The following is a 71462-nucleotide window of genomic DNA, read 5'->3' as shown; positions in this document are numbered from 1 at the left end:
AATTGCTACAAATCTATATGTGCTTAAAGGTGAAACACACCAAGAAGGAGAAGCATCAATTGCGTCAGCAAGTTCATTTGAAGAATCAACGATGATGTGGCATCGTAAACTTGGCCATATGTCGGAACTAGGTTTGAAGATTCTTGCTGAGCAAAAGCTTCTTGCAGGGCTCAAAAAGGTTTCACTACCCTTTTGTAAGCATTGTGTTATCAGTAAGCAATATAGACTGAAGTTTAGCAGTTCCTTTGCTAAATGCAAGGAAATATTAGATCTGGTCCACTCTGATGTTTGGCAAGCACTGGTGGAGTTCCTAGGAGGAGCGAAATATTTTGTGTCATTTATCAATAATTACATGTGGAGAAATTAAGTGTATCCAATCAAGAGAAAGATAGATGTTTTTTTGATTTTCAAAGAGTTCAAAGCGCGGGTGGAATTTGAAATAAGAAAAAGATCAAGTGTTTAAGGACAAATAATGGAGGAAAATACACTGGTGATGAATTTGATAACTTCTGTAAACAAGAAGGTATTAAAAGACAGTTCACAGTGGCGTATACTCCACAACAAAATAGAGTAGTAGAGCGAATGAACAGAACCTTGTTGGAACAGACAAGAGCTATGTTGACAACTACAGGATTGGAAAAACCATACAGGCCAAAGCAGTCAAAATCGCCTGTTATGTGATTAATCGGTCACCATTAACCGCAATTGATCTGAAAACGCCAATGGAGATATGGATAGGAAAACCAACGGATTATTCTCGCTTACATATATTCGGAAGTCCTACTTTTGTTATGTACAACACCCAAGAAAAATCGAAGTTGGATCCGAAATCCAGGAAATGCATTTTCTTAGGATATGCTGATGGAGTCAAGGGGTATCTCTTGTGGAATCCCAATGCCCGCATGGTGGTAATCAACAGGGATGTTGTATTTGTTGAAAGCAAGATACAAGCAAAAGAAGGTAGCACTTTGAAAGAAAAATCAGAGACTACTACAGTTGAAATTGAAGAAATAGAAGAAGTTTCAGTTTCTTCTGAAGCAGCACCAGAGCACGAAGAACAAGAGCAAGCAGAGATCGAAACTCCACAAGTTCGACGGTCAACTAAGGAAAGAAGAGAAGCAGCTTGACATTTAGATTATTCTATGGAGGGCAATGTTGCATACTGTCTATTAATAGAAGATGGAGAGCCTTCAACTTTTCACGAGGCTATGAAAGGCCGAGAATCATATCTGTGGATGACAACAATGCAAGGAGAAATTGAAGCTCTTCATAAAAATAAAACATGAGATCTTGTTCAATTACCACAAGGAAAGAAGGTCATTGGAAACAAATGGGTCTACAAGATCAAACGAAATGATAATGATCAAGTTGAGAAGTATCGTGCAAGATTGGTGGTAACAGGATTCGCTCAGAAAGAAGGTATGGATTTCAATGAGATATTTTCTTCGGTGGTTCGACTCATAACAATTCGAGTTGTCCTGATAATGTTTGTTACATTTTACTTATACTTGGAGCAGTTAGATGTTAAAACTGCATTTCTTCATAAAAAGCTTGAAGAAGAAATTTACATGCTCCAACTAGAAGGTTTTGAAGAACAGGGAAAAGAGAACTTGGTTTGCAGGTTGAACACATCTCTATACGGTCTCAAACAGGCGCCGATGTGTTGGTATAAGAGATTTGATTTCTTCATTATAAGCCTTGGATACAACAGACATAGTTCAAATCCTTGTGTTTATAACAAGAGATTTGGTGATGACGATTTTATTATTTTGCTGTTGTATGTTGATGACATGTTGGTAGCGGATCCCAACAAAGATCGTCTCACAAATTTAAAGGCACAGTTGGCTAGGGAGTTTGAAATGAAGGACTTAGGACTAACAAACAAGATTCTAGGAGTGCAAATTCACCGAGACACAAATAATAGGAAGATTTAGCTTTCTCAAGAGAACTACTTGAAAAAAAATCTTGCGACGCTTCAAATCCTATCAATTCCTTTTGAATAAGGCTACGCTCCTTCAAGCCTTTGAAACTTTTGAAAATGGAATCTTTGTTTTAGATGCAAGACTGTAAGTCAATTTCTACCTTACTTCCTATTAATTTCAAGTTATCCTCAAGTATGAGTCCTAGCAATGAAGCAGAGAGGATCGAGATGTCTCGAGTACCGTATGCATCAGCATTGGGAAGTTTTACTGTTCGCCATGGTATGTACAAGACCTGACATTGCACAAGCAGTAGGAGTGGTTAGTCGATACATGGCTAATCCTGGTAAAGAGCATTGGAAATACTGTTAAAAGGATCCTGAGATATATCAAGGGTACCTCAGATGTTACAATGTGTTATGGAGGATCAGATTTTACTGTTAAAGGTTATGTTGATTCAGATTATGAAGGTGATCGTGATAAAAGCAAGTCCACCACAAGTTATGTGTTTACTCTTGCTGGAGGAGCTGTAAGTTGGGTTTCAAAACTGCAGTCTATCGTATCTACATCTACGACGAAAGCAGAATATGTAGCAGCTACACAAGCTAGCAAAGAGGCAATATGGATGCATATGTTATTGGAGGAGCTCAGGCACAAACAAGAGAAGGTTGCTCTGTTTTGTGACAGTTAGAACGCTTTGCATCTTGCAAAGAATCCGGCATTTCATTTAAGGACAAAACACATAAGAGTTTAGTATCACTTTGTTCGTGAGATGCTGGAAGAAGACAGTGTGGATATTCAGAAAATTCACACTAATAACAACCTGACAGATATGTTTACGAAGCCGATCAACAGTAACAAGTTTATATAGTGTCGATTTTCTATTGGCTTAGCAGAAACGTAACATCACAGTAATTGGGTAGTAAGGATGGTGTGAAGATTTAATTGATTCTCAATTAAATATCCACTTGGCATGATCCTGCAAGAAAGTCAAAAAGGGAGGTGCACATGCACCGTCCAAGAAGAAAACGCGTATTTTACACGTTTCAAAAGTTGTTGCCTCATTTAACAACTTTTGACAAGAAAACGTGTATTTTACACGAAAACGCGTATTTTCAATTTTCTATAAATAGAGGGCCCCTTGCCCTCATTTAAATCAACCCACAAAAATACAATCCAAAAGAGTAAGAACACAAAGAGAGTTATACAGCAAGATAAATATTGTAGTCTTGAGTGTCCTATTTATAGAGTTATTCCTTTTACAAGAGAGAAGTGTTTATTGTTGTTTTTCTCCTTGTATTTGAGAGTAGTGTACTTCCATATTATTATAGTAAAATCCTTCTGCCCCGTGGTTTTTTCCCTCAATCTGTTTGAACGGTTTCCACGTAAAATTCTTGTGTCTAATTTATTATTTATTATCATATCAAACTTTAGTTGTGGTGCTTCCTCCCTTAACAGATCCTACCTTAGTTGTAATGTTATAACTGCAGCTCTGAATCTGATTTCACTATGTGCCTAGGTTTTTTAGTTCGATGTGATGCATTCATATTGCTACCGCAGATAAGAAGTCAATGCATCATTTATCATTCTTTTTGTAGATCAAAAGAAGTGAAAACTATTATTTTTTAATGTAACATTCTGTTTCATTTGTTGTATTAACGGGGAAAGGGAGCTTTTTGCTGGGAGATTAGCAAAAACAGGCAGTCATCCATCACATGGAACTAAAATATTTATAAGTTTCTTCAATCTCTTCCCCTGTTTTTATTTCCTTTTGGGACTAGAAATAGGAAGTTGTTTCGCATAGGGCAGGCTTACCGAACTCTCGTGATCATCTTAGAATCTATCACAAGAGTGTTACTGCAGGTTGTATTCTTGTACCCTCCACCCACGGACTCTTTTTGCCTTCACTTGATACATTTGTTGTATTCGTCGAGTGTGAGTTTTTGCCTCTACCTAGAGTTTAACATTCACAAAGAGCAATTTATAGATCTCATGATGTTGGTTGTTGCTAGGGTAATGATGTGGGAGAGCAATACCGCTCAGGAATATACTACTATAATGATGCTCAGGCTCAACTGGCAAGGGAATCATTGGAAGCTAAGCAGAAGGAATTTACGGATAAGAAGATTGTCACAGAAATTCTTCCTGCTAAGAGATTTTATAGAGCTGAAGAGTATCACCAGCAATATCTAGAGAAGGGTGGGGGCAGAGGTTGCAAGCAGTCGGCTGCAAAGGGCTGCAATGATCCAATAAGGTGCTACGGTTGACATAGCAAATCTTTGTATGTCAAAGCAACTACAAAAGAACTTGTTGGGCATTTGTCTTGCTTGTTTTTAAATTTAAATAAACATGTTAATGATTCTTGATATTTCTTATAAGTACTTGCCTCTCTTGAATGGAATAACTAGTAGTCGTAAAGTTTTCTCCTCCTGCTCATTATCTCTCCTTATCCAGTACCTGCAGTTTGTTGCTTTAGTTACAGAACAATGGACGTGAAGTGTATATCTTAATTTGTTTGTGTCTTAAATGAGGTGGTTTGTGCTTGAAAGCAATATCAAGCATTGTAATACCAGTGAATTTTCATCCTTTGATCTTCTTGGAGGATTAAACAAGTATATACCCAATTGTCTACTGGCCAAACATCTTATTTGGATGAACGTGTTTTACAGGAAAGGTAACATTCATCAAATCAATTTCCAATGCAGTCTATAGAACATTACAAATTGACACCATGAAATTATGTGTATCTTATATAAATTGACATCTTTCTGAGTAGAGGCCTAATACTTGCATAGAGGCTAAAATAAAACACAGATGAGGCTGAGAGCAAGTTAACTTAGAGTTCATCCTTAGGTGTGGTTGCAGGAGATCCTGTGGGGTTTCTTGATGAAGTCTTGATGGGGTAGGATGGTTGCATTGCTATACCACACAACCCCTCTTCAGTGTCAACCTTGCGCTGCATCCTAATGTATCCTTTTTCTCCCCATTCAGTTCCCCATGAGTTCTTCACAATCCAGTATTTGGTTCCATCGACAGTCGTGCCATACCCCACAATCGCCACACCATGGTCCAACTCAGTACCACATTCTCCGGTGAATACGCCCTGCCATATTTACAGTTTCAGAAATGTTTATAGCTACTAAACACTTTTGAACTTGAGAAACAATGGTGTATCATTTTACCTCAGAGTAGAACTGGAATTGAGAACCTGAAGCTTCTATAGCTACAGAAACAGGCTGGTTGACTACTGCTTTAAGCAGTGCATCCTCATCATTAGGAGGAACATCCTCGTGTCCGTCAATTGAAACCACCGGAGAGTTCCTCTGCCAATTCGATTTAATTCATACCCATGTATTAGAATCAAGACTGGTCAGATCAGACATCCTACTGATGCAACAGAGTGTTACCTTTTGAATGTCACACTTGTCATCTTCAGCCTTATAAGGATACTTCTCCTCTGTTGTGATGCCTCCCCTCTTCTTGATGAACTCAAATGCGTAATCCATCAATCCTCCATTGCATCCTTGGTTTTGTGTCGTGTCACAGTCAATAAGTTCTTGCTCTGACAAAGATACTAAGTTCTTTGTTTTGATTTGGTTTATCCCCTCTACCGCGACCACAGTTGAAAATGCCCAGCAACTTCCTATAACACACAAAAAGATCTTCCATCAGCTAGCTTTCATATTACAGAAAGTCATATTATTTTTGTTTACCCTTTTATATGTTTATTATGCTAGATGATGTAAAATAGCGAGAATGACATGTTATACACCAAAGGCTTTTGCGCTGGTGGGAGATAGCAAATACTAAGTGGAATAGTTGAGATGCACGCAAACTGACCTGAATACTATAATTACATAAGAAAATGATCAATGACTTTTTATTAATTTCTTACCACACTGGCCTTGGTCTTTGACAGGAGCGACAGCACCTTTCTTCCTCCAGTCAACAGAAGGAGGGACATTATCCTCGTTGGCATACATGAAAGTTCCATTTGCTTGTGAAGCTCCAAGAAAAGTACGATGATGCTTAATCTTGGAACCAGCATAATGTTGTCTGAATTCATAGTTAGTCATGTCTGCAAACTTGTTCAGTTTCAACTTATAAGGCTTATCCTTCTTGTTGAAGTTATGAACATAGTGTACATTAGTCTTAAACACATTAAACCTCTTGTGTTTCTCGTCAAGACTCCTCGATACAGTGTGATGGCTTCTCCATCTCTCATACAACTCCCAGAATTTTTCCTCAGTCTCCAATTCTTTCTCATGGAAATCGAAACTATCCCCAAGCCTAAGTACCAAAGCTAAGGAGAAAAGAACTAGAAACAACTTCTTCATTTTGAAAGACAGAGAGACTTAAGATGTGATTATTTTAGGTGACTATGAAGAGGGCCTTTTATAGATGAAACAAGTGATTGATTGATTGCTTATGGGAAGAAATGACACTCAACAATAATTGAAGAAGTGAAAATAGGGTAATAGAATTATGATATTATGAAGGAATGGGTTTTCTACACATTTTGCTTACACAAGCAATGCAATTTATAAGTGGGCTTTTTTGGTTTTCTTTTTACAGATAAAGAAGGAAATAAAGGTAACTTGAGCAGTTATAAGGAATGGTTTGTGCAATATTATATGCAATAAAAGGTGAAAAAGAGTTTGCAAGTTGAACACGTTAATTTGTTGGTATTAAAAGAGAATGACGAACGTTAGTTATATTGTTAGAGAACTTTTGATATTATGTCATGTGTTGTATTGTAGTTAGAAAGTTGAGTATTGGATGGGGTTTCATTAACTTCAGATTTACACATTGTAGGACTCATTTATTGGGACAATGCTTTCATTTTAACGAGCTCGAACTCAAAATCTTTCACTAAGGATGGAGGAATCCCGAACCTTACCATCATGACCTATGTGGATATATAACTCTGAAAACTGAATTTGAGATTTCTTTTTGAAAAAAAAAAACGAATTCTTGTTGAAGGGTCGTCGAAAAAAGATGGACTTTGTTGCGGGAAGAAATATCTTTATTTAGCCCATATGCAGCTGAGGTTTATATATGCCATTATAACTACTACTAATATTTTCCTCGTTGATTAATTAGAATGTTAAATGGTTTTTATTTTTTTGATATATATATATCAAGACAGAAGACTAATAACTACAAAAAAGAGGTCAGACGGAGTGTAACTTTATTATGGCAATCATAAGCATTTTTTTAAAAAAAAAAAATTCCTTTTTCGGTTGTTGTAGTTGTCGTCGTCCAACTCTGTTGCTTTTGTTTTGTTAACTTGAGCTGAAAAAAGAAAAGAAAAAAGCTGTACATATCTCTTAGTAGGTAATGAAAGCTTTTAATTACCAAGAAAAAGATCCTGATTGGGGGTTTTCAGAGAAAATCGAAAAATTAAAAGAAAAAAATTGAAATTTTCTTAATTTGATTTGGTTTTAATTTTTAAATTTAAAAACCAACAAGTCGTATTGATTTGATTTTGGTTTTAAATAAAAATTAACCAAAAAGATTAAACCTAACCAATTACATAAATATCTATTTAAATTTATGGTAGATCTTTGATGTTTTGCACTCTTATTTATTAGTCTAATTCTTTGTATTTACCATAATTTCATTGTATATATAGGAGTATATTTTAGGCATAATAGATTATACATTTATGATCTCCAACTTTTGATGTGCACAAATAGACACTTTAACTTGTATAAAGTTGAACAAATAGACACATACATTCTTTACGATAATTTACATCTTCTGTGATGTCTACGTATATTATGTTACGCAACGACGTTTTGTGTTAAAGTGATTAACTGGAACATGCAACTGACGTTTTCTGTTAAAGTGTACATAGAGGGTTTGAGCCCTTTATAATCCATTATCTTTTCACATTTCAAAAAGGAAAAATAATAGGAAAAGATTACCCAAAAGAGTGGTACGTACATACTACGTTAGAACTGTCGAAACAGAGGAAAAACGCGGCTTGTCTTTGTTTAGTTTGCTTAATACGCCTAATGCCTTGAGCAAAATTGTGAAGCAACGTATGTAAACATGTTACAGCTCATCTATGCTATGCATGCTGTGTGTTGCTCCATTCGAATGCAGATTTAAGATTTAAAGTTTGTGAGAATCTGTTATGATTTTAAATTAATATATAATATTAATTAAATTTATAATAAAATATTTATAGATATTTAGTTAATTTCTTAATAAATATATAAAATAACTTGCTAAAAGCTATTGAGTTCATATGAATTCATAGGTAATAAATATTATAAATTCAACACTAAATAAAGTATTTTATGATTATTTTATAATCAAATACGTAATAAATTTAATTTATATACACGTAAGCATTTCTTACGCGACTAGTGGCTTATTATGGTAGGTTAATAACCATTTTTTCAAATTATCAATTGATACTTATCATAAAAACTCATTTGTAACTATCTTATAAGTAATAATTGACCTGATTGTATAAATATGGTTTATATCGTCATCCTATAAAACTTGAACTCCAAAGCAATTGCCTCTGTTCTAATCTTTCAAACGTAATTAGTCTTCCATGGACTTACCCTGGTATGCAATCACAGAATGACAGCAAGTCAGCAACAAGCATTAGCTTAACTCTTCAAAATCAGTTGGAAGAAGCTTTTACTTGAATCTTGATACCAAAAAGATTCTTCAAAATTAAATACTTCTTCATTCTCAAAATAAGTGTCGTTTTGCTTATTTCATACCTATTAAAAAAACAATAATTGTAAGGTATAATTTAATCTTTTTATTCTATATTAAGTGAATTTGTGAGACAATGCACACATATTTAAAAAAAAATTCAAAGACATAATTTAAACCATACTTTCCACTATTGCTCTTTGTAAAATCATAAATATAATTTTGCAAGTAGTGTGATTTATCTTCTAGAAAATATAAAACTTCAATAAATGAAAGGGCAAATATGAAAAAAGTTTCAAACATCAATTTTGAACTTTGAACAATTCAATTATTTTGAACTATGAAAAATCCCTCAAAAATTCACTTAATATGAAATGGAGGGAGTACTATATTGCCCTATTTATTACATATTTCTTGAGAATCGAACACTATTAAAGGATTAGTTCTTTAATATAAGGATATAGAGCCCGTTTGGATGGGCTTAAAAAAAGTAACTTTTATGTATGAAGTGCTTTTAGAATTTTGAAGTGCTGAAAGTTATTTTTATAAATAAGCAGTTGAGTATTTGGATAAAAGTGCTTATGATGTGAATTTTAGGGTTAAAAGAATAAAAAAAGGTAGTTTGGGAATTTAATTAAGATATAAGGGATATAAAAGTAATTTCCATGGTCAAAGAAAATGACTTTAAGCACTTTGGAAAAAAAAGTTAGGAATCCTAACTTTTCATTTTTGACTGACTTTAATAACTTTATGGCTTAAAGTCAGCATTAGGCAAACACGTCCAAAATCTAAAAAGTGACTTTAAGTTGGTTTTGACAACTTAAAGCCAATCCAAACGGGCTCATAGTTGGAAATATAATTATTATTGTCTTGAATTCCTACTGCAACACTTATTTTGGGAGTACTAAAACAACATTTATTTTGGAAAAAAGAGAATATTTGATTACTCCATCCGTTTATCTTTACTTGTTCATTATACTAAAAATAGATGTCTAACAATATTTGTTCAGTTTGAAAAATCGATGAATTATTTATCCATTTATATCCATTATACCCTTGCTATTAGATACTACTCCCTCCATTTCAAAATAATTGAATTGTTGAGGTGTTTCACACCTTTAAGAAAAAAATATTACAACATTTATTAGACATTGCTTTTCATTTTTATCCTTATTAATTATTGTCAAATTACTCTTTAGAATGACTATTCATTAATTAAAATTTCTTAAACTCATCACATATAAAATCCAAATGAAGGATAAAAATGGAAGAATACGTTAAAAATTAAAATGAAAGAATACTCTAAAATTATTCTTGAAGATTGAACAATTAAGTTAATTTAAAATATAAAAAATATCTCAACAATTTAATTATTTTGAAATAGAGGAAACATTCAATATCTAATACATTTATTGTTTCTTAAAGTGTGTCAAGTCAATAGTCGATAATTATTTACAGAGGGTGTATTAAAGACCCAAACTTCTGAGCACGACTATACATACACATGAAAATTATCACCACGAAAGACCACTTTATTTTCCCACAAATAATGAACAGTTCATGATGCATATCCACAATACAATCAATATCAACTAAAGATATTTAAAAAAAAAAATCAGCTTAAAAGCTTAATGTGGTATTTACAATGTCAGTCCATTTTGGCATGATTTTTATATATGGACGATGCCCATTTGTGGCTTCACAATCAATATGATGACCAACTTTGTGCTTTAATCAAACCAAAATCAACAATGACACTCATGATCCTGACTGAAAATCTGAATTACTGAGCAATCTTAGAAGTGATTATCATGACCAAATACATACGATTCCACTCTTATCTGAGGTAGCCAGAGGATTACCAAGACCACTCCATGAACAACAAAGTACAGAGGATGTGTGTTCTTTCAATGTGCTCACCATTTTATTGCTTGATACTGACCAAATATGAACAGATCCATCAACAGAACCCGCAGTTACATAACTGTCATCTGGACTGATACAGGATCGGCTCCAATTAGATGCAACTCTGTTTGCATTTGATCTGAAAGTGCCACAAATTTCAAGGGTGCGAATATCGAATAGATTGTGCAAGTTGTCTCTCCCACTGGTTAATATCATGTTTCCATTTCGAGAGAGTGAAACTGATGTAACAGCCTGTGAATGTGCTGCAACTTCGCTCAGAAGCTTGCCTGTTTGAACATCCCATAATCTAAGATTACCATCAACATGACCGGAACAGATAGTCAATCCATCCATGCTAAACGAAAGGCTGTTACAGTTGCTGTGAAATATGATAGTGTTGGTACAGTAACCCTTCTGCAGATCCCAAACTTTTATTGTGCGATCATATGCAGCACTCACCACACAACGACTTGAAAATTTGCTCACATCGACTGCACAAACCTTGTCTATGTGCCCAGTAAGAGTATGGCGTATCCTTCCTGAATTTGCATCCCACACATACAAGTTATTTGAACTACTTGCTGCTATGATAAACTTGTTATCATGTGTAATGGAAAGATCAAGGACAGAACCCAGACAACCATAAAGACTGTTGGTTAATGATCCACTTGTAGTATCCCACATTTTAATTGCCCGATCCTGCCCACCGCTTATCAATTTACTGGAGTTATACTCAAAAAGAATCGAGGCACATCCACCATCATGGGCGGGAATCCTTTGCTTGCATGTACTAGGAATGGAAGACTCTAAGTAAAATTCTGCACCATCTTCACTTTGGCGGACCACACCATCCACTTGTTGACGAGCAAGTTTTTCTATACTGGAGGCCTTGACCTTATCAAGCATATCTCCATAGAGAGCATTAGCCTAGCAACACAAAAAATAACAAATAAGAAAATGCAAGAGAACCTGTCATGGGTAAAAAATACTGACTGAAAATATAATTCCCCAAACCCTACTATTCTATTAGGAGAATTGAAGAAATGAACATTGGCAGTTCCAATGGATTAGCCAAACTTGCCAAAGATTTGAATTTTGTTAAGATTACAGGGTAGATTTGCTGTAGAATAACTTTCTAAGAGATGGAGCTCGCCTCCTCTTTTAGGTGGCAGAACATCATGATTAAAAGTTTTAGCATGCAGGACTACTGCCAAACAGTTGCTAAGTCCTGTTAATAAAAAGGCAAAAGATACCGTCTACCATTCATTGAATAAATACATGTCGACAAACCAATAATAACCCTCACTAACAGTTCATTTCCAGATCTCATAAACTTTGCATTATACCGACATGAAATAACTATTATGCAACGAAGATATCGGAGATACCCCAGTAATGAAATCCTACACCGATCATCACCAGCCACTCCAGCATGAGGGAAAGTAAAATGTTGAGCATCTGGAGTTTCGGTATGGGCGCTTTCTTTCCCAAATATTTAGAGAACCACAAGTTGTTAATATTTGAGCAATCACAAAATATGATACTCCGTTATCTTAGGGTGGCTTTATGTCATTCATCTGTCCACAACCCAAAGGCAGTAGATTATACTAAAATATAAGCTTCTAAAGTTAGTGTAGTTCTTTATCATTTTATTTTTCATTTTTTCCCCTTCTACAGTAGTATTTCTTCATCATTGAAGTCTTAAAAAGATAGAGTATGCCACATGGATAACATTCAAGAGTGTCGCCTAGTGGTCAATGAAGTGAGTGAAAACCACATGGCAAGTTTCAAATCCCAGTAGTGATAAACATACTAGATTATTTCTCCCATCTACCTAAGCTTTAATGGATAGAGTTATTCGGTACCTGTTCTGGTGGGAGGTACCAGATACTAGTGGAGTAGTCGAGGTATGCACAAGCTAGCACAAACACCACCATCATAAAAGAAAGAATGTGCCACATGGAAGGGTAACCGGGACAGTAGTTGAAGGATATAAGAACAGCTGAACAGGTTGAGGGTTATATTAAGTGTGGAGAAATCTCCATGACGACAAGCCTAAATAAATGCAGGCTTCTGGAATTGAGAATACATTATTAATTAAAGTACAGTTTATTACTGCAACAGAAATATGCATCTTAGCTCTCTAACAGTATCGAGGCATGATGAACACTCAATTTGTATGAACAATCAGACGTTCAAAATATTAAAGAACCACAAATAGCAAAGCACACAAAGTATGAACAGCGAGAATTACTCAATACCTCGTTAAGGCGCTCAGCATCCTGCATCTTCTGCAGCATCCATCGGTCAACCAACGTTCTATTTTCTGCCTCAGCATTGTTTGCTCTCAGAGTCATTGCTTCAAGTTGTGCTGTAAGATCCTGGTGCTCGGAAATAAGCAATTCCAAAGCTTTAGTCTTTTCCTCAAGAAGTTCAGTTAAATGTGAACATTCATTCCTGCAGCACACTCACCAATGAAAGTAATTGAGCAGTTAAACTCCATCCTGGCAACCAAAGTAAAACAGTTGAGCTCATCTTAGGACATCCATAGTAAACTTTATTTGTTAAATTGGGAAATTAAGATACTATTTTATAAACTTAAACATGAAAGTTCATTGAGAAGCTTGAAACAGAATCAACTTTTGGTAAAGGATCATATTACTAAAGTTTTTTGATGAAGGATATTACTAAAGTTTTTGTCCAGCTAATTCTAAGCATCCCTAGTGTGTTCCTTTATTTCTGTCCTTCTATTACTTTTCACGTGCTTCCTTTTTTTCCTGAAGGAAAGAGTGTAATTTAGGACAGCAAATGTTTTAGGAGGATGAGAATAACACCTTGTTTGATTTTGAGAGTTCTGAAGGTCATTAATGAGAGCTTCCTTCTCTTGAACTAAAGATTTTGATGCTCTGGATTCAGCAACTTCCACCACAAGCTGCTCTGACAGTCGTGCTTGAGCTTTGTAACATTGTTGAAGTTCCACTTCAAGATTTTCAGCTTTCTCTTTCCACTCTGAACCCTAAAATCATAGGAACTACATAAGCACACGGACAATTTTTGCAGCAACGTATAGTTAGACGAGAAGTGACTGAGTGCAAAAAATTGCATATTCACCAGTTGTAGTTAAAATTTCTATGTAGAAAGCTGTGGTTGGTCAGTTTAACTTGCATCTCATTCCTTAAGCACGATATTAAGGGCGATAAGTAAATTCTACATCATGCGTGCCAAGTGATGTTTTTCTTGAAAGTCAAGAGAGTCGACAAGAATACTCCGTAAAACACTTTCCACAATCATGTCCTAACAAAAGGAACACAAAGAGTTAGAAAACTTTCCTTATTTGATTAGCTCAAAGCTCCTATATATAGAATCCTCTTATATGTTGTTAACACTCTATTTAACAAGAGTTTTTTCTTTTCGTGTTTCACTTGGTATCAAGTTGTCTTCCGGAGCTTAATCTCGTTCAGATGAATGAAAAGGTGAAATCGTGGCCCTGAAGTCCTCCGCTCATGGTGTTGAGGTTTCAAGTTAGCAGTTTATGCTGTCAAATTAATGGCTCACATTTACCCAATCAACATCATATTATCATTTAGTCAGCACTATGAATTGAAAAATGATCTGGTTACGCTGACGGCATGATAGTCTTTGTTGTCAAGCTGGTAGTATGCATCACCTCAAATTCAGTCATTTCTGATGTATGCACAATTGTGCCATCGCCAAGTCAGTCTCATGCAGTGCAAAATCAGTTTGTCTCATGACTGGATTAGATTCTTTGAGGGAACATATTAAAAGTCAAGAAAATCATTAACAACATTACATAGAGATTTTCTGTTATCTTACTATAATTAAGAATCAGAAAAACTAGGGAAGTTATCTTATTTATTAGCTCAAACTCATATACAAAGAGCTCTCATGTATGTCGTTAATCACTCAACTCAACAAGAGTTTATCTATCTTCTTTTCTCTCTTATAATCATTAATGGTCACTATACGTAAAGAAGATAGAGAAACTCTCATTTTTTCTTGGTTTATTGACAAAAAAGGAGCTGGTGCCCATAACTGATTGGGGAGCAAGATCCATCCACATGTAACTTGGTCTTTAAACACTACCAAAAGCGAGTTGTTTTCCAGCGCCAGTGTAAGCAGCATACATGATTGTTTAAAGCTCAAACTTAGGAAATATTGGGTAAGTGAATTCATGTTCATTCAAACAGTAAGATCGATACAAGATCACATAAAACAACAGATGAAAGATACATCTATGTTGAAAATTTTGGAAAACTGCCATGATCCCGCTCAGACATAAAATCAAGGAAATCAACTAATTATGAATGGCTGTAAACAAAAAAACTTAAGGAAATCTACCAACATGGTCAGAGGCGGATGTATGTAGCATAATGTCACCAAGTTCATCTGAACCTGGTACTTTCAATGCATAGAATAAATTTCCATGAAAATTGCAACAAATAGTAGATATGAACCCATAACTTTAAAGATATAATATGATTCAATGCTAAGAATCTTAAATATTGAACACATAAAACTTAAATCCGGATCCGCCTCTAGACATGGTATGCACTTGTAATTTTCGTGTCAAACAAACAAAATATAGATGAAAATGCCGAATTGGATACGTCCATTAATATTGGGTATCTATTCAACCAAAAATTAAAAAAAGCAACTATGCAGAATAGAAGGGCACCTGCAAAACCAGCGGCCTATTGAGGGCAGCCAAAGCAGGGGCATGAGCACCTTCTTCCACTAAATGCCGCTTCCTTAGGGCCTTTAAAGCATGCTTGATTGCTTCTATTGCAACTTCTTCGTATGCCCTAACACAAAACAAAAGAACAAAAATCTTCAAAATTCAACTGAAATCGAACAAAATCAGTTCTGGGCATTGGAAAAACCTCAAGATTAATATGTTTACAACTTACATATTTAATTAATCGCCGAATCACGCACACTCAATTTGCAAAATTCAGATTCGTATGAGTTCAACTTTTTTCTTTCTTTCTTTGGCTTCGATTTGAATTTGAGAAGAGAGATCGATAGGGTCGCAATAGGTAGCAGCTGACGTTGATCTTTTTTCTCACAAATCATGCCACGTCGTTGAATCAGTATCGTCGTTCGGGTCGGGTGCCCTTTTATACCGGTCTACTAAATTTGTGGTCCGATTTGCGGTCAATCTTCCATTTCGATCCGATCACACAGGAGAGGGTCTTTCAGAAACAGTCTCTCTATCTCCATGAGGTAACGATAAAGTTTGCGTACATCCTACCTCCCCCAAATTTCACTTGTGGATCCGATCACACGAGATACATGAAAAAGCTTATAAAGGAAAAAATGGAAAAAAATTATTCTTTTGTTTGAAAAATTTATTGGATATTTCCACTCAATTTGTTTGTTCCATTTTAACTTTAGATGATTATAAAGAAATGAACTAGTTGAATTTTTTTAATTTTGTTGCTTGTTGAGAAGTAAGTGAGATTAATATTTGAACTTCTTTATTTATTGAAGTATTAAAAAGAAATGTACATAAAGTTATTGAAACTTTCTATAGGAAAAAGACTAATCATTTTGTGAACTAGTATCTTATCATAGAAAAGATTTTATAAGAAATAATTTATAATCAAGCGGTAAATTAGTCACTCCATGACTAATAAATTAGAGAAAAAATATTCATATTTGATCTTCACGTCAAATCAATGATTGCATTGTATGTGTCATTCACATATATTTGCCTCATTTAATTATAGTTTGTTTTCTTTTTTCTTCTTATTTTATGTGTTTGAATTTAAGTGAACACAAAATTTAAAAATACTTATATAACAACCTATTTAGCTTTTAAGGGGGAGCAAAAAAAGGGGTAAAATAGATCGCGTCACGGATTATGCTTGACATTGAAAATACAAGAAAATAGATAGTGGTTCTACTGATGTAGCATTTGAGCGTTCACAAAATCCGAAAGTTCTCAATGTAATCCCAGTGCCATTTAGACTTGCCTATCTGTTACAGTACATTTTAACACAAAGAAAACTGCACTTTTTAGCAGATGATGGTGCAGAATTTCAGCAGAAAAACATTGTATCGCGCACACTTTTGTGCAACTTTGGCAGTTCAGGCCCCTCGGTCTTCATAATTTCTAACATCTGAGCTGAAGTCAAACGAGCATAACGAATCGGAGCCACTGCAAAACATCTTAGTCATTCAGAATCAAAGTGGAAAACAATACAAAAGAAGCAGTAAACTATTTTACTCGGGCCACCTAACTATAGTACTTACCTTCATATATAGCACTAGTGCATCTCTGAGACCTAAAATGTTTTCCAAATTCGAAACGTCAGAGAAGTTCATAGAATTGGGTAAAATCCAAGCATAACCATGGGGAACTTACAAGTAACATAAACAATGGACTAGTTCCTGCACATTATCAGGTGAGAAGCCGATCTCATCCAACAAAACAAAGTAGTGAATTGGTCTGCTAGTCCCCTGCATTATGTTTTCTACATTATATATAGTGAATAAAGGAAGAAGATAAGCAAAACATTTCCTGAGAGGACTATGCATACGACAAAGCATTGCTTCATGGTTTTTAGTAAAATACTCACAACTCTTGCTGCATGTGCACACATATAGAAGTTGTTAATAGACAGCGGATGACAAATTTTAGTATCGACGACTGTGCCTGTCAGTAGAAAAGTAGAGTTGTAAAATGTATTTATTTGATGTTATGCTGGTGTTTTTACTAGTACTTGTAGGCTTTTGAAAGCTCACCAGGAGGAATATTGTCACTGGAATTAGCTTGGAACAACTTTGTGTGGTGTCTCCTTTGTGCAACAATTAGAGTGAACTTTGGAGACCAAGTCTCATCCAGGAACTTACAGGCCTATAATGGTCCATAAAGCAGAATAGGAATCTCGAGCAACAAGGCAGAATCTATAAATGCCTTGATCAGATGAGTTTATAGAACAAACCTTAATAATTTCCTCCATTTCGCCAATAGCATGCTTGAATTGAGATTCACTTAAACCTTGTCTGAAAATGATTACTACATCAGAAAAACCTTTTACAAGTCTTTAAGGTTCAGATATGTGACAAGCCAAATCTAATTAGCTTCCCCCGAGGTTCCCTTAAGGATTTCGAGGACTATATATAGGTAAACAAGAAGTAATATCATGACAATAATAAAACAATGATAAGGGAGAGAATGATGGAATTATGATTAAGGTATGATATGAGGACATCGATTAAAGATTTTGCACCTGAATATAATGATCTGTTCAGGCTTCCTTTTCCCCGAGCTTGCATGAAAATCCATTAGGAGCTCCCTAGCACAAACAAAAATATGTAGCCTAAGAAGCGTTATACAACCTAAATCAAACTTCTGATATGAATCCCAACTTCATCATCCTTTATGCTTTTTAGTCCAAGCAAACCAAACAGAAAATGAAGGATTTTTTAAGGTGCAGGGAAGAATCCCTACCTGATTACGCCTGTGTCCTCCCTATCTGAAACTGGTCTAAAAAGTGAATGTATAGTTTCAGTCTTTGGTGGTTGGGTACAAGTAGATGCTCTGTAGCAAGAAATCATCGGCCACTGTCTAGATCCGACCACCTAATGCACAAATATAGAGATATTACTATCAAATTACAGCCAACTTGACTGTGCAAAATAGTCTTGCCAAACCAGACTGTTGCAAGAATAGGACTTACTGCAGCAATGGAGGGTAAATCTGACCGTGAAGAAGGGGCATGTGTAATGCCCATTGCTAAGATCATTGTGGGAACTTTAGAAACTAAGGGGATAGTCTGTGAAACTTCAGCAGATAACATAGAATTCAGACCACCAAGCTACAGGAAAACCAAAAATTAGAATTTCTACAAGCGATCAACATATGTAAAAAAGCGAATAGTGTCCCATACTTTTGCATTAATTTTTAAGATAACATTAGCAAGATAAGTTTCATCAACTCTGTTCTTTGCAATGCACTGGTTACGAATTCCGAAGTTCATAAGACACTTTTTCTTCCATGGACCTAAGACAGTCAAAACCATATTTGAGTCATACAAATACCAATGAAGTGAAAATAGTATATCTGACTGGATATATTTCCACAACCATATAAATTAGAAAACTTTGCAGGAAGAAAGCAAAGAAGGAATCGAGGAGGATCCTTGCGGAAATTTGGAATTATTTGTTCGAACATCTTGTCCACTCGAACAGATCCCGGTTTCTTTTTATGCTTTGCATTCTCTTCAAAAACAAATGATGGTGGATGAATGTACTGCAACAAAGACGAATTTATATGCTATTCAGTGAATAACTAGAAAGTTTTGTATGTGTATCAAATATCTGTAAGAAGTCATTCATATCACCATTCCCTTCATTTCACCCAATTTCGCCATTTCAATGCAGAAAGCACGTATGTCATAACCAGTACAGAAGTTCACCACAGCCCAAAATTCAATGCTTTTTGGCTCTGCAAACTTCTGCAGGGGAGGTTAATGATGTTCTCCTCAATCAGAACATGAAGATATTAGATAAAAATGTGGTGCATCACCTTGCCACTAAAGCTCCAGCGCGAAAATCTAGGAGTGAGATCATCCTTGTTTCCCACTCTCAACTAAAAAGTGAGGCCATTATGAAGTATCTGATGTCAATATCAATATTTTAAAGAAATATTTTTGAAGGAGGAGGTTAAATGTCACTCTAGATACTACCTGTGGAGGAGATAGAATTCTTCCTTCTACTTCAGTATAAGATTTATTAATTGAGATTCCACAAGCGCGTAGCATGGGGTCTGTGTTATAGTCGTTGGTTTTAAGTTCCTATCAAGGCAAGAAAAATGTTTCAGCATTGTGTAACCAAATTCTGAAAATACGGTCATTCAAAAAAAGTATGTGAAGCTACCTCATTTATATGCTTCATGAGTTCTATCGGCTTTTGGCTTGACTTGTTCACTAATAAGGATCTTTGGTGTAAGGATAATTCCTTTTTGAATCGTTGTAAGGAAACCAATGAACAGAGCTAATGCAATATTCAAGAAATTACATGATTTTTCCAAGAACGAGTGTCTTTCAAAAACTGGGATAACAAGAAAAACAGAAGCAAATAAAAGCTACCAAACCTCAACAGGAATGAACTGGGGCTCGCGCTGGCTCCCCACATTGATGCATGGCAAGTTTGATGAATAACCGAGTTCTATTCCAAGTCTCCTAACAAAATATTCATATACAGTCATCTCAACAGTCTGGACATTGTCATTTTGATTATTGGATTTCTTCGGCCGCAGAAGAAACCTGTTCAATAAACAGCATAATGGTGAGACAAATTATAGGATATTAAAGACTAGAACAAATAAATCAAACAATTTAGAAGCTGAGAGCTTACTTCTCCTCTTTACATGGCCTGTTGCTAAGTCCAGTGATTTTGTGTTCTCTATTGGAGTGTAATAGCTTAATTCTGAGGTTTTTCAAGATTTTTGCCTGCAGCAGTAGAAATTAGAAAATTACACACACAGTTTCAGCAAATCCAAGAGAGATGTTGAAAGCTGAGCCGACCTTACTCCAGTCGATTTTGAAGGGAGAATCCACATTTTGGTTGGCCATTAAAAAGTTAACTAGTGGACCTGGCTGTATAAGTGTCGTTGCAGATGTATCTGTCCAAGTTAGGTTGAAAGCATCACTAAAACTGTTCCAAATCTTTTGGAAGGAATACAAGGACCCAAAGGAAAGTGCATTAACTTACCAAGGTTAAAAAATAATCCACCTTGAACAGATTGGAAACTCGAATGAAAACCTCGGCATCCAAGGATACCACCAGTCAAGTCCATGAAGTTCTTTATCTCGTTGGGGAAATACGATTGACGGAGCAGAAGGCAATTCCTGTCGAGGATAAAAAGAGGGAAAGAAAGTCAAAATTGTTTTGATGGCTAGAAATAGCTTTTGGTGGATCAGTATGCACCTTTTTGTATTAGAGTGTTGCAAAATGGTGTCTAATGCTATCAGAACTTCATTATTTCCTGATTTTACTCCATGCTTTCCATCAAGCATAGTCTGAAAGGGGATGATGGAAACAAAGGTTATCTGTACTCTGAAAGTTTTGAATCGAGACATGATCTTCTGCCTCTTTTGATCACCCTCACTTAAGTCTCCATCGCCACTAAGGTTGCCATCCGTCTTGCTCCTAAAGTCGAAGCCAACCATCCCAAAAAGCAAAAGAATAAAAGACCATCAGAGAAAGAAATGATGCTAGATGAAATATTTCCTGTTCTATGATCGAATGAAATGCTTAAAGCCTTTATATACCTTTTTGATGTTACAGCATCAAGTACAACTGCGAAATCTAGTTTCTTCTGCGGTAAAGGACTAGTTGTGAACAAGCTCTGTCGCCCATCAGAAGCAAATGCTTGCTCTCCTAGCTCGGGGCTGTATATCTCCCAGAGTTTATGAATCACTTTTCTAATTAAGTTGCTTCCAGTGACAGGGTCCCCATTTTCGTATTGGACATTAACCTTTCACGAGTTAAAATAGTCATATTTAGCTCTGCAAATTTAATTTCCATGCAGTAACCAAACCAAGAGAAAAAACTTACATTGTATGAATATAGTTGGCTTATGCCACCTTGAAAGCATACTCTAAAATAATTAGTCAGCAGAAGTATCTTCTTTCCCTTGAGCCCTGGACGAGGTCTGTTCATCTTGTTATAGCTTGGCATCAATCTCTCACTAACTGATCCACAACCTTTCCCTGGTTCAGCTTTCATAGGAACCATACCTGAGGGAATTTCTTTGGGAGGTGGTGGCAAATTTGGCAGTAACTCCTTAGACGCCATTGACTGCTTCCTAAATTGTATAGAATACAACTATATCATCTTATGAAAACATAAAAGAGATGAACAAACTATATGATGAATTTGACCATGTAGAAGCATAATCATGTTTCATCAGATAATCAAATGGAAATACTCGAAAGAAGAAATACAAGAACCAAACAAGCTTAATATATTCATTTACTTCTCGTATTATATATGACGACAAAAATATGCTCTTGTATCATATTGAGAAAAAGAAAATTACCTTGAGATGAACTACAGGCTTTTTATAAGGTGAGAACAATATAAGAAAATGATGATGTTTCACAGCACTTACTGGTTAGGTGAATGTTTTCTTCATTTATAATACTATTAACATACTCTTACTGAGGAAGAGCTGCTAGTACAAAAGGGTAGAAGGTACAGAGATTCATCCCCATCCAATGACTATTGATGTTCTTGCTCCTTTACTAGCTGAAGACTTACCGTAAAAATTCTGGGCAGTTTCACATGTTTGATATACTTCCAAAAGGTAACATATCATTTGAGACATTCATGTGCAAAGTCCTAGTACTTATTTCTGCAGATATCAGTCGTGCAATATTCCAAAAGACAGTAAAGGGATGCATGGTGTCTGCAAGGCTGCAACACCCTCCTCTCCAAAACACACACACCTTTCACTCCCAATTTCTCTCGACTTCTTCATCAAGGTACGTACCAGATCCTTTCCAATAACACAAACACTGGGTAACTCATCCTACCAAAGCTTAAACAGATGAAAAGAAATCACCTTACCCCCAACTTCTAGACGGGCAAAGACGATAATTATGTTTTTCCTTCAGGTAAATGTTCCTCCATCAAAACAAAGTAATTTGTTCCATAGTTACTTTTGTAAGTTGCCCAACTAGCTTGTTGCAAGTTAAAACCACAATATTAAGCAAAGGACTACAATTGAGAAATTTCTTGTTACTACTAGTTAGGGACAAAAACTTCAAAACCCCGCAAACATGAAGATATACTGCTAATAAACTCAGAACTGTGGCTTGATCAAACTCAGAACTGTAATGAGATGCCAAGCTATATTTCTCATTTGTTCTTTTCACAACAGAAAGAAGCACAAAGAAAAAAAGAAGAAGATATGCTCCGTTGAACATTAACTAAATCACACCCAATATCCATAAATTAATTGTTAAGTTGTTGCACTATTATACTCCCCCACAATTGACTTGAACATGAAATTTACAATATCATTGAAAAGATCAACCAGCTCTTATTCTATCTAGCCAGTCCACACTTTTTCGTGCTTTTTCCATTTGCTGGTCGATGCTTCTTCGAGGCTTCTCAAAAAACTCCACGCTCCTCCTAGACCTCTCTACTTGATCAAAAGGCATCCTTAACTTCGAAAGCTTATCATCATTGGCATACTTGTACTCGTAGTTTTTCAATTTTTCCGGCTTGTCAGTGCTTTTTCTTGGTTTCTCTCTCCGATCAGTGCTTTTCCTTGGACCTTCATAACAGTCTGTACTCTTCCGTGATTGTTCAGGCCTATCTACACTTTTTCTTGATAAGATTCTCTGAGAAGGTGGTTTTTCAACTGTAGATACAAACTTCTTCAGATGTCTAATGTATTCGGGGTATAGTTCTAAGTCGCAATGTGTTCCCCCTTTGAGCCATAATGGTTCATATTTTTCCTGGCAAAGCTCCCATAGCTGTTTCCCATGAGAGCAGTCAACAACTTCATCAGAGGTGCCCTGCACAACATGAAGAGACTCGTGTAAAGACTGCAAAAGTTTATTACTTTAGATGACCATACAAATAAAGCTATTGAGTTAACACACATGCAAAGAAGGAAAAAAATAAGAAAATGGGAGTAGACAAATCCGATGATATAAAGCTTGAAAAGAATAGAATGGATATAGAAGATTCATACAGCTAATCCCAAATAGCTGGGGACTGAGACCTAGTTAATTAATCAATTGAACTGCACAACTTTAAACATGTTTCACTTCATAAGAAATGTGGCCTGTTAACTGATATCTTTTTTCCCATCCCGATGGAGGGGTTTTGGGGGGGTTGAAGTATATAAACCACTTCATGTAACTCCAGTAATGTACTGGCCTGACTGTCCATTTATTATTTCCAGTTAAAACCTCTGTTTCCTTCTTGAATGTGTTAAACAGAGTCACTCAGGCACAATTTATCTGAGAGCTAAACAAGATATTCCTAGTAAAACTACAATAATGTCCCATCGCACAGAGCCTCACCATGCATGTTTTGCATTATCTATCAAGATTTTGCCAGTTAATTAATTCAAGAAGCTCATTAATTGCTACCACAGGAGGCCACATAATTGAGTAACAATTGAAAACTGGTGAGTACATGACGACGTTTATACTTACATGAATGATCAGGACAGGACATTTAACCAATGGGATCTTGTCAATGTTCTGCACAGCGCAAAAATTAAACCAAGTTCAGTGACGGATTTTTATTGCGTACTACTTTATAACAAATAACAAACAAAAAATAGTTTACCAGGCACAGGAAGGCGAATCTTACAGCTATAAAATGAAAGAGTTGACTTGATCAATTGACAGCTATTTTACCTTATAGATGTCAAACCAATATGTGCGTTTGACAGGATACATGACCCTTAAGCCTGACAGGATTGGACTATGCAAAATAACTGCTCTAAGTCGAGGCAAACGAGCAGCAAGGTCCGCAGTGGGACCACTTCCAACAGATTGTCCATAAAGGATTATATCTTCCTGCTTTGCGCCATAGCTCTCTTCAAGACACTTGTATGCAGCTTCAATATCTGCGTAAGTGTTCTGCTCACTTGGCTGCATAAAGCATTTAGAGATCAAATTCAAATCATGCACTTGAGCACTTAATGCAGAAACTACCTGAAGTATTCCAGGAAAATGCTATTGCCAATTACCTTGCCAGATGACTGTCCATAGCCAGAGTAGTCATACCTGCATCATTAAAAACACAAAACAAAGAATTTATAAGGGGATATGTACCTAAGCTATCTTCCGATTAATTCATTATCTCAATGAAGAGAACGTAATTACTTGTGCTAGATCCTATCAGACAGAATACATGCCAGATCCTTGAACTAACATCAGCATACTCATTACTAATAAATATTTTTGCTTTTTAAAAAGATGACACAAGATTAAGAAAGTAAACTTTACAGAACCCAAAATAATGTGAAAATGTTGGGAAATTATACCCAATGGGACATGCTTGTAAGGGGCACATACCGGGATTCACCAAAAATCTTGTGATGATAGTGAGAGGGGCCTTTTTTTAAAGAAATGTAGGTCAACACACCCCATTCTGTCAAATGAAATCTCCTAGAAGAGAATTGAATTTTCACGAGTTCTGTAAAGCTATAATGAACAGAACAGAAAAGAGGGAAGTTTAGTTGCTCCAACAGAAGCTTTCTTTCATACATTTGTGATCAAACTTTCTAGATGACCTTTAATAGGGGTAGGTTACAAGGGCAAGCAAGCAATCTACAGTTCTACACTAAACCCTCACTATCTATCAATTGAAGTAGTCGAACCAAGCCACACAGAATCCATTATTTTCTACAGCAAGACCAATGCTGAAAGGAAAAGCTTATCATCAAACTTAATCAAACCTTGCTTTTCTCCCAGTCATATATGCCTATTTAAGAGCATGTTGCATCATAAACCCCTTTCCTAAGCTGTGAAAATAAAATTGATTATAGCAATCTCGAGAGGTTCTCAACTTCTCAGAACTCATAATTAGAAAACAAAAACCACCAAGGAATCCCAGTATTCTGAATTTATGTTTCTTCTTCTAAAATTAATCAATACCAACATTTCCATCAGAGACCCTAGTCAAGCAAATCCTGTTGTTGTCTAAGAGAACTCTATTCGAGATTTAAGTGGATAATTCCAGATATTTTCTTTTTTTTTTCTTTTTTCTCATAGTACGCAGAGGAAGGAAAGGACATTTATCTTCCCAAAGTAGTATATCGGGCTCCTTTTAAGTTATTAATCTTTCAAGTTCATGAAGATTCAGTGTACATGTCTCAAAAGTCAAAAATAATTTTTTGGCAAAAGAGGATCCCTGGAAACTACACATCAAATTTATAAGAAATCATTCTTTACCACTAAGCATTATGTTTATTTCTCATCAAAGAAATTTTGGCTGTATCTCTGCATACTAAATTTCATGGCTTTACAAAGTACAACTGCCCCCATATCCAACTTTGGAATTGTTCAGAGAACGGAATGGAACTCCACATATATACATCAAAATTTAATCAAACTGTAGTAGAAGGTCATGTAGCTTTAGGTAGTGATTTCACCACATCTAGCTGCTTATTCTAATACATTATACTGGTATATTGGATTGACTTCGTGAATGACCTTAAATCCATCACATGAGACATCAGACATTAGATTCATCCGCCATTTTCTTTACGCATTCTTTGCATTTAAGGAAGTTGGTAATTCTTCTCACATCTTCCCCTTTTTAAATCCTTTAAATGAGGAAATTGATGTCAATTTCTATAACTAACTTTCACTAGTTAGCAGTTTAGCTCCAACACTTTGCTTTTTCGAAGTCGTGAAAAGTCATCTTCGCTAACTCCAGCTTGGCTACCGTCCTGGACTGTAAGTTCTTAGATCTAATACTATCACAAGCATAAAATCCAGAAGAAACAAACAGATCACTAAGATAATAGATTTTTCCATAGATGAGTGAGAAACGGGAAAAGAAAAGGCATTTGCTAAATGATAGTTAAATAAGAAGGGCTACATAAAGAAAAACTCAAAGAACCATTTAGGGTTAAAATTAATATGCATCATGAAATTAAAGCATGAGATCAGATAGTAAAAGATCCAATTAAAGATCAAGTCTTCCAAGTTTGAAGTTTGACGACTCCCAACAGCCAAAAATTCACATCACTCAAAGACCAAGTCCTCAAAATAAATGATAAAAAGACAAAAAAAAGTATTGGATAAAACTGGATTAAATGTTGAATTAAATCTGAAACCATCCATTAGCATTAACAACAAGTGCCACCAGCCTAAGAGAAAAGGTGCAATCTTGAAATTGCCCCTTCAGAGAGGCAATTATCAGATAAGAGACCAACTATTAATAGGAATTGTGTCCTTTACTGTTGAATTAATCTCTCTTCAGAGAACAAAGGGACACGAAAACTGTACAACTACAGAGATAACAAGTAGTATTAATTTTCTAGAAACTTTAGGCAGCTGAAACTGCCCAAAATCCAAATGGAAAGAATAGAAGAGAGAAATAAGAGAATAAATACCCCATGAGATTGACTTTAAGGTGGATACTAAGCTGGATGAAAAGCTCATACATCTGACCAATATCAGCAGCGTTACCGTGAGAGTAAAGTAAAGTGGAAGTAGCCATAGGGTAGCGAATGTAAATTGCGACGATCTCCGTTCCCCGGCGAGTAGGGAGCTTCAAAACGTCAACGTTTTCACGGTGAGGAAAAGTATCAAGCAGCAACAAACCAGTAATTTGATCAGTAACAACCCTGTAGGAAGGTGGATTCGGCGGGAAGAAAGCCAACTTCGCCGCCATGGACGAGGTTACCCCACCCATTTTTGCAATGAAAAAATGGTAAAAGAAGTTAGTATTGTGTTTTAAATGGAATCAAACATTTGTTGAGCAGCTTTGGTGTAGAAGATGGCAAAGTGTTTGATGTGTGTCTCTGAGAGAGTGGGGGGGCTTTTTGCAGAGGGGACAGGGCAGGGAAGGGAAGAAGAGATAAAATTATGAAGAAAAGTGAAAGGAGTGACCCAGCTGTGATGTATACTGTTCATTACAGTATGGCCACATGTGCATGCGTACTTTTTAGTACTCACTAATTTTTATCTAAATACTATAGTTTTCTGATTACTGTTTTTAATTAGTATAATAATGAATGATTATCACTGGAAAGAATGGCTGACAACTTGCAACTGTTTCCTTCGTAATGTTTGTATAATACTCCTCTTTTGGCTTTTTGGGGGAATAATCAGAAAATATAACGGCTAATCCACCTCGTTGACGCTCTCAGAAATTGTAATTGGGATTAGTGGGACTTCTATGCCATATTAAAAAATTGTACACTTTATTTCTTTTATTTATATTTAATTTCACACACATTTTAAAAAATAATAAATAAAATGAGATTTCATCCCTTCTTGTTTATTTGTTCATATAAAAAGCAATAAATAAAATAGTAATTTTATTATATCTCCCATAATTATTATAAATCATCTCACTCAATGAGAAAAGAATTGGAAATAATTAGTATTTAATAATAAGGATAAAAAAGATATAAAATAAAAAATTATATCTTGATTTTCAAACTAAATAAGTAAAAATGAACATGTATTTTTAATATAATAGACACATAAAAATGACGCGAGGAACTAATTTTATTATATCGCTTCTAATTATTATAAGTCATCGCACCTTTTGATAAATGAATTGAACGTGCTTACATAGTAGTTAGTACTTAATAAGATAAAAGGGTTAAGTATAAAATAAAAAATAAATTATTATTATTTTAAATTGAACAAGTAAAAATGAATTTTTATATTTGATATGATGAATAAGTAAAAATATATAATGAGAATATTTTTAACGAAATTTCAGTTATATATCACATTAAAAAAAAAAGTTACACCCAACAATTTATTTTATATGTTATATGTAAGTTATCTTTACTTTTAAGATTATGGATCTCATTACTTTAGAAAAAGCTTTTACCTAGAAATATTCTTGATTGATTCGATAGATTTTTTAAAATGCACTCTTAACTCTTTTTTATATCATTCATAGATAGCTCACCTCCAAACAATTCAAAGACAGTTTGATCTGAGGTTATAGTGAAATAATATAGATTTCTTCATTCTTAATTAAAAGTCATAAGTTCGAGCTTTGAATATTAAATTATTTTTGATACGAAATGTGCTTTACCTTTGAATATGTTATTTTCTAACGTAAATTTAATTTAATTATATTTTAAATAGCCTGTGACACGAGAAAAAATAAAAGTAGACAAAGTTCACAACTTACTCCAGTTTTTTGAATTCTGGCAGGATGAATTGCGGCTTTGTGTTCTCAATTTTGGCTCCAAAGTTTCCAATGGACTTTTCAAAGAGCCACCAAAAAGAAAAGATTAAAGCAAAAAGTAATAAGGAAACTGACTTTTCTTGTTCAAAATGAAGATTCTCCTTTTATTTATTTTAATAAACTAATAAAAGAAAGACATTATGCAATTTTATTTATTGAAAGGAAATTTCTGAGTGAACGGTTTAGAATTTAACCAATATGAATAAATAAATAGTCATGAAAAAAACTTTGTGATAATTGCATTCATTGGATTCTTACAGTGGATTAGTAATGATGCTTAAACACATGTCTTCACTTTCAACCTTCCTCTTTTTCTTGACTTGATTACTTATAGTGGCTAATTGTCAAAGTTTGTGTGTTACAGAAAAAACAAAAGAATTTTGATGGAAAATTTTACGGTTTTGGTCCCCCTATTATTACAGATTCTTATTTTGATAATTCATATTTAGTTTAGTATTTAACTTGACGGGGGATTGTTTATATGGTGACTTTGAGTCATAAAAAAGCAAAAAAGTGAGACTCAGAGATATTAAAAAGATTATATTTAACCTTCTATTAATTAAAAAATGTACTTTTCATCCATTTATATAAACTATGTTATGTTTAACTATTTTTAAAATTATATAGAGTAATACAACAAATATGATATCCAATACATAGGTGATTAAATTATATGCAAATTATTAATTCATTAAATTTGTTGAAGAATGAAAATTTTTCACATTGATTGCTCTATTTTATCTGAGTTGCTTTCGTTATTGGCTTTGCCATATCGCTTTGAACTTTTTATCCTTATCTGACCTCTTTTTATGATTTCACTGAGCCGAGGGTCTTTCGAAAACAGTCGTCCTACTTTGGTAGGAGTCAGGTCTGCGTACACTTTACCCTCCCCAGACCCCACGTTGTAGGATTTCACTGGGTTGTTGTTGTTGTTGTAATGAAAAATTTTCACATTAATGGTTAATGAGATTTGTTTGCTATATTTTTTTTCTCAAATACATTAAATATATTGCATTCATAAAATATATAAAAATAATGATTTTATTTATCAAGATTGTGAGTACAAATTTGTTTATCCCTTGATTCTTTTCTTTTAAGATTTCTCCCTGACTTGAAGAGAGTTAGTGACATGACCTTCTTGAGAATTATTTGATCTCCATGAAAGAATTTTGTGGATTTTCTTGATGTATTTGGTTGTTCAGCCACATCTTGATCTCTTTGTAAATATTTCATGGGCGTTTTTTTTTTATAATGCTGAGGTAATTCTCCTTTTTTGAGCTAATTTTTGGAGTATGAGTTAGGCACAAAACTTAATTTTATACGGTATCAAAATCAGATTCATCCTCGTTTGGGGTCTTAGTCCATGCTTCAGTTAGGCCTGAGCATGAAGAGGGTATTACAGTGAGTTAGAATCCTATACAAGAAAACTTGCAGAAAACTCATTAGTTTAAGGGTTAGTTACTTAGACACGCTCTAGTTTGCAATATTACGTATCTTACTGGAATTTGGTGCGTCCAGATACATGTATCTCGAATTACATATATGGAATTAAAATTAGGTGTAATTTATTCTAGATACACTTTACCCAAGTGGATCGCATGTATCTGGATACATAGACAAATCTCACTCGCCTCTCTTTCATCTCGCTCGCCACTCTCCTATATATCTGGTATCCCGAATACATGTGAATCACACCAGATTCATACAGATACATGTATCTAGTGTGATTCGCATGTATCTAAGATACATGACTATCTCACTCGCCTTTCTCCCCATCTCGCTCGTTTCTCTCTCTATTTTAGTATATTTGTTAGCAAAAATGCATGTATCTAGGTTTATCTTAATCAATATATAGTAGAAAACTCTAAATTAGTGGTAAGATACGTAATTATTTAAAAGTATAGATAGAATTAGTATATGCTGTATGAATGTATGTCTAATAAGGTGGTTTCTCCATCCTATATTAGATGGAAAATTAATTGGTGGTCTACCTACATGGACTTGGACAATTCTTCCTTCATGAGCTAGCTTTTGGATTAGTGTATAAAATTAGGTATTTGGTCTAATTCACACTTAAAAAGTTAGCTCATCTAATTTTACATGCTACCCCAAAAGTTAAGTCAAAGGGAAAAGGTCCAATATTGGCTGAGATGAGTCACGTTATAAAATTATGTAAAGATATAATATTTGAGTCTAACAAAACCTCAAAAGTTAGCACATGAGGAAATGACTGCCTAAATTGAATTTGGCGTCTCTCCATTTCTCTTCTCTCAATTTTTTCGAAGTTCATATTTAGATGTATGACACCTATCTTACTTAAATATTAAAGATCATTAATTAGTTCTCTTAATCAAAAAAGTATACTAATTAATCATAATTAAAAGAGGTATTTAAGATTCCCAACTAAGAAAATATTCATTTTCCAAAATTTTGAGAACGAATGAATTACTTCAATTAAATAGCATTAAACTTTTGATATAAAATGAGTTCTTCTATAGTTTAACAGCTTGATTCATGATCAACTCTATAGACATTTTTCTTTTTAAAATAATATAGAAAAAGTTTGTCTAACAATTTCTATTTTTATTTTCCTGTGATAGTTTATGGCAAAGTAATTTTCAATAGTTTTTATTTAATATCCAAATGCTAAAATTCTATTTAATGATTTATAATGTTTTTTCTTCATAAAATAACTTGTTTAAAATGTTTATTTTGAATTGCAGAAATTTAGTCTATAAAGATTTTTTTTTTTTTTTTTTTTGTGAATGCAATGGAAAGAAGAGAAATGGAGAGGAGTCAAATCCCTTAAATCTATATAAGCACACTATTAATAAATTTTTTAATTAATGTGGAACTCTAACCTACTCTAACAAAATTTATAAACGTTTATGAACAGATGGATCAAATTTGATAATTTAATTCAACTATCACAGTTAAAAATATTAAAATTTTGTGCATATTAAAGGGATTAAAAATGCAAAATTTCCCAAAAATAGAGACGGAACACCGGGCGTTGGAGTTTGCTGTACACGCGTCCGCATATTGTCCAGTCGCTCCACTTTCGGCGTTTATGCATTAAACTTTTGCCTTGATGCAATTTGCACACCTATGTTGGTGGGAACAAAATCAAATTGAAATTTGAGTCAAATTTAAAAAGAAATTTAATTAGTAATTTAGTTTAATTTAATTTGATATTTTAAAAAAACTTAATTATATTTAAGCTGATTTAATTTTAACTTTAGAAAGTCAATTCGAGATCAAATCAATCAAATATTAAATATATAACTTTTTAAACTTATTTTGTACATAACATGTTTTCAAATGTGATTTGGAATTTTGAATGATCCAATAAAGACTATAGTTCATTGATATTATTAACTTTAATAAAACTCAAGTCGAAATCAAATCACTATTAATACTAACAAAAAAGAAAATCAATTCAACACTAAAAATGATAATAATATTGAATATTTGTTCTTTAATTTTATATTGGTTTAGAAAATTATATAAAATACAGGCATAGCCTAATTTTAGTTTTTCAGTAATGTTTAGTCTTATAATTAATATTACTTATTAGATTTATTTTAGCATGATTTCGTATTTTTAAGTTACGATAATTTTCATTTTGACTAATTTATTTGCAATATTTATTTTGTGCAATTTTATTATTATTTTTGTTGAATATTTTAGTGTTGTCACTTATGTCATATTTTGTGTTATTTTCTAACGAAACATCCTAGATAGTTATATTTTGACAAAACTAAAAAGATATTTGTAGTACAATTTAATTATATGTTTGTATCAATAATATACTCGGAAAAAACTGAGAATCCAAGAAATTAGAAAAATCCGATATTGAAAAATCTGATTTTTATTGATTTGGTTTGATTATAAATTTAAAAATCCGACATAAATGAATTGGTTTGGTACTTGAAAAATTCAAACCAATCCGATCCATGTACATCCCTACCTACATTTTCCCTTTTGTTTTGTCTTTGTTGGAACAAAAATATATTTTTTTCACATTAAAGCTCGATTAATAAAAAGTTTAATTTATTTAAGGATAGTGCTTTCTACTAAAAAAATTCATATTCAAACTTAAAATCAAAGTACTTATTAAAAAAACAATCTCATCCATTACACTATATTTTTTTGTGGTAGTTACTACTAATTAGTTAATTACCATTAACTTATTATTTTATTACACTATAATTTGTACAATATTACTTATATTGTATTTTTAGTTTTACAATATCCACTTATTATGTTAAACATGGAATTCTACCTTCCGCGTAGAATAAATTAATCTGAGAATTATATCTCAAAACAATAATTTTGAGATAATTCAGTCGCAAATTAAATGACATAGAAGCTTAATGCAATCCCTCTCTTTCCAAATGAAAAAATATATAAAAGTTGTGGTGTAGCGGTGAGACTGCTTTATCTTTAATTAGAGGTATCAGGTTCGAGCTTTGGATATGAAAAAAAAATCTTGTTGGGAACGCCATTTTCAAATGGTCCCTTTAATGCGCAATTTGAATTTAATCGGACTTCAATGCGGGCTCCATATATTGAGTGAAAAATTAAAAAAATATAAAGAAAAATAAAATTATAAATCATTAGGTTGTTTCACGAGCAGAATGAGGTTGTTGAATGTTAATCATATCCTTTCCTTCCACTTAGTCGTTTCAAACTTATCTACAAATATTTCCTTTTTCTTCTTCGATTCTCCTCTTTTTTTATTTTTAAAAGAAGAATTTTTTATTGTATAATTGACTATTATAATAATTCAAAGCCCGTTCCCTTTGATTCTGCAAGGTTTTGAGGATGCATGATTGTAAGATCCAATATAATTTAGGTTGATTCAAATATTAATTGTGTACGTACACAATACACATATCGAAGTTCTTACTATATGTGATGCAATAATATTCATAATAGTAATTATATTGAACTTGTTATAAATTAACTCGACAATTAATAAAGAAAAAGAGAGTAAGAGAATTTAGAGAGTAGAATTGATTTTCTTGTTTTCGTTTCTATGTCTATCTTCTCAATGCCAAGGACGACATTTATAAAGATGAGAAAGCAGTGCAACAATAACAATCTCAAGTGGGCAACTTGCCCACTCCCACTTGAGAAAGAGACATCCATCATCTAATAAGTTGTCCACTCCCACTTGAGAAAGAAACATCCACCATCTAATACTCCCCCTTGGATGTCAAAAAAAAAAATACATATATTCTAGTTAAAGAATAATTATACATAGTTATCTTGAACATCTTATAGATGTTGTGCCTCGTTAAAACCTTATTAGGAAAAACCCAGTGGGAAAAAGCCTAATGAAGGAAAAAGAGTACACACATCTGATAATACGCCTTGAGTGCTGCCTCATTAAAAACCTTATCAGAAAAACCCAGTGGGACAAAACCTTGACTAAGGGAAAAAGAGTACAGCGCGTATTTTGCTCCCCCTGATGAAAATATCACTTAATATCTCGAAGACGACGCATTCCAATTTTGTATCTCATTTTCTCAAAGGTTGATGTTGGCAATGCTTTGGTGAACATATCCGCCAAATTGTCACTTGAACGAATTTGTTGGACATCTATTTCACCCTTCTTTTGAAGATCATGAGTGAAAAAGAATTTTGGTGAAATATGTTTTGTTCTGTCTCCTTTGATGTATCCTCCCTTCAGTTGAGCTATACATGCAGCATTGTCTTCATACAATATTGTTGGAGCGTCTTTTGTCAAAGAAAGACCACATGTTTCTTGAATGTGTTCAGTTATTGATCTTAACCAAACACATTCTCGACTTGCTTCATGAATGACTATTATCTCTGCATGATTTGAGGAAGTGGCAACCATAGTTTGCTTTGTTGAACGCCATGATATAGCTGTACCACCACATGTAAATAAATAGCCTGTTTGCGATCGACCTTTATGGGGATCAGATAAATATCCCGCATCTGCATAACCAATCAATTGTGACGTGGAATCATTTGAGTAAAACAATCCCATATCAATGGTACCTCGAAGGTATCTGAATATATGCTTAATTCCATTCCAGTGTCTGCGTGTTGGTGAAGAACTAAATCTTGCTAACAAGTTTACTGAGAAAGCTATATCTGGTCTAGAATTGTTGGCAAGATACATTAATGCACCAATTGCACTAAGGTATGGTATTTCAGCACCAATAAGTTCTTCATCATTTTCATAAGGCCGAAACGGATCTGTATTAATATCAAGAGATCTCACAACCATTGGAGTACTCAATGGGTGTGCTTTATCCATATAAAATCTCTTTAAAATATTTTCAGTATATGTTGACTGATGGACAAATATCCCATTTGTAAAATGTTCAATTTGTAGACCAAGACAAAATTTTGTCTTTCCAAGATCTTTCATTTCAAACTCCTTTTTCAGGCATTTTACTGCCTTTGAAAGTTCTTCTGGAGTTCCAATAATATTTAAATCATCAACATATACTGTTATTATGACAAATTCAGATCCAAACCTTCTCATAAAGACACAAGGGCAAATTGGATCATTTTTATATCCTTCTTTTAGCAAATATTCGCTAAGACGATTGTACCACATTCGCCCTGATTGTTTCAACCCGTACAAGGATTTTTGAAGTTTTATTGAGCAATTTTCTCGAGAATCCTTGTATGCTTCAGGCACTTTGAACCCTTCGGGAATTTTCATAAAAATGTCGTAGTCCAATGAGCCATATAAATAGGCAGTGACCACGTCCATTAAATGCATTTCAAGCTTTTCATGAACTGCCAAATTCATTAGATACCTGAAAGTAATTGCATCCACCACAGGGGAATATGTTTCCATATAGTCAATGCCAGGTCTTTGCGAAAAATCTTGGGCTACAAGTCGTGCTTTATATCTTACGACTTCACCCTTTTCATTTCGTTTACGCACAAAAACCCATTTGTGCCCTACTGGCTTGACACCTTCAGGTGTTCGAACTATTGATCCGAAAACTTCACGTTTTTCAAGTGAAGTTAACTCTGCTTGAATTGCATCCTTCCATCTTGGCCAATCATTTCTCTGTCTGCATTCATCGACAGATTTTGGTTCAAGATCCTTATCTTGTTGCCTTATTTCAATGGCAACATTATAAGCAAAAATATTATCGACCACAATATCATTTCGGTTCCACCGTTTTCCTGTCGAGACATAACTTATTGAGATTTCTTCATTCTCATTATTTTCAGGTACTTGGACCTCCTCGGTGGTATCACCATTTATTGTGTCTCTGGGCTCTTCTTGAGCACTCGCCTCCAAATTATGATCATCTTGATCATTTATTCCTTTTTTTTTTGAGAATTTTTATCTTTGGAACCAAATGGTCTTCCACGTTTTAAGCGTGATCTAGACTCATTTGCCTGAATAAGTTGTCCTACCGGGACATCAACTCGAACTTGAGCATTAGCAGTTGGGATATGGGATTTAGTAACCCGTGGAAGGTTAGTAAATGCATCCGGCAGTTGATTTGCAATATTCTGCAAATAAATCATCTTTTGAACTTCTTGCTCACATTGATTTGTTCGAGGATCTAAATGAGATAGTGACAATGAATTCCAATCTATCTCATTTTTCAACTGCTTATGTTCTCCCCCTAATGTTGGGTATACTGATTCATCAAAATGACAATCAGCGAATCTTGCCGTAAATAAATCTCCAGTCATAGGTTCCAGATATTTTATAATAGAAGGAGATTCATACCCAATATATATTCCCAACCTTCTTTGGGGACCCATCTTTGTGCGGTGCGGTGGAGCAATTGGGACATATACCGCACACCCAAATATTCTAAGATGGGATATATTTGGCTCCCTTTCAAATGCCAACTGTAATGGGGAAAATTCATGATAATTTGTTGGCCTTACGCGCACAAGTGCTGCTGCATGCAAAATAGCATGCCCCCATACTGAAATAGGAAGTTTTGTCCTCATTAGCAATGGTCTAACTATCCATTGGAGGCGTTTAATCAATGATTCTGCTAGACCATTTTAAGTATGTACATGAGCGACCGGATGCTCAACTTTTATTCCAATCGACATACAATAATCATTAAATGATTGAGATGTGAATTCACCAGCATTATCAAGACGAATTGTCTTTATTGCATAATCTGAAAATTGTGCTCTTAACCTTATAATTTGAGCTAACAATCTCGCAAAAGCCATGTTGCGAGTTGATAATAAGCACACATGTGACCATCTTGTAGATGCATCTATCAAGACCATATAATATTTAAATGGTCCACATGAAGGGTGAATTGGCCCACATATATCACCCTATATACGTTCCAGAAATGCAGGGGATTCAATCCCAACCTTAGTTGCTGATGGTATGATAATCAATTTTCCTTGGGAACAAGCAACACAAGAGAATTCCTTAGATTGAAGAATTTTCTGATTCTTCAAAGTGTGTCCATGTGAATTCTCAATAATTCTGCGCATCATATTATAACCGGGATGGCCCAACCGGTCATGCCAAATGATAAAATCATTAGAATCAGTAAACCTTTTGTTTACAATGGCATGTGATTCAACAGTACCAATATTTGTATGGTACAACCCAGAAGAAAGTGCAGGTAATTTTTCGTGCACAATTTTCTTCTCCATATTTATTGTAGTAATATAAAGGTATTCAACCTTTCCTTCATTTGCAGTCTCAATATGATAGCCATTTTGGCGAATAACCTTGAAACTTAACAAGTTTCTTTGAGACTTACTACAATATAATGCATTATCAATTACCAATATCGTTCCTCCAGGTAGTAATAAGGCTGCTTTTCCAGAGCCTTCAATTAATTTTGTACTACCAGATATTGTATTGACATAGGCCCTTTTCATAATCAAATGACAAAAATATTTCTTTTCTTTTAATATCGTATGAGTTGTGGCACTATCCAAAATGCACATATCTCCATTATTCATCTTGAATCCAATTGAAGACTGATAAATTTATTTATCTTCATAAAATAAAAATGCATTGTAAGAAATAAGTAACAATTTTGCTAGAAAAACATAAGTCCTTTTTTTTTAATTATTATTTTTTTAAAAGTTAAATTATGGTAATTTAGAATTTAAAAAATTATATGATTCAATTATGATGAATGTTACAATAATTTAGTTTATGGAATTATATACTTATTAACCTTAAATAAATATTATACACAAGTATTAAATATAAAATATTATAAAACACTAATATAATATTATTCATCATGTATAGATAATTTGTTTATTGACAAAAATAATACAATCATTATATATTATTAATGTCTAAAACATTAACAAGAATAAACAGTTAGTATAATGACATTAAATAAGGCGAATATTATTTTTAGTAACAATATGATATTAAGATTAAATAATAGCACACTAATAGTAATTAATTACAACATTGTAAAATAGCACAATGTAATAAACAATATACAATTATCATAAAAATGTGACCTTAATTATTATTTTATTTTTTCTTCAAATACATAAACGTAAAAACACAATAATTCGAAGTACATGATAACATATTAAAAAAAAAACATGAAATTAAACATCAATTAAGATCCTTAAAAAAATCTTCAACCTCCAAATGAGTAATATCATTGAGGTCATTAAAATTATCATCCCTTAAGGCCAGATTTGTTTCAATATTATCATTATTCAAAGGCCTTGCCTCAACATTATTTTCGAACGCCAAGTGTGACTCTATCCAAGCATTAGAAGAAGAGGCACCACCTCTATTTGCCTTTCTTTTAAAAGAATTTTGATAAAGTCTTACAAAATGCTCAGGCGTCCGACATTCATTTTTCCAGTGGCCTTTCATGCCACAACGATGACAGTTACTTTTTGAAGGGCCATTTTGAGAACTGATATTGTTCTCCCTTTTATGTTGACCACCACCACGACGATTATTATATCGTCCTCTGCCATTGCCACGCCCACGCACATTATTGTGACCTTGATATTTATTATGTCTTCTTTCAGACTGACCATGTGCTTTTACCATATTTGCCTCCGGTAACGGAGCAGTTCCAGTGGGACGGGCTTCATGATTTTTCATTAAAAAGGCATTATGTTGTTCAGCCACCAGAAGGCATGATATCAATTCAGAGTATTTTTTAAAACCCTTTTCACGGTATTGCTGCTGTAATATTACATTAGAGGCATGAAAAGTAGTTAGTATTTTTTCTAACATGTCCTCATCATTTATATTTTCCCCACATAATTTTAATTGGGAAGTTATTCTAAATACAGCAGAATTATACTCAATTACGGTTTTAAAATCTTGAAACCGTAAGTGCATCCACTCATAACGAGCCCTTGGCAATACCGTTGCCCTGAGGTGGTCATACCTCCCTTTTAAGCCTTTCCACAATTCAAGTGGATCTTTCACTGTCAAGTATTCCATTTTTAGGCTTTCATCTAGATGATGACGAAGGAAAATCATAGCCTTTGCTTTATCCTGACTTGATGCTGTATTTCCTTCAATTATAGCATCACCAAGACCCTTAGCGGTAAGGTGAATTTCAGCATCAAGTACCCATGACAAATAATTTTTACCAAAAATATCAAGTGCCACAAATTCCAATTTTGACAAGTTTGACATGATGAAAATTAATTTGAAAGTAACAAAGATAACTTAAAAATTAAATTTCTTTAGTAGATATACCTGATATAGAAGTTAATTTTCTGAAAAATTAGAGTTTCGTGCTGATAACGTGTTATAAATTAACTCGACAATTAATAAAGAAAAAGAGAGTAAGAGAATTTAGAGAGTAGAATTGATTTTCTTGTTTTCGTTTCTATGTCTATCTTCTCAATGCCAAGGACGACATTTATAGAAGATGAGAAAGCAGTGCAACAATAACAATCTCAAGTGGGCAACTTGCCCACTCCCACTTGAGAAAGAGACATCCATCATCTAATAAGTTGCCCACTCCCACTTGAGAAAGAAACATCCACCATCTAATACGTGTTATAAATTAACTTACTTAACAATTTTGTAAAGGAAGAAGAACAAGAGAATAATATAGAAAGTATTAATAGAGAGAGTAGTAATATAGAGAGAGTAATAGTAATTCTCTTCTTTTATATGTTTTGTGTGTTTTTACATTGAAGTTTAAGGCTATATTTATAGCCATATTTACAAGTGGAGGAAAATATTAGTGGGCATTTTACCCACTTAAAAAGTAAATGGACTATCCACCATTTTAAGTGGACAACCATTTTACTTGGTTGATAATACTCCCCCTTGGATGTCCACGAGAAATGTGCCTCGTTAAAACCTTATTAGGAAAAACCCAGTGGGAAAAAGCCTAATGAAGAAAAAAGAGTATACATATCTGATAATACGTGCTGTACTCTTTTTCCCTTAGTCAAGGTTTTGTCCCACTGAATTTTCCTGATAAGGTTTTTAATGAGGCAGCTTAATTATATTCAATATTTTCAGTACGATATATAATTAAGTGTATAACAAAATCAAAAAATAATAGTTATCTATCACTCTGTGTGTGTGGGGTGGGGTGGCGGGGACTAGAGATCTACACTACAAGAATATCTGCGAGAAGCTAATAGTCAATTATTGGGAGCCCCTTTATAACTATTTCTCTGTTATACGGGTAAAGGGCAGCCCGGTGCACTAAAGCTTCCGCTATGCGCATTAAATTATAAAAATATGATTCTTTTAATTTGATTAAATTTGGGTGAGTTATGTCTCATTCATTTATTAGTTCAATCTAATTTGATCCGTCCAATTGAGTTTATCCAAAAATTTGACTGTTTTGAACGAAATATGTCATCTAAATTAGCCTACAAGAAACGTCGTCAAATAATCTTTAATATTTGTTTTGTTTTATATGTTTAATAAAGGAGAAAAGTTTTATTTCATAATAAAAATATAAGAAATGAAGCAACGAAATTGAACTTTGTAAGAGTTGGATCGATTATTTAGTCCATTTTGATCTAATCCATCATATAACACTTAGGTGAGTTAACGAAGCACCCTAATTCAACACAACTCATCAATTTTATATGTGATACCCTTACTCTATTCTTAACTAGATATTTCAAATTCAAACTCTATAAATAAACTCAGACTTTTATAATGAATCATAATTTATTCTGGAAGAGAAGTAAAAAAATGGTTGGGGTAGGTGGTATTTCCAGGTATCCAGCTAGGAAGTGGGGATTGACATAAAAAGTTGGGGCCTTGAGGGGGCAGAAGGTCACCCCATTCTATGCATTTGTTCATTGTGACTTTGCCATGTTTACGTGTTACACATCCTAAATTCCTGATAAGTCTCTCTCTCTTTCCCATGGTCCAAATCACACTTTCCTTGGTCCCCACATTGCCCTTCCCCCAAAGAGGCCTAAAACTAAATTAGGACACAAATCTCAACCCTACCCACATGAAGACCATATATACCATGTTATAAGAATGTTTTTTTTTTAATTCTCGATCGGTATCTGTTATTTGCATTAGAGTCCAACTAATTCGAAATTCATGCATTTATAGGAATCATTTATGAGGGAGACACTTTCAATAATTTTTTTTCAATAGTCAAGGCTTGAATTCATGACTTTTGATTAAAAATGAAGGAATCTCAATCATCTCATCATAACCATATTATTGATGGGTTATAAGAATATTGAATATATGTTGCCCAATTTTTGGACACTTTCTTCGATGTTGATGAACGCTTACTCTTCCTAGTCCTCACATGTCTACCCATATATTGCGAATTGTCTTTTTCAATTTTCGCATGTTCTATATATTCTTATGATTATTATTTTTTTGGCTTATTTATTTGTCATATATGGAGTCGGATGAATTAAGGATACAAGGAGTTTCTCGTATAGCTTTTTAGTTTTTGATTTGCTCAGATACCTATGATTTTTTTGGCTCATTTATTTGTCTCTATGATTCAAATTGATACATATAATACATTTGACTAATTAGCCTACAGTAATGTTAGTCCATTGTAAGGGAACTGTCCTAAGTTTGTTTCACGAGTACTGTTCTAAAATCCTATGAAAACCTCTTTTTATCCTTTTTAATTCTCGTTCTAAGCTCGGATATTGACATATATTCCATCAAGATAAAGAAGAAGGAATGATCTCAAAGCAAATAGGAGGGAAGGCAGGGTGAAAAAAACTCAACACGATAAAGTATCCTCTAAATCGCGTTAAATGACTCCATAGATAAATTCTCCATCTCAAAGTGAGAAATTATCTTCTTCTTTTTTGACAAATTCATACCACTAGACAATATGTCTAGAGACTTTTTATTAATAATAATAATGAAAAAATCAATCGGAATAAGTAACAAAGTAAGGGAGATTAAACCTTATTAAGTTATTAATTCTATTGAGGTAACAAACCTCTACTAACTAATAACCATGAAAATATAAGAGCTGAGAGGAACTAAATATTCTATAACATCACATAGTTTATAATGATATTACATATGCGGATACTTAAATAAGGCAATATTATAAAAGTCAAGAAGAAAGATATGTTTGTTTTTGTTCATGCTTCAAAGCTACCATGACAATCTCATCACAAGTAGTTCAAAGTTTAAATTCACCAATATGATATAGTAGAATTGAATATAGAGTTTTGTAATATTATTCATACATTTGGTCTAATATTAAATTATGTATGGAATTAGCCTCTTGTGATAATGCAAAGTGTACGATTCAAGAATATAATTAACATGTAATAATTGAATATAACACATCTTTTATCAAAACAAATTAAGGAGTAGGTATCTCAAATAATTTAATAAGACTATGAGACAAAAGGATAGTTGTGACGTTCAAAATAAAGCAATATGAAATAGTTCAAATAAATTGGGCGTGAAGAGGAATTGGAGGTGTGATATGATATGAGAGGGACGGGACTAATGTTAAGAGAGGATAAAATTTAACCACCCTAATTAATACTTCCACCATTTCTATTTATATGTCATCATTTTAGATTTCACGTCCTATAAAAACTAAATAAGTTTACCATTGTATCCTTATTTATGTTCTTTTGAAGTTAGTTTTCAATAAATTAACATAAATTAATTTATTTTAATTAATAATTTGACCAATGAACATGAATTAATCATTTAATTTTCCAATGTTGGTCAAATTCATTGGTTAATGACAAATATTAAGAAACGTCTATTTTTAGTAAGTACGACATATAATTAAGAACAGAGGTAGTATACAGAACAACCTACCCCTTTCTTTATTTGTATTTAATGAAGGCAGGCATCTTAATTGATTATTCAGTTCTCGATTATTAAGATGTAAATAATTAAGATCTATAAAAAAATTTAGTATTATTCAGATATAATAATATTCAAAGATTTTTATAAAAATGAAATTTTGTCACTACTTCATCTACTTTCATTGTTAACTTTGGCATTGCCACCATTATCAAGTATAAGTACTCATCACTCTCAATCACCTTCTTCAACCATAATCATTGTCCTGTCAATTAACATAATCAATCGTTACCACAATTTACAAGCATTATTTATCAATACCAATTACCATTATCATATATCCGCCAATTATTATCGATAATATCGACATTATTTAGCACTATATATCGTCAACCACTACAATCAATTGTCATGATCATCATTAGTTATCACTATCATTTGCATATCTTTAGTTATCCATAATTGCATTTACCGTCAATAATCACCATCAACCACTATTGTCAGCTACCAATCCATCATACTAGTCACTAGCTACTAAAAATTGACAATCACTAACATCAACCAATACAACCACCACCTCTTATCGGCACCCCCAACCACTATTATTAGTGATCTCCATCACCAATCACCATATAATTTTTCTTAAAATATTTTATCGCATATTTTTCATGAATTTTGATTTTTAAATAAAGACTAGTATTCATTCAGATTAACGCATCTTTATCATAATACAAAGGCAGAAGTTATCAATGGCCCCTTAAAATTAGCACCAAATTTCACTTAAACACCTCAACTAAGTAATGTTCATTTTAGACACTTTATGTAGGGTCTCATTGTGTCATTTTGACAATTTTTTTTTCAATCAGCAAAACTGTGATGTGTATGTATTCGCTCGCGAATGACACGTGTAAAGTGTCGAATTACACGATGACATTTGTCATTTGTGTTCAAAATAATTATTAAATAATGACTTTTGAGTTTATAAAAAAAATTAAAACTATTTTAACAAGATTTGAGTTTTCTTTTTCTAGGAAACTTCAAAAGACCTTTAATGAAGTCTTCAATTTCATCTCAATTTCTTCAATCCAAATTAATAGAATAGTGTTTGGATCTAAATTTTTAGCACAAATCCACGATTATCATTCATTTCAATCAAAATGTATCCAACAAATTTAATAAGAATAATTCTGTATCATGATACATAGCTTTTTTGTTCTTATTGACAAGAATTTCAGCACAAACGGGTGCTTAATACCAGCCTCGTTTTTTAGATCTATTTTTATCATTGTAGCAAAAATATTTTTTTTATTTTGATAACCCAGATAGGTCATTAAAATGTAGAATGTTAAATAAATGGGTAAAAAATAATTACGTATCTTAACACATAGCTTTTATCCAAGAAAGATTTTCAAATTTTGGATATTCAAAAATGGAGTTTCATAAAAAATTATTTTAGAAACCATTTTTAGTTTTTTGGACCTGCTAATACTACAAATGATTACAAGGATGAAAAATTGATGGTTCTTGTGGTGAGGGGAGAAAAAAAATGACGAAGTTAGGTGATCTTGGTGGTAACAGAGAAGAGAAAGGGTGGATATGATGGTGGTGGAGTAGGTGGATGGTGGAATGAAGAAAGAGTCAAGAAAAAAAGGAAAAAAAATGTTATTTCATGAAAAGAAAAGGTGTTCACGCACTCTGAGTTCGTGCAACATACACCATGTGGCAAGTCAGTAAAAAGTGTCAAAATAATACAACGAGACCCTACATAAGGTATCTAAAATGAACATTGCTTAGTTAAGGTGTCTAAGTGAAACTTGATGCCAACTTTAAGGAACCATCAATGGCTTCTGCCTAATACAAATAAACAGGGCCTAAATTTATTTATGTTGTCTTCTTTTGCCAATCCTCATTCCCAATTCAGTGACCTGCAATTACTTTTTATTTTCATAAGTTTAGTCTTCAACTTTGAATGTATAATTATAATTGTATGGGCCAATGAAATTAATCTCAACTATAGTTCTACAACTCATATAATTCATTGGGTAGCTTACAGAAATCTCACTAGTTTAGGAGTTAGTTATTTAGATACATGCTAATTTGCAATAGCATGAATCTTTTCAGATTTTAGACTTCGAATATAGGTATCTAGCACGTCCAGGTACATAAGGTCAAAATTAGGTGTAATTTATTTTAGGTATACTATATCCAAATGGATTCACATATACTTGGGATACATAGATAAATATCGCTCGCCTCCGTCCTATCTCGCTCACGTATCTAGTATCACACATACATATCTAGTCTCAGATTCATGTATTTAGTGTGAACCACATGTATCTGAAATACATAGACAAATATCGCTCGCCTCTATCCCATTCTCGCTCGTCTCTCAATCTATTTCTCTGTATCTAGCATCAAAAAATATGTATGTAGATGTATCTAACTTGAATCTGATATGAAATTATTAATTAATTAGACAATATTTAATTATTTTAAATTATAGAAAGAATGAGTAAATATAATGGCAATGTTTGTGTATTTAGGTAGTTTTTCCTAATTCATTTGTACAATTCACCCATTTCCTCAGTTCTGTTGTTGAACAAAATGACACCAGTCCTAACTTGTGGGCTAAGACATTCATGTGCCGCGTTTCATTGGACTAGCTTCCAACTCCCGATGAGTTTAGCCCAAAGGAAATAAAAGAGGAAAAAATTACCTAATTACACTGTTTTATTTATCATATTTTTTATTATTTTATCTTCTGTGTACATTTTACCTTTCCACACCCCACGCCGTGGATTTCACTGGGTTGTTGTTATTTTCTATTATTTTATTCATTTTAAAATATTGCAAAAATCTCTTCTTTCCATCCGGATACATTAATTCAGTAATCCGGATACATTAATTCAGTAATCCGGATACATTAATTCAGTAATCTGGATGCATTAATTCTGATTCATAAATTATCTCTATATTCAATGTATCATACTTTAAATATTACCTGCTAATACATAAAACCCTAATTAATGTATCCGGATTACTGAATTAATGTATCCAGATTATCATGTTTTTAAGGAATTTTTATAAATTTACAAAGGTTAGGAAAAAATGACAATTAGCCATATACACTATGTGATTTATGTAAGTTTCCATAAAAGAGACCAGTTTAGCCCAATAACATATAGAAGGCCCAATTACACTAAAGAAGGTTGTATATTTTATCATTTTTCTGCATATCAATGTATAATCGATGTTTTATTTCTGAACAAATAATAGACGACTCCTCAAACTTGAATTTCTTCTATTTCAATTTATATGTTTTACTTTTACTTAAGTCTATTATTAAAATAATGAGTACCTAAGTCTTATATTAGTTGTTCCTTAATTTAAATATCTCACACGACATTTTAAGAAAACAAAATTTAAAGATATTTTGGTACAATATATGTAGTTTAATTTAAGACCATAAAATTGAAAAATCTCATTTACTTTCTTAAACTGTATACCCAATAAAATTAAGACTCATAAAATGATATCAAAGGAGTAACAATGTTTATTTGGACACTTAAATATATATGTACTCCCACCGTTTCATTTTGCTTGACTCATATATTAAAAATAGATGTTTTATTTTATTTGTCCATTTTAGTAAATCAAGAGAATATTATTAATTTTTTCTCATATTATCTTTAGTATTAAATAACTACACATAATAACAGTCGTCAAATTTAAAGTTTCAAAATATCATTAATGAGATTAGTTTAATAAAATATACTTTTAATTAAAGTTTTCTTAAAAAATGTGATAGGTCAACATGAGCCAAGTAATATGAAACGAAGGGAGTAGTTGTAAGTATTGATCACACCTCAAGTTGTGGTTTGTGGACCTCCATTGTTATTATTTGATCTCTTTTCATATGTTTGAGAAGTAGATTTGAGACCAAGATGAGATTAAGCAAATTTTTCAGGTGTCTTGAAAACACAAGAAACTAGATTCACTTTATAAGAATTTTCAATTAAAAACATATTGTTTTAGTCAAAGTTGTACTAGTTTCAATTCTTAACAATTGATTATGTTTGTAGAACCGAAAGTTCTTAATGGTCTTCTTTTTTGTTTGTCAAATGATCTTAGGACTCATTGCCTTCTTTTATTAGCTTCAAAGTTCAAAGTGTATTTTACATTAATTAATTAATGGAGTCACCTTACGGAAGAAAAAATAATCTTTGATTTGACTTTAATTTACAGTTTAGTGCAACAGGAAAAAAAAAATACCTGCCGACCAAAGACGTACAGCATCTTTTTGAACAAATCTCATCAAATTCTTAGTACTATTGTATAGAATCAGTAAGAATGTTAAACAACACTAACATACTGAATGTAATTTTTAAGTAAGATTTAGAAAGAATAAAATATACATAAATTTTATTTTTATTTTAAAACTTGAGAGATATCAAAGCTGTGTTTTCGATAAATATAATTATCAAACAAATTCCATTGTTTCCACTAAACACAGCACGTGCGCTACAAAAAAGCTTTTCCTTAATTATTTTAATTCTCCAGCATATCACTGTCGGGTGCCTCTTTAAGACGATCTTTGTTTTTTTTTTCTTTTCATACATTACTATATATAGTTTATTTATTTAACAGGCATTTCATGTTTTATTTTATTTATTTAAAAGTGTTTATGAATTTTCCCTACCTTGAATCTCATACAAGGCTCCTTCCAAGCTCTTTCACTCTTTTTTTTTCTTTTTAAATCTTTTTATTTAAATAATATTACCGTTACTTTTTGTTATTCTTGTTTGAGGAGCTAGAAACAAATAAATGGTCCGTGATTAATTACTTCTATTTTTATCTCCTCCTTCACCCATCCTCCACAAGGTAAGAAATTGAACCTTTTGAAAAATCAGGTAGTCAATCAATTGTGATATTATAAATAATTGTTACACGATAATGTATATTAACATGTTTGAACAAGCTATGTTTATCTTATGATATTTAAAGATGGATCGAAGATTTTAAATTGATGGATTTCACTTATTGAGATTCTTAACATTGAACGTATATATAATATTTGAAAAATTATATATGGTAATTTTAGTGAATTTTTATACATAAATTTATATTTTGTGTTGAAAATATAGAGTTAAGATGAACTAGTTACTATAAGACTTGCATCCACCTATGATATCAGTGTGTCTATATATACTTTACTCTAGACTTAATCCACATAATATGTAGTATATATGTTGTTGCATGTCACCTTGATGTAAAACTTACTATACTGTACTATCAGTACACAAAGTTTAATAATTTGAACATATTCAAACCAATAATCAAATTGACTATAGCCATACATAATATTAACGTATATTGGTTTTTTCCCCTTCAAATTCATCATTGATGGAGGGTTTTAGGTATGATCTCAATCTGTGCATTGCTTCATAAAATCACGTTTACAAAAGAAGAAAGTGGATATTTATCCAAGCCCCCTTGAGTTACATGGAGGATGTAAATTTCCTCTTTGTACAAAAAATGTCCCCTACTATTAGGAATGAAATAACAACATATGAAATTTGCCAAGGACACTTTCTTTACAGAGTAAATTCTGTTAGACACTAGAAAATTAACTACTAAGTATTCTAAAATCTTGTTATAGTCAACCATGATCAAAAGAGAAATTTTGTTTGAGCTCTAATCCGAAAGGTTGGTATCTCTTCAATTTCATTCTTCACAAAAATTTTAACTCTCGTAGGAAGAAATAAAAACTGTGTGAAAAAGGATCTTTGCATAGTATATACTCCCATATTTGCAAGATAATCTGCTATTATGTTCACTTCTCGATAACGAAAAGAGAAGTTACCTTTTAACTTAATGCCTTGGATGTCTTTAATAACGTATATTGTTGGTTGAGATATTAAACAATATAATAGAGCGGCGACCCATAGGCGATCAAATATCAATAAATAAAAAAGAACCACACAAGCATTATATTAGTCTAGGTTTTAATTTTCTTAGTAAAAAAATATGAAAATTGTCATCGAACAACACTTGGCCCAACCAACTCACTTTAACATGACTAATATTGCTCCACCATAAAGTCACGATTTGATTTCTGACATTACATATTATTAAACACCAATTTAATGGCCAAACGTCAATTTCAATTCCCTTTGTCCTTTTACATGCATTTTTTATTCGACCTTACTCTTTTCCTCATCCTTCAAATACCCCGCGCCCCCCTTAAACCAAACACTTCTCCATTCATTTAATTGAGAGAAGAAAAAAAAATGGAGTTGTCAACATGGTTTTGCAATAATAGCCAATATTATGAAGATTCAAATTCTGAAAAACAAAGCGCTACTTCTACAACATATGAAGAAAATACCAACTCTAATTGCAGTATTGACACCTTTGGTATTTCTCCCAATTCTTATTGCATAGCCACTTTCAACACCTTAACCCCACAAATTTCACATCTAGCCATTCATAACAACATTTTATACTCTGCATCTCTCAACGAATTCACAGCCTTCGATTTAAAAACCTATGAACTTATCGATACGTTCACTTCATCTTTTGGCTTAGTGAAATCAATTGCCTTTACCAATACAAAAATCTTCACATCCCATCAAGATTGCAAAATTAGGATTTGGCAACTCAAACCCTCTTCATCAAAAAAACACCATCATCATCTCCACTCAACGCTTCCAACATTAAAAGATCGGATCCGACGTGGCATTTTGCCGAAAAATTACGTACAAATTAGACGTCACAAGCAAAAATTATGGATCCAACACGCAGATACTGTTTCAGGATTAGCTGTTAATGGTGGATTAATGTATTCAGTTTCATGGGATAAAACCTTAAAAATTTGGAAAATGTCGGATTTTTCTTGCTTAGAATCCGTTTTAGGTCACGTTGATGCTATTAACGCTGTTGTTGTTTCTCACGACGGCGTCGTTTACACCGCTTCGGCGGACGGGGAAATAAAAGTTTGGCATAGAGAAAAAGATAAGCATAGTTTGATTACGACATTGAGAAAACATAAGTCATCAGTGAATGCCTTAGCTTTGAATAAGAAGGGAACATTTTTATTTTCTGGAGGATGCGACGAAAAAATTTTAGTATGGGAAAAGGAGGAATGTGCCGATTATATGTTGGCTAAGTGGTCATTGAAAGGGCATAAAGGTGCAATTTTGTGTTTGATTTATTTCGATGGCGTTTTAATAAGTGGATCGTCTGATAGAAGCGTGAGAATATGGGAAAAGAGTAGTAGTAATAATAATAAAGAATGTGGATATTATTGTTCTATAGTTCTTGAAGGCCATTGTAAATCAGTGAAGTCAGTTACAGCAGCTTGGGATGATGAAGAAGATGAAAATGGAAATAGTAATAATAATAATGGGATTCTTTCTGTGTTTAGTGGAAGCTTGGATGGAGAAATTAGAGTTTGGCAGGTTAATATTGTTTCAACGTTACGTTAGTTAGAGTTATATTAATTTATATTCAACTAATTAGAATATTGAAAGCAACTTTTACGTGTTCATTGAATCGTGGATATTATTTTGTATTAGTGTTAATTATCACTGTATTAATTGTAGTTTATGATCAATTATTATACGTTGCCATGGTTATAACTACTGTCTCGCAGCGTTTTATTTTACTGCCTTCATTTATAAATGTATGATTATATTATGTTAATGATCCTTCAAATCAGATATTAAGAATAAGAGTGATTATATTTTTATATTAACGCTTAATTAATACTCGATCGGATATATAAAATATGTCTTTTTCATAATAAATTTTGTCATGGTGAGAAATGCGTGGGAACTTCTTGAATAATGAGAAAAATACATATTTCATTTCTCGTTCAACTGACATAAATATATTTAACTAATGAGAAAATACATATATTTTTTAAAATTTAAAAGTAATCTAACTTAAACTTTTACATGTATATAACATTAAAAGTATTTCAAAAAAAATAATAATTAAAGTTTAAGTTCAGTTAAATAAGTTCATATAAATTAAAACGAGAAATTAATTATGAGAATTATTTCAAGACAGCCAGCCTTTTGATTCTTAAAGTCCTAGAGTATCATGAAAGCTTATGTATGTTTTATTCTTAAAGCCCATAGCACATCTTTTTCTGTTTAGACATTTGAACATTTAATTTCTTAAGCATTCTTTTGTCTTTTTGGAACTATACTGTGATTTGGTAGCAAGAAAAGCAAACGAAACTATTACATTATGTTCAAAAGGGGATCGTCATAACCCCCCACCCCCCACCAAAAAGGGTTTAATTTCATATGATAATATTTGTTCACAATGAGCCTTTTAAATAGGAATTCATCTGATTTTGAAATTACAATATATATATATTTGTTTTCAAACTAGTGCTGTCCTTTCCGGTGTTATATTTTTATATGATCGAATCATTCTTCCTGAAGTACGTCAACAAAAGGAAAATAGTTCTCAAGTAACAATATTTTATTGTTAATGGAAAATTAGTGACCAATATTATAGTATAAAATGAAATAAAAGGAAAAGGGAAGACTAGTTCTTATAATATATAGATGCAGAGTGAAACATGCAAAATTTGGTCATTTTCTGCAATAATGATATTTCGATTAGAAAAAATGGAAGTTTGCATATTCTAAAGTAAACATTAATAACTGTTTCCACGATTTGAATTCATAAGTTATAGGTCATACGAAAATAATTTTATTATTGCTCCAAGACTGCTATCTTTATCAAAAAGTTAATTAATAGGAAAAAGAGGGAGACATGAAAACTATCGCTTAATAGGAAAAAGAGGGAGACATGAAAACTATCGCCGCTAATACAAGGTTAATTACTTAATTTTACACTTTGCAATATTGTTAATTAATCATTCTCTTCCTATGTACTATTGGCGCAGAAAGTGCACAAGTAAAATTTATTTAATACTATATATTACTATGTCGAGTCTCAAACATACGCAACGAATGTCTGGCTGTTCTTCCCTTTTCTTTAATTTAATTTATTTATTTGTTTTAACTTCTTTCTTCTGTTTAAAAGAAATCCCTTTCTCACTCCATCACGATATAGACAATTTAATTTTTTTTCTGTTTTGTGCAATTTTAAAATCCCCCTCAAAAATTATGTATCTAGCTAGCTAGCATAAATGATTGTCGGAGAATCTTAATAGCTCAGTTGATTGTTTATTTAAACTTTTATTTTGTTGGTGAAGGTTCGATTCCACGCATTATAATCCTCTCCCCATCTCCCCTTCCCGTACCCCCAATTTTTTTAAAAAAATTAATGGAATTTTTTTTAAAAAAAAATAAAAAAATGCATATATGTCTTTTCTTTTTAGTATTATTAACTAAAAGAGAATGGTGATTTTTATACTTATTTAGTACTCTAATATTTTTTTTACCTTTAGTGATACTTCTTCATGGGAATGCCATGGTACGTTTAAAACTAAAGATTCAAACAATATTTTGATATGTTAAATATATAAATATACAATATCTTTAGTTAAAATAATAAGATTCAAAAATCTTATTTGTCTTAGTATATATACCAACTAAACCAAAACACATACCAATTACCAAGTATAAAATAAAACAAAAAAAGGTGGAGCTATTTGGCTCTTAATGACCAAATTTGCGTATGCTAATGTGTTAATTTTCATGCCTAGCTAGCTGAAATTTGCTAATTAAAATAAATTATCTAGATCAACATCTGTACAGCTAGTTGTTTATATTCATGATTAAGGAATTAAAATCACATGCTGGGCATTGAGAGAGGAGAAGTGAAAAGGATTGATGTTGATCTATTTAGCAAGACTAATTATAAATCTAGATCTCTAACTAGTTAACAATGATAATTATTTAGAGGAGCTTAAAATTAACCGACAAACCCTAGAGCTAGCCGTGAAGGTGTTGTTAGAGTTTCCTACTTATTTCCGCTCTTAATTACTAATTACTAATTAATAATTTTTTTAAAAAGGGAAAAGCTGTTTGGAAAGGTGAGCACATGTCAGCCACCCAATTAGCTTTTTCACAACACAAATTCCAATTAAGTGGGAGAAATTGTGAAACTTTCTTATAATTAACTACATAACTATATTTAATACTCCAGTATAACATGGAACAACACCAACCCTAAACTTAATTAATTACATAAAAAGTGGTTTGGTTAGGGTTAATCATCAAGCTTTATCGGTGTAAATATTTGGAATAATCATATTTGCGTAAGTGCTTACGTATAGTTTACGGGGGAAATTAGGGGGTTGCCTGGTTGCTGGTCAGAGTTGTTCAAGTATTAATTTATTTTACATGGTTTAGTTATTTATGTAATTTAGTTAAATCTTCTACCCTGTATAAATAATAGAGATAAGTATCAAAAACATATTTAAACTATTCCCTTTTTTGAGTTTCATACCTAAATTATTGAGAGTGTGAGTTTCATACCTAAACTATCACTTATTAGTTTGAAAAACACAACTCTCTCTTTTATTCCACTCTCGTGTGTGTACTACACCCTCTCTTTCATTTTAAAAAAAATTATCATATCACACTCCACATGCACAAAATATTTTACCTTGACAAAAATTAAATAAATTATTAGAAATTAAAATTAAAGATTAAAGTATTATTATCCCCTCCAAAAAAATAATAATTATAAAATAAAATATAAAATATCTTTCTTATCCCACCCACCACTTTCTTTCACCATACCTCTCCCCCACCCTCATTTTTAGTTTTTCATTTTTTTTTAAAAAAATCTTAGTTCATCCCCCCTTCAAATAATAATTTAGATATTAGTATGCAAGTAGAAAAAATATTTTTCTAAAAATATATGTACATATTTAAACTCAGAACGAAAAAATAAAAAAAAGATTAAGAGCGGAGGGTTAGGTGAGGTGGGTATATTTTAATTTTTTTTTAAAAAATAATAATATTTTTTTTGGAAGGAGTGGGGGAGGGAGTGAAGTATGAATTTTTTTAAAAAGATTTTATGTAAGAAATTTAAAAAATAAAAGGACGAGGATTGTCGGGGGGGGGGGGGGGGAGGGGAGTTGGTGGAGTGGGTGAGAAAAAATATTTTAAATTTTATTTTTTAAAAAAATAATTTCTTTTTTTTGGGATAGAAATACTTTAGTCTTTAACTTTTAACTAATATTAATAGTTTATTTAATTTTTGTCAAGGTAAAATATTTTATCTATGTGGAATGCCATGTGACAAGGTTTTTGTAAAAAATAGAGAGAGTGTATTACACACTTGTGTTTCTCAAACTAATAAGTGATAGTTTAGATATGAAACTCACACTTCCAATAGTTTAGATATGAAACTCAAAACAATAAATAGTTTATGTGTGTTTTGACACTTATCTCTAAATAATATATAGATTCTATCAAAAATAACTTATGAATATATTAATTATGTGAGATTGTAAACTAAAAATCCACCATAGTCCTGAATTTTATACATAACAACTAAAATACTATCAAATATGATACTCATTATATACATAAAACGAACCCTGTGTGATTTTTTAAAGGTTAAGTGGCCCTCATGTTAATATAAACTTTTGTTTTTTGTTTGTTTCCTTCTTGTATTTTGTTGTCATGTTTAACGTGAGAAGATTTAAGCACTAGAAATGCAGTCATCACATTTTCTAATGATTTATGTAGCTGTTACCGAAAAATTCCTTTTGGATAAATTGATGATATTTTTACAGTTTATCATTAGAATAATCTATCCACTGCTAGATACAACGTTACTAATTAATTGCTTTTAGCTTAATATTATTAGTTGATCAGTGTCAGAAATAAGGATTAAGATTGGAATATATATGTTTGTCAAAACTACTTGTTTGGTGAAATGGCATGTGTATATCATTTTTTCTTTGTTGTGTAAAATAATTTGTTTACTTCTTATTGTGCTTCATGTCTATATATAAGAGCAAGTTTCACTAGTTCGATGAAATGATCTCGTATGATCAATTTCATTTTCAAGAGAAAAAAGTGGCCTTAATTATTAAGATTTCAATTTCAATTCATGTGTTATATTTTATCAATCTAATGTAAAAGCCATATTGCTAAAGAAAAAACAAACATGATTTGTAATGAATCACAAAATTGATCCCTATTAATATTATATCATTTTGTTTTCCGACTTTTTGAATACTAAAACACTAATTCGCTTAAGGAATTATGAACCATAAGCAATAAAGAGGATACATTAACGATCCTAAATTTGATTAGTCATCACAACAATAAAAAAGAAAAGATTTCTGCTTAAAATACATATATTTCCTTTATGATTAAACTGTATAAATTTATAGTTATTTTTTAAGAACACACCATTCATCCTTATTGCTTTTGGTGTTAGAATAGTGGATTAGACTTCACAATTCATTGAGAAAATTTATAAATGATGCCCCAAAAATTGGCTATTGATCAAGTTATGCCCCAAATTAGCTATCCGTGTACTTGACCCAGCCCAAGAGGATTATAATATTTATGGATCTAATCTAATCTAATTTGAATAAATAAAAAAGAAAAGCATTAAAAAATAAATAAATGCCCTCACGCAGGATCGAACTACGGACCTTCAGTTTACAAGACTGACGCTCTACCACTGAGCTATAAGGGCTTGTTGCTATGTTATACTTATTAGGTAATAATTAACTCAATTCTGTTGGGATCTTCCTTTTTGGCCCCCCTTTCTTTACATTTTCAGTGGATTGACTGTTCATTTGGATGAGCGAGCATCCAATGGAGAAGGAGAACACCTTCGATCCAGTAATTATTCCTTCTTGTTTCTTCTCAATTTTCATAAATTGAAAGTATTTGATCTGAAAAAATAGAACTGCTTTATCTGGCTTTAAACAGGATTTGGTCCACGAAATTTTCAAGTTTGTTTGGAAAAGAAAAGCTGCAGGTTCAATTTCACTTTTTCTTCTGCACTGTATTTTTTTTCTCCAATTGAATTTTAATCCCTTTTATTTTCTCGTTACGTATTTGATAATTGTCGCAGAGCGTCGGAAAAATGAATTATCTGAGAATATAGACAACGAGGTATGCATAATTCGTCAATCCTTTCATTTTAACATTGTTTTTTTTTTCATATTCATTTTTATCCGGTGAAATTCGAGTGAATGATTTTGCTTTAAGTTTTGCTAGAGTTTGCCAATTTTGTTGGAATTATTGTGTGTGCGGTTGAGCTTGAAAGCATTTTGTAAATGTGTTTGTAGGTTGGGGCTAGCTCATCAAAGAGAACTCGCCCTACTTTTGGTAAGAACTTGGCTAATAAATAAGCTGGTTCACGCTGTTAAATTCGTTTTCAGCTCAAGTATGCTACTGTGTTGAATATATTAGCATGTCTTTCTGATGACTGTTGGAATCATGGTTTGAGTTTGGATATTGATTCAATTGGTTTAAATACACTCTGGAAGTTTTATACTTTGTAAGTGAGATTGCTTTTAAGTGGATTAGGCACGATCTATCTAATCTGCCCTGAATTAGTGATTAGTGATTAAACTAATTATTCAGTTAGCTAGTGTTGATTAGTCACGTGATCAGTTCAGAAGTTTGTTACAGAATCAGTTGGTTAGAAAGTCAGTTAAGAGTTAGTTAGAGATTGAGCTGTATATATACAATGTTATGCATTCAATAGTTAATCAATAGAATCAGATTGTCTTCTCCCCCAAGTTATCTTCTTCCTCAGTATTATTGATATGATTTAGATTACATGTTTTCAGAAATTCCACGGGAACATCCCCTTCAAGGTAGCCATAATGGAATTACAGAGAAGCCAATTACATATCTTAAGAAAGGGGTAAGACATGATAAATATAGGCCAGGTGCTTAATGGATGTGCAATGGCAAAAAGAGAGCATGGAATAAACTTAAACAAGCTTAATTCTGACTGTACAATCCAGGTCAACACTGAGGATAATTTTTCAGACCAAATGTACTCTCTTAGTTCTTTTACCCTAACAAAGGGGAATAGAAAAAAGACAGAAAGTTAGCGTTATTGCTTTCTGTGAAGGTTTTGTTTGCTTTATTTTATGTATCACACAGACGTTCTCAGTCTAAAATTCGATTTCTCTTACTTGTAACCTGGTGTAGATGAATTTAAACATTAGTGAGAAGAATTAGTACATTGTTCTAGGATTCAGTTAGGATATTCCCCAAATTTTTACTAGAGGAAGATTCAGTTTAAATGTCACTCATGGCAAGTTACAAGGATTTCTGAGCAAGATATTTCTTTGTTCTTTTATCAATCAGAAAAGTAAACCAATATACTTCTCTCTGTTTTTTCTATTTTATTTTACCATTGTTAGTCTCTTCATGACATGTAAGGTAGCATAACTCGAAAGAAAAGGGAAGACAATGGAGAAGGTCTAATTTCTGTTTTATTTTGCCATTTCTCATTTCTTGTAATGACTTTAGATGTACTAGAAATATGGGTTGTATCAAGCAAGTTTTTCTGTGTATTACCTTCTTGATAACAATGACAATCTTTAACAAGAATTGCATTTAGCGCACCCTTAGTAACTCCTTATGCTGGTATTTACATTTTCTTATTTGTGTATTGTGTTGGACCTCTACTTTGTTATATATTAGATGAAAGTGGAATACATTCCTTGGACAATGAGTTATCCTTCTCATGTGTGTTTCTGTGTTGATGTTAAAAGCTAATGCAAATGCACTGAAGCTGAGCTCTGAACTCCTGCGAGTCTTTGTAGCAGGTTTGACCATCAATGAAGAAAAATTATGCTATTTACTTGGCTAAAGTTTCCCGTGCATTGTTTTTATTTTGAGATCTTTTTCCTTGATGTAGAAGCTATACAACGTGCTGCTACTATTGCTGAAGCTGAGGGCGGTGTCAAAATAGAAGCAACTCATCTAGAGAGGATACTTCCCCAGTTACTTTTAGATTTTTAAGGTACTTGAAGGAGATATGGAATTATAAAGTTATGTCTGTAGAGTGCAAAAATGGGTGTGTCTTCTTAAAAATTGGAATGCCACTTTTCTCCTCTAAACATGCTAGATGTTGGATGATTTCGTTTGTAGCTGTTGGACTAACTTGCAAATGTTGATAAGATGTGTGCTTTTAGAATTTATGGTACTCCATATGTAGCACATGTTAGTTCTCGGAGAAAATGATCCTGAAGAATTTTTTGTTTTCTTAAGATAATCACAATTTTTTATTAGTTTTCAATTCAATCTTATGCATTGAAGAAGTTTTTAGTGCTAGAAATCATTGCCATGTTTAGTGATTGAATTTCACTTGACTTTCCTTCACAAAGTGCAATTAGGCCATGATGACTGCGCTTTTGCGAAATCGCACAACTTTTTAGATCAAAGCGAGTAAGTAAATCTTATACCATGTATTGTATCAATGTTTTGAAGACGAAACTTGGTGGTATATTATCCTGTCTAGCAAAGTTTCATATTTGCCATTGCATGTATAATCTGCTTTAAGATTAACAAATGCGGATTTTTATCGCACATAGAGGAATGGGGAGATATTATTACATTGGAGAATTAGTAGTTTCTGCACTGAGTGGAAAGAATTTTATTCACATCTCCAACTACAGACAATAGCGTCTGCAGAATTAGTAGTTTCTGCGTCTAGTGGAAAGAATTCCATTCACATTTCATACCATGCTTTGAGGTATCATAATATAGCAGAGGACATGTTATGAACCAAGTCCAGCCCAATGTAGATACCAAGGTCACACAAGTTATTATTGGGCTGACAAGAGCTATTGGGCTGAAAACAAGCAATAGGTCCAGGTTAATTTGGGATCCGGGTTGAGGAGTGGATGTGAGAACGGTTCCATCAAAAGGAGTAGTGCTATGTGATTCAAGGATTATGCATATTGTTGAGAAAAATGTCTAGTCATCTCATCCCCTTTCTTTGAGTCTAAACTTCTCATCTTCCTTCTAGTTATCTTCTTCGATGGTTTCTAATCCATTGTTGTTCTACAATTTCCTTGTTAGTTTCATATTCCCTTTGTAACTTTGAGTTTAGTGAATATAATATTTGAATGTTTCTTTTGTGACATTGGAGTTGTTACAGGACACTTCTGCAAAGAACTTTCATACCGCTAAACATGAACTTCTCAAATTGGAGATGTAACAAAATCTATGTTGCTCGGACTCTTCAAAAATGGCAATGGGTGCGTGTCGGATTCTCCAAAAGTAGTGTATTTTTAGAGAATCCGACATGGGTGCTGCATTGAAAGTGAAGAGTCCACACAACTTAGAACAAAATACACAAGGACAGTCTCTCATAGTGGAGATGTTACAAAATACACAAGGACAGTCTTACACCAGAATACTCTCTTAGTTGCATGACCAACTTTTATTTACTTTAGGTTACACTACATACTTAATGCTTGATCTGCATCAGCATGCACCTAACATCCTTACTGCTGGGCCTCTCCTTTGGATTCTCCAAGGTACAAAAACAGGCAATCTTGAGAACCAAAAGCATTTGCTCCTCATTTCCATCACCCACCAGCTTTGGATCAATTGCTCTGTTTGGATCCTGAGAAGTCATGGCATTTCTCATCCATTTCACTAAACTCATCTCAGAAGTGTTCTGGAAGAACTCATCTGATGGAAGCTTTCCCATAACTAGGACGCCTAGCAGTACTCCGAAGCTGTATATATCACACTTATCTGTGAGCTTCAGTGTCTGATGATATTCTGGTGCGATGTATCCTATAGTTCCTGCCACATTTGAAGTTGTAATATGTGTATGAGCATCTGGGACGGCCTTTGCAAGGCCAAAATCCGCAATTCGAGCTTCCATGTCATCATCAAGAAGGACATTTCCTGGCTTTAGATCTCTGTGAATTATATGCTGAGTATGATTTATATGAAGATACTCGAGTCCAGCAGCTATTCCTGTCGCAATTCGGTGACGTGCCAACCAATCTAGTTCCTGTGTCCCCTCTCTGACTTGCTGGAGGGTATCCTGTAAGCTCCCATTTTTCATGTACTCATAGACCAAGTAATGGCAGTCTGGTCTTGGCATATGTGCCAGTAGGGGAAGCAAATTCCGGTGTCTGATTTGACCTACAATTTTGATTTCTGATTTAATCTGACGCATTTTCTTATTCATAGCCTTGCTATCTTCCTTGGTGAGTTCTGCAGCATCCCTTGGGGGTTGTATGATCTTCTTTACGGCAATAATCTTTCCGCCACTTCCAGGTAACTCAGCTTTATAAACTTCTCCACATCCACCTTGCCCAATGAGTTCTAGTGATTCCAATCCATCTTCTTTCTCCAGAAAGGCCAAGTCCTCGGCTTTTTTAATCAATGGACTGAAAATTGTTAAGCCTGAATCATTACTACTCCCTCTGATTAAGAACATAAGCACCTTGAAGAGCACGGAGAAGACCAGCGCAGATAAGCCCCCGGCGAAAACTCCAGCGAAGAATCCAAGAATCCAGGCGCATACCTTCCTTTTGATCTTGTTATGTTTGTGCCCTACTGGTACTACAACTGTACTAGGTCCTGGAGCTTGGGGATATCCTGAATTTGGTGCCATTGCAGGGCTGTGCCTTGGCCTTCTTGCGCTCTCAGCAAGAATGTAACGCTTAGGAACATAATCTTTTCGATTCAAGTCTGCTAATTGCTCAACTTGACTCACAACAGGCACCGGACCTTCAAGGAAACTATTCCCTGAAATGTTGAGGAGCCGGAGATTCCTGAAAGATTTCAAGGATTGAGGTATTTTTCCAGTGAACATGTTATCACCAAGGGAGAGTTTTTCAAGGTTAGGAAAGTATTTCAAGAAGTTCAGGTTCCCAGATAACTCATTAGAGCCAAGGTCAAGGATACGAAGGCAGGCTAGAGATGATAATTCAGATGGGACTTTGCCAGATAATTGGTTGTTTTGAAGGTTCAAGATTTCCAATTTCCGGGAGTCAACGATTTGAGTTGGTATTCTGTCAAAGAGTTCGTTGTTTTGGAGGGACAGTTCTTTGAGCTCAGAAAGCCTGCCAATGGCAGGAGACAGAGTACCCTTCAGCCCGTAGGATTTGAAGACCACCCTTGTGACTCTTAGCACATATGAATTGTTTGTGAGTCGTCGTTCGCATGATATTCCAACGGAGTTGCATGGGTTCTCAAGAGCATTGCGTTGAGCAGGGATGCCTAAGCCTTTTTGGACAAGCAAAAGAGCACTGTGATCGGGTGAGTAAAGGTTGAGTTTTGCTTGAACAAGAAGGATCACAGTGAAAAAAGGGAAAAAAGAAAGGTGTGTATGCGAGGTCGTGTAGGCCATCAGACTGGTGGTTTCCACAGTTTTGTGATGAAATTGGGAGGTGGGTGAGGCACCACACTGGTGGTGCTTGAGGAGTAGGATGTACTATTTTTTAATTGTTTGGTGGTTCCTACAGAAAGAAGGCAGGTATTTAAGGTAATAAGAAGTGGAAAACGTGACTTCATAAGTCAAGTTGGGACCATGTGGAAACTTTGAGCCGTAGGGTCCCAATGGATTTTATTTCTTCTCCTCATGAATTGACCTGTGAAATTCCTCATTTGCCATTTACATTACCCAATTATTTGGGGACAAGAGTGCTTAATTCATTTTCCTAAAAAATTTGTTTATGTTTCCTATTACATTATGTATTATAAATCATTTCTTGTGCTATGCTTCAATTGACTCATTTAGGACTGTGGCTGAATAGTATCCACCAGATTGGAGAATTCATTGGATTCAAAAGAGAATATATCGGGGCATGAATGGCACCAACACTTAACCTCTTAGGTGGGAGAACCAATGATACAATTTCAACTTATATTAGTTGTTCAACTTATGAAATACGATAATAATGCGGAAGCCCAACTTACGGAAGTAAGAAACAACAATCCACTAGGGTCTATTACATATCATTCCCAAAATCTGAAAGTCATTTTAATCTGTTTTTTTAATATTATCGTACCGGAACGTGACACCTAATCCAATAATATTGTGTTGGCTCGTGATCCTTGATCCAAATATATCGTGTTGGAATGTGAAATCCGATTCAATAATATCGTGTTGGAATGTGACACCCGATCCAAATATACCGTATCGGAACGTGACACCCGATTCAGTCGTAACGTAACACTCGATTCAAATATACCATGTCGGAACGTGACATCTGATTCAAATATAATTAATTTATTATTCTTTCTTATCACTTTTCACTTTATTAACAATATTCATCAAGTCTTCTTTATTCGAGACATCATTTTTGATAGGGCAAACTCAAGATTATGAATTTTACGGTCTTGAAATTGCAGACTAATCACAACAACATATCAACCATCTAAACCACAAAAATTAAATGCATAGAAAATTTCACGACATTACTCAACGACTATCAATCACTATTAAGAGTCTATCTATGATATATAATAAATCATAACCTACCTCAAATGAAGAACCGAAGTCAAACAAGCTAATTTATCAATACTTTTCCTTTCTTCAACGCCTTGGAACATTTTCAATATATCAAGTATATAATATTCGTAAGCAAGCGGGTTCGTAGATATCCATATTACTGTATGTCTAGTCTAGATCTAAAACTCACCCAAATCTATAATCAATTTTCTAAATCTCAAAACTAGAGTTAAATCTTAATTCCTCCAATTAACATAACTCTAATAATATTCGTATAATATAATACACCAAATATTTAATTACCTATCTCAATATATTAAAACTTGAATTATAGTATGATAATTAAAAGAATAAAATATATCAAAAGTAAGGTAAAGTAAGGTAAATTAAAATCCAAAAGTTTGAAAGTAGAAAAACTCAGCTGTTGGAATAGTTTTAGCTTTAATATTTGCAATTTAGAAGTTTTCAAAAATACTATAGTTAATTATGTTAGTAATTAATTTTCCTAATAGATAATTATTTCAATCATTAAATTCATAAAATAGATTACAATTAACATGACTGTTTTAAACCTTTGTTATTATATTCTAACAATTTCATCATAATGTAACCCTCTTAATTCTTTGCTCAATATTATACAATTATTGGCTAATCATTAGCCCACAATCATGAGCCTTAATCTTCCACCCAATAATATAATATACATATTATGTACTCTAGCATCAATTTACACATACATAGACAATTCTTTCTTTAAAAATAAGGCGGAATGACACGAGACCCTTGTACTTGGTTTCGTTTGTAAATTGGTTTTTTATACTTATGACTTTGTTAACTGAACCCTTAAATTCACCGACACACAATATTTTAAACCCCTTTCTCATCCTATGTGTGTGCGTGTAATACACCCATTTACACGTGGAATTCCACGTCATTTTCAATTACACATACGGAATTAAATATTAAAAAAAACTAAAAAAATAAGGCTACTTTTGCATATTCTGGAAATTTTGAACATTAGTTTCTTCATATTTGCTTTCAAATTGAGCACCAAATTCATGTCAAATGGGTGAAATTCTTACCTATTTGAATAGTATTTCACCTTATAAGTTCACAAACACAAACCCAACAAATCTTCATTACAATTTTAAATTTATTTCATAAATCCACAAAACCCATTTATTATTCTTGAAGCTTCATTAAGCTTATCAATGAAGTTTGTCAATTTACTCATACAAAATTCGAAAAATACGCATGAAATTGAGATTTTGGGATGGGTAATGTGGCAAAATGAAAAGGGCTAGGGGTGGTGTTGGTTTGCAGCAAAAGAAGAAAATTTGGAGAAAGTATTTGAGGGTGAGGTAGTGATGCGCGGGCGTTAAGAAGAAATCTGGTTAGTTGGGGGGGGGGGGGGGCTTAGGCTGAAGCTTTGAAGAAGATGAATTCTTCATCTTTTTTTTTGTGTTTTTCATATTTTTTATTTTTTTTTAATATAAAATATTATTTTCACTTGCTTTAAAACGCGTGGAATCACGCATTATTCCAAGTCATCGATATTAATGCCACGTGTGTTTGGTCAATGGTCAGAGGTGTTTAAAATATTGTGTTTCAAAAAGTTTAAGAGTTTAATTGGCAAAGTCGTAAATATAAGAGTCCAATTTACAAACAGAGCCAAGTACAAGAATCTCCCAGGTCATTTCGCCTAAAAATTATCATCCAACATTAGTGCTGAAGTCAAGATTTCTACCTGAAATCGCTGTTGTCGCCGTTGGTTCTATCCGTCTTAGGGTAGCAGTAATTTGTGATATGATAAAAAGAAATACTAATTCCTATTAACTTATTTTAATAAATAGAGTGGTATAAGATATTTAATAAATTATCACTTTAGTTCACAAATTAAATGAATTATCAAAAGTTACCCCTTAACTAAATAGCCGTAGTTACCGAATAATCCAAAATATTCATTAAAAATTTATAAAATAATTTCTTTATGAAATAAAAAATTTTAATAGTCAAAACGACCTAATCGTTCAATGAGAGACACCAACAAGATGAAGTACATTAGGGGGTTTGACTTGTTGAGCTCCTCCAAGTGGTGGGAGTTACATCACCTTTTGGGCAAATCATGTATGCTTCATTAATAGCTCCTGACCTATATTAGTCCCTGAATTTCTCAGGAAACCCTATTGTTCAAACAGATCTATTTAGAAGAGTCACAGATAGGAAAGAAGTGAATTCTTTAATTTTCTTGAGATCGGATTCACTATTTACTTATTCTAATCGGTACTATATATATGGTTATACACATTATACGTATAATCATACAATTACCTGTTATTTTTAGTTTTAAATAGTTGGATGAACAGCTATATAGGTTGATGACTTCTTGTTTTTTCCAATCAGGTCGAAATCATTTATCTACAATTAATTGCTGCAACCAATTCAAACGTTAAAGTGGAAAAAAAGTGTGCATATATAATTAATTCTCTTGGCATCTTCGTAATCTTATAAATGTAAGAATAGTAACAAATTCCAATTTGATTTTGGTTGAAAGAACGTAACGTAACTATACATAGATTACATGCTCGAATTGCATGTTTTTTCTCTTATTATTTTGAATGAAGCAGCAGTATATGAATGTTTTAAGTAAGAAAATGTTTGATGGTACTGTTAGGGTATAGAGGTGAAAGCTAAATCTGGTCAATAACTTTGTGTTTTCATTGGGTGGCTTGTCACTGAGAAGTTTCTTAATACTTGCGAGGTAATGAAAAGAGGACTTGGTCACCATGCTCTTTCATGTTTATTTGACTGAAAACGATGGAACTTGTCTTCTTTTTTTTTTTTTTTCCTCTTCGTTTTTCCAGCCATGCCCCGTGACATACGCAGGGGCAAACACACCGTATTATGTTTATTTCAATCTAGTACTTTCAATGCGAAATATTATAAATTTGTGTAAAAATTTAATATTATAATTTGTGTAAAAATATTTATCTATCTATATAATTTGAGATGGATGTGTGGGCATTCCAGGAGCGACATGATTAGAAATGAGGCTATTCGGGACAAGGTGGGGTGGCCTCGGTGGAAGATAAGATGCGGGAAGTGCGACTGAGATGGTTTGGGCATGTGAAGAGGAGAGACACAGATGCCCCAGTACGGAGGTGTGAGAGGTTGGCGATGGATGGTTTCAGAAGAGGTAGGGGTAGACCGAAGAAGTATTGGGGAGAGGTGATTAGACAGGACATGGCGCAGTTACAGCTAACCGAGGACATGACCTTAGATAGGAGGGTGTGGAGGGCCCATAATAGGGTAAAAGGCTAATACAAAGTCTCGTTATTCTGCCTTATTAGTAGGCGCATTAGCGCACTATAAATTTTTTTGTGCTATGATTTCTGTTATTAGTTATTACTCTTTGTACTTTCAGTATTCTATTCTATCTGTGTTACTTACGTTATTTGCTTTTCTCATATTGCTTTGTACTTCCTATCGTATCTGACTTCTTCTATACTTTTATTGAGACGAGGGTCTCTCGAAAACAGCCGTCCTACCTTAGTAGGAGTCAGGTCTGCGTACACTTTACCCTCCCCAGACCCCACGTTGTGGGATTTTACTGGGTTGTTGTTGTTGTTGTTGTTATTGTTGTATATTATATTAAAAGCATGAAAATCCTTAAAATATTGATTGAACTTTTAGCCCTTCGTTAAAAGACTCTGCTTTAAACAAAATCGTCTTTTCACTATTTTTTCCTCAAAATAAAAATCAAACTTTAAGAGTACGAATTATTAGACTATCCACTTGGGTGATTTAATTGTTTCCATGTTTTAGGAGTCTTTTTGTAGGATTTGTCCTAATTTTATATCCTAATTAGCATTAGCTTTTTTGATGAAAAAGGTTTTTTAATTGGAAAAGACCTCCTCCATAAAATTATAAACAATGTCCTACTTAAAATAGAATAGTACATATATAATACAACTTTAACAATTACCATGCACAGAGGTAAATCATACGAGTTAGTTTTCTTTTGATTGTTTTGTTTTTCTTAAATAATTATACCATTATTTTAATGATATTAAATATTAACTATAATAAACATAATACAAATTAAATAAAGAAGATTATCTTCTTATGGTTAAATTCTTACAGAGAGATGTTTTTTCAACTAAAATAGACTTGAGCCACAAAAAAATAGTCAAAAAAACTTTTAAAATAATAGGCATTTTTTTTTTAAAAAAAAAAGACGTCCAAATAGACAAAAGAAAAAAAAGGTCCAAAAAAAAGGAAAAAAGTTCAAAAAAGGTACAAAAAATAGGCAATAAAAAGTAAAAAATCTTACCAAGGAAAAGGTCCTGTAAAATAGGAAAAAAGTTCAAAGAAGATCAAAAAAAAATGTCCACAAAAAAATAGGTGAAAAAACATATAAAATCTTACCAAAGTAAAAAACGTAGGGAGAAAAAACTACTCCCAAAAAATTCTATAAAATAAGTTGGTAAAAGACTCCTATTCATAATCAAGGAAATAAATAATATCCTACTTAAAATAGAAAAACACATATATAAAAGAACCTATGAGTTAGTTTTCTTTTCATTGTTTTGTTTGTAAAGAAAAATAAAAGAACAATCATGTTTATTCTTCTTCATCTTTCTATATTTTTATATCGATGATACATACCTTTTTTCTTCTATTTGCAATATAATTTAAAGTGATTTTTGAAGTACAATTTATTTTGACTTGGAAAGCTGAAAGTAAAGGGTAAAAATGTGGATTTTTCTTTGTTTTTCATTTAATTTCTTTAGAATATATGTTCATCATAAATCTTATCACTTAACCATTAAAGCATGAAAATTTACCTTTAGAAAAAAATTGTATAAAATTTATGCAATTTATATTAGGAAGAGGTATTTAAATTCCTCAGATTAAAGACACACTTTGCAATTCTTATTTAAAGTAATTTTTGAAGTAGAATATGTTTTGACTCGATAAGTTGACAATAAAGGATCAAAATGTGATTTTTCTTCTTTCTTTTTTTTTCATTTAATTCTTTAGGATATTATAAATTTTATTGCTTAGTCATCAAAATATGAAAATTTACCTTTTATAAAAATTTGTATAAAAATTTACGCAATTTATGTTACGAAGAGGTGTTCAAATTCTTCACATTAAATATACATTGTGCAGTTCTTTTTATTTTTTGTTTTTGAACAGATGTTCAAAATTTATATTGAAACTCGATTAACTTCGAATTCGTATTAAAAAATCTCATATTAAAACTTAGTTTAACGATTCAACAAGAATACTAAGTTTAAATTATTTTAGAGATTTCATGTTTTTCTTGTTTATTGTCCCATTGATGTATGGTTGTTTCCTATGTGGAATGAAGTACAATTTTGCTTTCTAAAGTTGGGTAGGTCAGTGAAGTAATCCGAAAGCTTCGTTAATTTATGTCAATTTTCATAGACTAAATTTACTATTTTTTAAAATAATTATTATTGTGTTATTTAAGAATTTTAAATTAATTAAAATTAGAGATATTTCATGTTAACTTATTTATAAAAGATAAGGACTCCTTATATTTAGTTGACTAAAATTTTATTTTTAAAATATTTTCTTAATTGAATTATATGAAAAGTCTTGATACTTAAGAATTTAAGTCAATCACAATTTTGTTAAGTTATAACAATGGAAAATTACATGAGGAGACTTGGCTAAGAAGTCCTAGAGCAATTTGAACTCCTTTACAAAAACGTTAGACAACTATGAACTTTTTGACTACTTTGAAATTTAAACTCCTTAATATTATTTAAGACTTTTAAATTAATTAAATAATAACTAAAGTTATTATTTAGAGCCCGTTTGGATTGACTTATCTTAATTGTTTTTAAGCTAAAATATCTTTTAAGCATTTTTGGAATGTTTGTGTAAGTTTAAAAAGTACTTATAAGCAACTAATTTAAAGTTAAAATGCTAAAAATAAGTCAAAAATCATATGTTAGAATTTTTAACTTATGACTTTTAACTTATAAATTAAAAATGAAAAGTCAATCCAAACAGGCTCTTAATCAACGTAAGAAATCATAATATTTAAAGTTTATGAAGTAGCCGATCAAATTAAAAAATTATCCTTTTCCTCTTTTTTTTTGTTTTAAATAAATAAAAATTTGTATTTTGTATAACCTATTAAGGAAAAATAATAGTGAAGGAGTGCTCCCCTACGCCGATTTTAAAATAAAAATAAAAATGAATAATGAAGGAGTGCTAATTGAGTAAGAAAGGAATTTATATAAAGTAAAATTTAAACCCGATAACATCGCTTCTATTGGATTTGTTGTAATTATTAGAGATCAATATATTATTTAAATTTATTAATATGTTAACTGTGTTATTCTTCTTGATTATTTTTATCTAATGGTTTCATAGAGAAAGTATAAGAAAGTACCCTTTTTTTCTTTATTGAGTTCACTCTAACTAGATTAATTACAATAATTATGTGGTAGGTTCGAATCGACCGATTATGCCTATCAGTACGAGTTGTTTTTACTGCTTCAAGTAAGAGTCCATTAAAGCTTTACCTTATTTAATTTGTATACATTGTCCCATGAGCCTCCCATCTTTCAATATTCATTTAACAATATAGTAAAAGTCTCGGGAGCTAGAAATTAGGGTAGCCAGGTTTTATGAATGTAGGTAGACCTGAATTTAAACCTCAATGATAAATTAGGACGTTCTTTTCCCATTAAACAATATAAGGACATAGAATTGAAAGTATATTCAATCATTTTGTCTATTGTTATTGTCAAATGAAATTAGTTTTAAAGTCACAAATATCAATAAAATAATTTAATAATATATTTAATGTGAAATTTATTTTAAAAGACGAAAAAGGTTGATTAGTATTTCGTACAAAGGGATAGGAATGGAAAATGACGTATTTACATTTAATGATATGGGTTAGTAATATAAACGTAATTTTTCAAAGTGATTACTCAATAATATAAGTTATTACACATATAATAATTTATTTATTTTATATTTTCTGTTATTAATTGACGCGGTACACAGTGCAAAGTATGTACACTAAACTAGTACTATATTAAAAGCACGAATGTCTTAATAATCTTGTTTGAACTTTTTGCCCTTCATTAAAAGACTTCTCTTTAGACAAAATCGTCTTTTCACCATTTTTCTCAAATTTTAATTTTTAGTTAATATCATTATAATGTTAACTCCTAAAATATATGAGAAGAAAAATTAAAGAGTCCTAAAATATATAAAAAGAAGAATTAGATAAGACTCCTAAAATAAAATAAATAGTAAAGAGAATTGAGGCTTTGATGAATGTAATTTACGTAAAATAGGAAACTAATTACTTGAACGTGGGAAAAAATAAACTACCTTAAGTAAATTTACTAATGTGTGTGAGGGGTGGGGTGGGAAGGGGTTACTACCTTAGTTCCTTAAACAAATTTATTCTTTCTTGAAACTAAAAGTGAACAAAATATTTAAAATACTTGAAGTTAGAATCTATCTTGCTATATTTAAAATCTTCTTATAGTTATTTAACTTCAATTTGCAAAACATAAATTTTCATGTACCCTTTTAAGTATTTTTTTCTCAAATAATTGTCATTTAATATTTAATTATTATCTTAATATTTAGTGTCACGATCCAACGCCGTAGGCTGTGACTAGTGCTCGAGATGGGCACTCGTATACATATCTGTTAGACATCGTCAAACTGAAACTAAACACAATATGGAGGCTTTGTGAAAACAGGATGTTATCTCAAGTGTTACATACATGTATCAGGGTAACCTGTCTCCTGAAGAATCACAATCAAATTAACACATCATAATACACGAGCCGACAAGGCTTTCACTACATACAACATCCCAAGATATGTACGTACGCAAGCCGACAAGACTGCCACTACGAATGGGAACGTCCCAACATACAAGTCATATAGGCACAACCGAAACATATACACACAACCCACACACATGTCTATATGCCTCTACGAGTATCATCAGTATCATATGGCGGGACAGGGCCCCGCCGTACCTCAGAATAAACATATATATACATCAAAAAGGGTCTGTATCAAAAGTCTAGGCTCCGGGACAAAAGAGCACTCCAAGACAGCTGAATAGAAGTCCTATGCTGGTGGATCGCCGAAGCTAGCATCTATACCTGCGGGTATGAAATGCAGCACCCCCTCCGAAGAAGGGGTGGTCAGTACGAGATGTGTACTGTGTATGTAAGCATGAAATACAATAAGAAAGATCATAACTGAAGTAGAGAGTCCAGGAGACAAGTATGGTAATCAAGAACTCATTGTACCTGTGCCTTACGAAACAAATCATGCATATCATTATCACATACAGTACCCGACCCATTATGGGACTCTGTGTCATAATCATATCATTATGTTATCATATCATCATATACATCTATCGTACCTGCCCCTCTAGTAAGGGACTCGGTGAACAAAGTCATGCGCACGTATATCGTACCCGGCCCATCGTGGGACTCAGTGCCATAACCATATCATTGCATTATTATATCATCATATAGCATACCCGGCCCCCTAGTAAGAGACTCAGTGGATAATGTAGTAAAATGTGCGAGATAACATACCCGGCTCGAGACTCGATGAGAGATGTAATAAAAATATGCACGAGCAGAGTAGCGAGCAACCATATGTATTTAGATCATCATTTGAGACTCAACAGATAAGTAGACTAATTAATACTTGAGTATCAGGGAAACAATCATGTTCAGTATTCTTTGAATGTCATTATGAACCATATTAGATAAAGCCTCAAGGATCATAGACACGTATCAAGATAACGTGAGACAGCTTATGAAAGTTAACGATATTATTCATTATAGGGTCCTTACGATTAGGGACTTTCATATACCAACTATTGTCCAACGTATAGAAGACTCAAGGGTAGTACCTCAACTACTTTAAGAGTTTTAACGTCAAGAAGTGAATAAGAATCATGAATCATACTCGGAACTGATAAATGGAATTACCCCAAAGCTCATATCATATATCACTTCTATCTAAGACATGCCAAAAGAAAGAAGGGATAGCTTTACATACCTTCAATGCTTATCCGTAACACAATACGTATATGCTGCCCGCAATGTCTCAACCTATATTGAGACGTCAAGAACTGTGGTTAAGCTACGGGAAGGTTTCAAAACGTACTCCAACGTTAGGAGCTCATTTCTAGAAAATTAGGCAACATTTCCCTTATATTCAAACAAACTACGTAACAACCAAGTCAACATCAACAACCACACGTTCAAGTGTTATATCAAAATTAGTCAAGGCAAGATTCAAGAATG

At 32.9% G+C, this 71462-nt stretch overlaps 8 protein-coding genes and 1 non-coding gene across 10 annotated transcripts in view; 3 read left to right on the top strand and 6 right to left on the bottom strand.

Moving 5' to 3' along the window:
• Positions 1-4355, top strand: part of LOC129894044 (peptide methionine sulfoxide reductase) — a 7403-nt gene extending 3048 nt beyond the window's left edge. The window contains exon 2 of the mRNA XM_055969538.1: positions 3932-4355. Within this exon, the coding sequence (XP_055825513.1) occupies positions 3932-4186 (255 nt within the window). The 3' untranslated portion in view covers positions 4187-4355. The remainder of the gene's footprint in view (positions 1-3931) is intronic.
• Positions 4356-4534: 179 nt separating this feature from the next.
• Positions 4535-6421, bottom strand: LOC129894043 (vignain-like). The gene is made up of 4 exons (XM_055969537.1): positions 5815-6421; positions 5327-5562; positions 5102-5242; positions 4535-5022 (listed from the first exon to the last, which is right to left on the bottom strand). Exons 1-4 carry the CDS (start codon positions 6254-6256, stop codon positions 4756-4758), a joined length of 1086 nt encoding a protein of 361 aa, XP_055825512.1. The 5' UTR covers positions 6257-6421; the 3' UTR covers positions 4535-4755.
• A 3690-nt stretch (positions 6422-10111) lies between these two features.
• On the bottom strand, positions 10112-15616 carry LOC129896332 (autophagy-related protein 16). The gene is made up of 5 exons (XM_055972198.1): positions 15434-15616; positions 15202-15328; positions 13340-13521; positions 12767-12962; positions 10112-11432 (listed from the first exon to the last, which is right to left on the bottom strand). Coding segments are annotated over exons 1-5 (1530 nt in total). The 5' UTR covers positions 15436-15616; the 3' UTR covers positions 10112-10409.
• A 754-nt stretch (positions 15617-16370) lies between these two features.
• Positions 16371-21434, bottom strand: LOC129895769 (protein argonaute 4B-like). The gene is made up of 22 exons (XM_055971533.1): positions 21093-21434; positions 20807-21012; positions 20463-20684; positions 20247-20383; positions 20060-20157; positions 19890-19984; positions 19627-19798; positions 19410-19526; positions 19220-19327; positions 19060-19122; positions 18875-18988; positions 18618-18783; positions 18422-18534; positions 18212-18349; positions 17983-18113; positions 17762-17827; positions 17474-17534; positions 17274-17385; positions 17108-17184; positions 16894-16988; positions 16782-16813; positions 16371-16686 (listed from the first exon to the last, which is right to left on the bottom strand). The coding sequence occupies exons 1-22, from the start codon at positions 21330-21332 to the stop codon at positions 16568-16570; spliced, it is 2682 nt and encodes an 893-aa protein (XP_055827508.1). The 5' UTR covers positions 21333-21434; the 3' UTR covers positions 16371-16567.
• A 916-nt stretch (positions 21435-22350) lies between these two features.
• LOC129894487 (uncharacterized) lies at positions 22351-27179 on the bottom strand. The gene is made up of 5 exons (XM_055970204.1): positions 26629-27179; positions 24253-24289; positions 23918-24154; positions 23711-23758; positions 22351-23062 (listed from the first exon to the last, which is right to left on the bottom strand). Exons 1-5 carry the CDS (start codon positions 26928-26930, stop codon positions 22571-22573), a joined length of 1116 nt encoding a protein of 371 aa, XP_055826179.1. The 5' UTR covers positions 26931-27179; the 3' UTR covers positions 22351-22570.
• A 22401-nt stretch (positions 27180-49580) lies between these two features.
• LOC129894498 (protein JINGUBANG-like) lies at positions 49581-50186 on the top strand. Its single transcript, XM_055970213.1, has one exon. The coding sequence runs from the start codon at positions 49581-49583 to the stop codon at positions 50184-50186; it is 606 nt and encodes a 201-aa protein (XP_055826188.1).
• Positions 50187-55281: 5095 nt separating this feature from the next.
• Positions 55282-55353, bottom strand: TRNAT-UGU (transfer RNA threonine (anticodon UGU)). The gene has a single exon. It is a non-coding gene; the product is annotated as a tRNA-Thr (tRNA).
• A 44-nt stretch (positions 55354-55397) lies between these two features.
• On the top strand, positions 55398-57927 carry LOC129894125 (protein MHF2 homolog). 2 transcript variants are annotated; one of them, XM_055969657.1, is made up of 6 exons: positions 55399-55502; positions 55593-55641; positions 55738-55778; positions 55955-55994; positions 57401-57454; positions 57547-57927. In XM_055969657.1, exons 1-6 carry the CDS (start codon positions 55461-55463, stop codon positions 57648-57650), a joined length of 330 nt encoding a protein of 109 aa, XP_055825632.1. In that variant the 5' UTR covers positions 55399-55460; the 3' UTR covers positions 57651-57927. The 2 variants fall into 2 exon arrangements, with proteins under 2 accessions (XP_055825633.1, XP_055825632.1); XM_055969658.1 differs by lacking the exons at positions 57401-57454; positions 57547-57927 and adding an exon at positions 56462-56899 and having other exon boundaries at positions 55398-55502.
• Positions 57928-58738: 811 nt separating this feature from the next.
• On the bottom strand, positions 58739-61342 carry LOC129894124 (leucine-rich repeat receptor-like serine/threonine/tyrosine-protein kinase SOBIR1). The gene has a single exon (XM_055969656.1). It carries the CDS (start codon positions 61006-61008, stop codon positions 59104-59106), a length of 1905 nt encoding a protein of 634 aa, XP_055825631.1. The 5' UTR covers positions 61009-61342; the 3' UTR covers positions 58739-59103.
• Positions 61343-71462: the final 10120 nt, after the last annotated feature.

Source organism: Solanum dulcamara, chromosome 7, assembly GCF_947179165.1.
Source record: "Solanum dulcamara chromosome 7, daSolDulc1.2, whole genome shotgun sequence".
NCBI classification, from domain to species: Eukaryota; Viridiplantae; Streptophyta; class Magnoliopsida; order Solanales; family Solanaceae; genus Solanum; species Solanum dulcamara.
Note: the sequence above shows the minus strand (reverse complement) of the source record. Positions and strands in the feature narration are given on the sequence as shown.

Coding starts and splice junctions, on each gene's coding strand:
- LOC129894487 (XM_055970204.1), bottom strand. CDS start 26,930: ATGGGTGGGGTAACCTCGTCCATGGCGGCGAAGTTGGCTTTCTTCCCG. Junction 24,155..24,252: donor ATGGACAGTCATCTGGCAAG/GTAATTGGCAAT, acceptor TGCTTTATGCAG/CCAAGTGAGCAGAACACTTA. Junction 23,759..23,917: donor ATTGGTTTGACATCTATAAG/GTAAAATAGCTG, acceptor TGCGCTGTGCAG/AACATTGACAAGATCCCATT.
- LOC129894043 (XM_055969537.1), bottom strand. CDS start 6,256: ATGAAGAAGTTGTTTCTAGTTCTTTTCTCCTTAGCTTTGGTACTTAGG. Junction 5,243..5,326: donor ACAAGTGTGACATTCAAAAG/GTAACACTCTGT, acceptor TCGAATTGGCAG/AGGAACTCTCCGGTGGTTTC. Junction 5,023..5,101: donor AATTCCAGTTCTACTCTGAG/GTAAAATGATAC, acceptor TAAATATGGCAG/GGCGTATTCACCGGAGAATG.
- LOC129894124 (XM_055969656.1), bottom strand. CDS start 61,008: ATGGCCTACACGACCTCGCATACACACCTTTCTTTTTTCCCTTTTTTC.
- LOC129896332 (XM_055972198.1), bottom strand. Junction 12,963..13,339: donor AACTCTCAAAATCAAACAAG/GTGTTATTCTCA, acceptor AGTGTGCTGCAG/GAATGAATGTTCACATTTAA. Junction 11,433..12,766: donor ATGCTGAGCGCCTTAACGAG/GTATTGAGTAAT, acceptor TTGTGTTGCTAG/GCTAATGCTCTCTATGGAGA.
- LOC129894125 (XM_055969657.1), top strand. CDS start 55,461: ATGAGCGAGCATCCAATGGAGAAGGAGAACACCTTCGATCCA. Junction 55,642..55,737: donor TTGGAAAAGAAAAGCTGCAG/GTTCAATTTCAC, acceptor TAATTGTCGCAG/AGCGTCGGAAAAATGAATTA. Junction 55,995..57,400: donor GAGAACTCGCCCTACTTTTG/GTAAGAACTTGG, acceptor TGATGTTAAAAG/CTAATGCAAATGCACTGAAG.
- LOC129894498 (XM_055970213.1), top strand. CDS start 49,581: ATGTCGGATTTTTCTTGCTTAGAATCCGTTTTAGGTCACGTTGATGCT.
- LOC129895769 (XM_055971533.1), bottom strand. CDS start 21,332: ATGGCGTCTAAGGAGTTACTGCCAAATTTGCCACCACCTCCCAAAGAA. Junction 18,784..18,874: donor TGGGTGAAATGAAGGGAATG/GTGATATGAATG, acceptor TCTTTGTTGCAG/TACATTCATCCACCATCATT. Junction 18,114..18,211: donor ATTTACCCTCCATTGCTGCA/GTAAGTCCTATT, acceptor TTTGTGCATTAG/GTGGTCGGATCTAGACAGTG.